This window comes from Chenopodium album, chromosome 14 (assembly GCF_948465745.1).
Source record: "Chenopodium album chromosome 14, dcCheAlbu1.1, whole genome shotgun sequence".
In the NCBI taxonomy this organism is placed as follows: domain Eukaryota; kingdom Viridiplantae; phylum Streptophyta; class Magnoliopsida; order Caryophyllales; family Amaranthaceae; genus Chenopodium; species Chenopodium album.
In genome coordinates, this window is record NC_137847.1 from 13,873,231 (window position 1) to 13,945,319 (window position 72,089).

Below are 72,089 nucleotides of genomic sequence, written 5' to 3' on the forward strand. Positions count from 1 at the left end.
AATTTTGTTATGTTGTCTATATTATTCCATCTAGTACAGGATATATATACATTTATATTATCTAGGGTTCCATCATCGGATAAGATCAAATACCCAATTCTAGAATGTTCTATATTGTACATGGGATAATAGTCATCCATTTTTAGATATTTCATAACAATTTCTCATTTATTTTTTATTTTTAAATTTTTTTGATGGTTGATATTTACTAAAACAAAGTGGAGGTTTAAGAGGAGAGCAAGCCTCAATGTTTTTCTTCAATGTGATACATCAGAATTCATGTTATATAACATAAATTAATCAACTAAAATTTATCACACTTTTGGTAATAAATCAATCAAGCAAGAAAATAAGGGGAAATTATCTTCAATTATTTTCCATCAAGAACAAGATGATTTCAAAACATTAAATATAAAAAAAAAAAAAAAGAAAATTTTAATACAAAGTATTGTTTTCCTTTACAAATTGATACATCCCATACATTGGCTCAAGTTCATTCTAATGAAGAAATACAATAGAAATTCAGTAAAAATAATTGCAATTTATAAAAATAATTTATGGTCAATTACAAAAATTTCAGTTCAGTTAGGTGAGAAACATATCCTTGATATTATTTTTTGGGTTTTGTATGATGTTGTATGAAATATTTGATTACATACCAATTAATAATCATACATACATATATTAGTATAATATATTTTATATTTGATTTGAGAAGAACGAAATCATGTTAATTTAATTTTAGTTTCCTTTTGAATACCATTTTAATATTAATAAATACTAAAAGACATTAAATTTTTAGAACAACGCATTTTCTGTGCATCTGGACACACCATGTGGCCGAGTATAATAAAACGGAGTACCCTTACAACACTCACAGAGTAAGGCCCTGTTCACTTCACCTTAATAAAATAATTCTTCCTCCGTTCTATTAATATTGCAATAAGGTTAAAATTATGCGTCCCAAAGCACATTTTATATGTTAAATATCTATAATTGTGTAAGAGTAAAAATTATAAAAAGTTGATATTGTGAAAGTATTTTGTGAAACGAATCCAACAAGATCCTACATGACTATATTGGCTTAACGTATAAATCATATTATATGGTCAAACAAAAGTGATGAATAGTGCAAAAAGTCCATTGTTGCAATATTAATAGAACGGAGGAAGTATTCAATAAAAACAATTTCAGTCCAGTAAAATTAATTTCAGTTCAGTAAAAATAATTTCAGTTCAGTAAAAATCCGTAAACATAAAGAAGAGATATAATAGAAAATCAGTTTTTCAGTTCAGCAAAAATAATTTTAGTTCAATAAAATTAAGTTCAGTTCAGCAAAAATAATTTAAGTTTAGCAAAAATAATTTCAGTTCAATAAAAATAATTTCACTTCAACAAAAATAAGGTGAAGTGAATGGAGCCTAACCCTTGTTATACTGATAAAGTATCCCTTATGATAATTATTAACTCTTAAAAACAATGTAACTTCCAACACTAACAAAATAACCCTTACTATACTGATGGATGTCCCCTAATTATATTTGTTGAGTACTCCTTCCTTTTTATTTTTTTTTATTACTTGCTTTATTTCTCTATGTGCGGAGTTTTAGGAGAAATAGTGTAAGGTAATAAAATATGGTGAAAGTGGTGTTGATTGAATAATAAAAAAAAAAAAAAAACTATAAAAAGCAAAAATGAGTATAAGACCCAGTTCACTTCACCTTATTTTTGTTAAATTGAAATTATTTATACTGAATTCAAATTATTTTTACTAAACAAATATTATTTTTGCTGAACTGAAATTAGTTTTACTGAACTAAAATTATTTTTGTTGAAACGAAATTATTTTACTGTTATTCTATTATATTTCTTCTTTAAAGTTACTGAATTTTACTGAACTGACCTTATTTTTAGTGAACTGAAATTATATTTATTGAATTGAGATTATTTTTACTTAATACTTCCTCTGTTTTTTTTAGTTGACACCTTTCTATTATCACGCTTGCCAACGCATGTTTTTAACGATTAATATCTCTAATTATCAATATTGTAAAATTATAAAAAGCAGATATTAATAAAATATGCATTGAAACGAGTCAAACAAGGTCCCTCGTGAAAATGTTTTATCGTATCCATAAACCACAAAAGTGAGTCAAAATATGTTCTGTGAATAGTGTAAAAGTCAAACGGTGTCAACTAAAAAAAACAGAGGAAATATTATTTTCTTAAGGTGAAGTGAATAGGGCTTAAGAGGGAAGGAGATTGAGAGATAATATGAAAAATATTACTCCTTAAAATATAATATGTGAAGGGATCAAAAGTGGATAGAAAACAGTATAATTTGAAAAATATTACTCCTTAAAATATAATTTGATTCAATATCTTGTGTATTTGTTAAAGTCGAATTTCGTTCGTTTGTAAATGTCGTATGACCTCTTATTTATAAATTATTATTACAAGTAAAAATAATTTCAGTTCAATAAAATTAATTTTAGTTTATTAAAATAAGTTCAGTTTAGCAAAAATAATTTTAGTTCAGTAAACCTACAAAAGAAATATAATTGAAAATCAGTAAAAAATAATTTCAGTTCAGCAAAAATTATTTCAGTTCAGTAAAAATAATTTCAATTCAACAAAAATAATTTCATTTCGGAAAAAATAAGGTAAAATGAACGATTTATGTAATAAATAAGATTTTAACAAATTCAGCTTCATTATTTTAAACTCGAGTGAAATTATGAAAGTGTTATAAAATAAAATAAATAAATAAAAATAATAAATAAAAATACGATTGATAGAGATGAGTCATGAGAGAGAGTATTGACATTTGTGCACCATGGAGAAAAAGAAGATGAGTCATCAGATGAATTGAAGCAATGTAGGCAGCCACTTGGTTCTCTATTATATTTACCTTTCTCTGCGTCATCCTTAACTGTGTTTTTATTTTTATTTTCCTGCCCAAAAACAACTTCAGTTCTCACATGTTTCTTCTTCCAAGCGGTAAGTTTCAAGTATTGCATTCAATTATAATTTATTCATCTGATGTTGTACATTATATATTTGAAATTTGAGGCAATAAATTGATTGAACGAGTTTAGTTTGTCCTTCTGATTTTAATGGTCAATTTTACAGTTCAGTAGTTTTGATATTGATTTGTGAAAAATTAAGTGTTAATTACAAGATTATACCTGCATATACGGAGTATATAAAGTAATTGGGATAAATCGAGTATCCATTTGCGTATAATCGGGTTTTAATTCAAAGTTTTTTTCTTGGAGTAAATCATTTATATATATGTTACTCTTTTTGCTTGGGGTATGTGATTATTATCAAGGTTTGATGAGGTATGCCTAGAAGGTCTTCTTTGAATTGTCTTTTGACGAAGCCAACCTATTAGAATGGAACCTCTCACTGGTCAACCTGGTCGGGTTAGCAGGCAAGGCCTATTGACTCTTGAAAGTAGGGCCAGGAAATTCCCACTACCAAAGTGTCCTTCAGGAGATTACTCCAACAACCTCGAGTTTGTAAGATACAATCCTGACCACTAGACTAAATATTACTTCTGTGCTGTCTATGCGAACATTTGTTCCAACTCGCAAAACCCTCCCCAAAATGATGATTAAGCTTGAGATAGTCTAGATGGATCCTGTTTCCAACAAAACCTTCCTATATCTCTTAGGCACAAAATTTTACGCGCGTATTCGTGGTGAAATTATTGAAATGAGGGAAATCAAAATATTATTACATTTAAATAGTGGACTCAATTTAAAGTTGTAATTAGTTTTCCTGTCCTCTAATTGTGACTCAATTTGCCCTAATTAATTATTGATATGTATGTACCTACCAAAAAAGGGTTGTAGAATTCCCTTGGTCCAGGAATTTTCATATATTAGATGGTCGTGCATATTAATTTGTTTTCATACGATTTGAAGGTTGGGCCTAGCAGGAAAGATACATTGTTTCCAATTGTGAATACATGTATGCTTATGCTTATGAACAAATTTTTTTTAGATGTATCACATTCTTAAAAAAAAAAAAAAAAAAAAAAAAAAAATCAATTTAGATGCATCACCAGTTACAAACATCTTACTTAGCTTGTTCCACTCATAGCTTGTTTATTCTTGTCGCTTGTAATTATTGTTCTTTGAATATTTGTGTTATTTGCTATATATTCCTAATTTCTTTGGAATTAGGTTGAGTAATCTAATAATAATATCAGTATTTAGTTAGATATATGAGATGGATTATATGTTACGGAGTATAATTTGAAATGAATTGAAACTATAATATATACACACTAATTCTATGACCATTGTATGTAGACAACAACTTGAGTTATTGGGAAACTTGTTACATTTGCTATAAATGAATGCATCATCTAGTGTAATTAGATTATTCCAAGATGCGAACATTGTATGTTGAACTTGATACATGTACTAATGAATGAAAAAAAGCTAAGGCCCGTTCAACGACGAGCTATCATCGCCGATCTATAATGTTATGTCAATTAAATCTTATGCATCCGAATCTGAGTACTGTTGTACATTGTGATGAGGTGCAGCATTCATATGATGGAGCTGATGACCAGCAAAAGAATATCCACTGGGGTAACCTAGCCCCGTGGATACCGGTGGAGGAACGGGGCGGTTGTTGTTGTTGATGGCAGATCGTTCGAGGGTTTGCACTTGACTCTTCAAGAACTTGACATAGTGAATCGCTTCGTCTAACATCGAAGCAGTGTCCATTTTTGTACCACCAGGGACGAGTCTTTGCAGGATCCTTATCCTCTCGCTGATCCTCTCCCTCCTATGCCGAGCAGCTATACTCTGAGGGTCTTTCGATATCCTAACGTTCCGCCTTTTCGGGGGCTTCACTGCTTCAGGGTCGATGTAGATCGGTTGCATAGCTGCTATCCTGAATATCATCTCTCGCATTGCAGCCATTGATGTTTGCTTCTGTGATGGCGACGATGATGTTCCGTTGTTCTCATTGCTGTCGTTGCTATAAGAAGGGAACAAACTCGGTAACAAAGAATTGTTATTATTATTGTTGTTGTTGTTGTTAGAGAAAGATATAGTTGTTTGTGGATCAGTTACGAAAGCTGGTGAGTTAAAATGCTGAGGCAAGCTCCCACCCCCGTTAAACGACATCATTGGAGTGTTGTCGTCGTAGGGGAGACTGCCGCCTCCTTCGTTCCCGGATGTTGCGGCGGGTTTATCCATGTGCATCGTCATAAGCATCATCTCAATTTGGTCATCTGTTGTGGACTTAAATAGGTCAATGTCCATCTCTATAATGTTACCTTGCAAAATAACTTTTATAGTATATAAGGGTAAGTGTACGCTCGCTCTCTAGGGAATTGAGCTAGTAAAATTTAACTTGGCGAATGGCGAAAGCCGAAGCGAAAGCAGGGAATGGGGAAGGCAAAGTGAAGAGAGTGTAGACTGAGAGTTTGTATCAGAATTTTCAGTGAAGAAAGGAAGATAAAGAGTGATATATAAAAAGAAATTATAACACAGATTTTTTAGAACAGTATTCACTTAATAAGGAAAGTGGTATATATAAAGAAACCATTATAAATTAAAATGTTACAAGTTGTAAATATTTTATAATATCTCTTGTTTTAAAAAAATAATATTTTAATATATCTTGAAAATAATTGAATTATTTTTAATTAAATGCTCCCTCAGAAAAAAGCATTCACTTTTACATTATCACAAAGTTGTTGAGTGTGGAATTAATTTGTTTGTTTTTATATACTAAAAAAATTAAATTAAAGATTTTATCTTATCTTCCTAGAATATATAATAGAGGTGGAATATTAATTTTTTGATAAATTGAACTTGGAAAATAATATGATGGTGGTTAGCCTGCAAACTTGCTACCATAAGGGGAGTCAAGTGGAAATTTGGTGTGCTTAGTTTATAGCAAGAAGTTTACATAAAATTAAAAGTTGTGGGCCATACAAAATCTAATCTCATATCCTAAAATATTTTTTACTCAAATAAATGTCGCATATTTCCTCATTTTAATAAATGTTACACTTTGATTGTCCACCAAATTTTAGGTTAGTGATGAGTTAGTCAGATGAAGTAAAATTTAATTTAATATGAGGTTTAATTTGTTAAAGAAATTAAATGTGTGTTAATAGTTTATTAAAGAGGGAGTTTATTAATAATAAAGAAGTTTATAAATTAGAACTGAGAATCATGTGAACAGAGAAATATAATAATAACAATAATAATAATAATAATAATAATATTAATAATAATAATAATAATACGGAGTAATACAAGAGAGTAAGGGATAACTCAAGTGGCGAAGAGATTTGGGATTGATTCTCATCACCTATCCATATGGCTTTCTAAACACTATAATAATAATAATAATAATAATAATAATAATAATAATAATAATAATAATAATAATAATAATAATAATAATAATAATAATAATAATACGGAGTAACCCTAATGAGATCGCTGCCCCCAGACTCATGAAAAAATTGGCAGATATATATTTCACGAAGGTCACTACATCTGCAGATTCCACTTTCTCCTTATCTGCGCGTCAGGTTGCCTTATGGAAGTCCCAACAGGGGGATCACTCTTCGGCCTGGTTGCGGGCGGTTCCGATATCGGGTTTAGGTCAGACTATGGATGGTAAGACTTACCGTAGTGTTCTTTGCTACAGGTTGGGTGTTCCTTTGTTCTCCATTTCAGCACCGTGTTCTGCTTGCTCAAGGGTTTTTGATGGGGATATTTATGGGGATCATGCAGTGTCTTGTGCTGGGATGGTGGGTATTAAACATCGGCACAACGTTGTTCGTGATACCCTTGTTGATATTTGTTTTCGGTCTGGGATTTCTGCTCGAAAAGAGGTTAACGTTGGGTTAATTGGAGGGAACGACGGGGCTCTTCGACCAGCAGATATGTCGCTTTATTCCTGGGATAGAGGCCTTGATGTATGTGTTGACTTGACGAGATCTTCACCTTTGACACAATCGGGGTTGTCTGACTTCGTTCCTGGTCGTGTTGTGTCTACGGCGGCTCAGCGGAAGCGGGACAAGTATGGGGCGCGTTGCAGGGCTATTGGCTACGGTTTTCTTCCTTTCTCCTTTTCTTCGTTGGGGGAATTAGATAAGGATGCTATTGCGTTGCTGAAGCGAGTTCAGGTGTTTGCTAAGACTTAGGATATTGGTGCTCGTGCGGCAACTCACATCTTCAGCAGGATCGGGTTCGTTATAGCTAGAGGGGTGGGGGCCCAGATTGTATCTCGACTCCCCACTAATTTCTTGTAAATTGATTGACTTTGTAGGTTTTTTCTGATATAATAATAATAATAATAATAATAATAATAATAATAATAATAATAAAGAGAGCATGTCCTAAAATGAAAATAAGACGTTTAATTAATATTAAAAACAGCTGATTTAAAAAAGTGGAGCGAGGCGGTATAAATTTAAGGATATGTGTGCATAAACTAATGTTTAAATCAGTTATACCACGAGTTCATGTCTGCACTGGGTTGCTCATGATCGAGAGTGATGGGCTTGTAAGAAATTAGTGTGCTCAAAATTCAGAACAACTATCTGCTGCAGTAACATTTATTCTCATCATTGTTTGGAATCAAGCTACTTTTATTTGGGTACGTATGATTTTTTAATGTAGTTTTTTTTAGGAATACCATTCTATGAGTTGGAGTTTATCTGATACTACTGTCTTCAGCTATATTTTGACAGCTATGATGAGCTACATAGTACATACTATTTGTGCAATTGTGCATGCTACATATAGTATTATGAATACAGTAGTTTAGTCGGTTATAGTCCTGATGATGGTGGAGAAGACTTGAAATCGAATCTTGTTTATATTATTAATCCGAATGGTTCATGGCTACTACCTTGTGGAATGAAAAAATACGAGTTATAGTATATAATTATATATCAGTGTTATCTGTAATGGACAGCTATAGTGAACTACGAGTTGTGCATCCATTGATCATGTCATTTTAAGTAGGGCATGAACGGTTATCCTAGTATTATTTTAAGAATAACCATATTGAATATCAATAATTAGGTTGAATATATTAACACTATACTGTTTGTAGTGTCTAGCAGAAAGTTTTGAAGTGGGGTGAAGAATGCGTTATATATAGAAGGTTGTAAGAAACGATGTCGTTTGAGTGATAGGAATAAAGAAAAGTGTCAGTTAACAAGGAGTGTGTTCATAAGAGATTTGCATGTATAGATTCTCAGAATGCATAGTAAAAGTATAGAGATGAAGGTGGCCTGGTTGGTTATTACTATACTTGTTAGGGTTGGTGAGTGCGCAGGAAAGCAAATTAAAAATGTAGAGATTGATAAACTAATTAGAAGAAAGTTGAAAGGCAAGATAAGTAGAAAGAAATGGACACACAATATTTAACGTGGAAAAAATTATCAAAAACCCATGAACGACGAGCGTCGAAATAATCCACTATATGATAATAGGAGAGTACAAGAACACTTGAAAGAGTGAGTAGTACAAGAAACTCTCACTATAGGAACTCACAAAGGAGTAGTGCAAAATAAGGATAGTGGATTATGGAGATTATGTGTATGTAGAAACTCCGATCATGCTATGTATGGAAGGACACTCATAGAGTGTATGGTATCGGAGTATTGGAGGATATGTAGGTGGATACATGCTCCAAATGATCTCCAATACCTTATATTTATAGGTGATGTATGGAGGTGGAAGAATTGTGTGGAGAATTCTACACACATGCTCTTTAAATTCTCCACATAAATCTAGAGCCTTCATGACTTTCACCATTTCTAGATTCTTCTACAATTCTCCATCAATTTCTCAATAATTTTAGAGTTTTCTGAAAACTTTGAGAAACCTTGAGAGATAATAAGTTTGGTTATGGAATTTGGGCCACACTAACCCAACAATCTCCACCTTGGAACAAATTCCATACGCATGTACTCGTCGTATGAACCCAAAAGGATGTAAAATGTCACTTGATAACCCAATCAACATATGGGGTAAAGAGAAATGTGACATGCTCGAACTCGTTTGACAAGGACGCAACACCAACCGAGGTTGAATGATGAATCCACTGTGTATGGCTTCACGTACGCCATCAAGCATCCAATCCGCTCAAATCAAGAATGGTCTTCATGAGAATCCTCCAAATGTTGAAACTGATCTTGCCATCGAACTTATCAATCTCGAACTTTGTTAGGAAAGAAATCTTTAATGTGTAAACACTCTAATCAACCTTTGGCTCTGAAACCATTTGTTAAGGTTAGTGAGTGCACAACGAAAGCAAATTAAAGATGTATAGGTTGATAAGATAATTAGAAGAAAGATAATGGCAAGATAAGTAGGGAAAGTGGTCACACAATATTTAACGTGGGAAAAATTATCAAAAAAAACCCACGAACGACGAGCATCGAAAAATAATCCACTATATGAAAAATAGGAGAGTACAAGAATTCTTGAAAGGGTGAATAGTACAAGAAACTCTCACTGTAGGAACTCACAATGGAGTAGTACAAAATAAGGATAGTAGATTAGGGAGATTGTGTGTATGTAGAAAACTCCAATCATGATATATATATCTTAGAAAGCGGTATTTGTTGGTAAATTCTCTCTAAGCATGGAGGAATACTCATAGTGTGTATGAGGGGATCGGAGTATTGGAGGATGATGTATGTGGATATATACTCCCAAATGATGCCCAACACCTTATATTTATAGGTGATATATGGAGGTGGAAGAAGTGTGTGGAGAATTCTACACACATGCTCTTTAAATTCTCCACATAAATCTAGAGCCTTCATGACCTTTACCATTTCTAGATTCTTCTACAATTCTCCATCAATTTCTCAATAATTTTAGAGTTTTCTGGAAACTTTAAGAAACTTTGAGATATAATAAGTTGGACTATGGAATTTGGGTCACACTAACCCAGCAGTACTCCGTATGACTTAAGGTTGTGCATTTGGTTGATCATGAGTTTGATATCCGATCTATCCAGAATCATTTCCAAATCAAAGGTCGAATACTCAAAATTTGAATTACGAAGTATTTGATATTTATGAGTATCTGGATATCCGAAGTTTATATGTTCACTAGGTTAAAATCCCGTGCAATGCACGATTGTTAAATATTTTTGACAATAATATTACAAAATATAACGTATATAAAAGATATTTAGAAATATTTCAATTGGGTTTATATGGAATATGATTTTCAAATTGGAAAGAAATTAAAATACATAAGGTATAAATAGTTTAGTTAAAGATTTTGAAAAAAAAAAAAAAAAAAAAAAAAAAAGCGAAAAAAGCGGGAAAATTTTTCACAAGGTAATGACAAGTGTCATGGAAGAATTTGCTTTTAGTATAGGTTAATAGATAGATTGCATTCTCACTATATTTGAACTATTGGTTTTTTTATATTGCTTGGTGTGGAGTAACATTTTGGTTTAAAATGATTTGGTTTTGCTTTAGGCCTTATGGGGTTCCAAGTTGTATTTTATTTAACTTTTGGTTTAACTTAGAATGACTTATGGTTTTGTTTGACTTTAATAAGGTTTGACTTTGACTTCTATCATACGTCCATGATAATATGCCTCGTTTTGCAAGTATAATAATGTCAATTTTGATGCGTAAAATGAGACACTTATGTTATTTTTATGTCAAATTTCGAGCTTAATTGGGACCCTAAAGTAATAAACCGACCCCTTAAACCTAGCTGGACAATTTTCGTGGCATATAATTAATGAAAAGCAAATTGATACATTTTATGACACTCAAAATAAGGTACTTACGTTATTTTTTGCCAATTTCTAGCTCAATTTAGATCCTTAAAAGCTAAAATGACCCCAAAATCTTAACGGAACATTTTCAACACGCAAGACGAGAAAAATTTAATTATTTGACCATTAACGAAACTCTAACAAAATCCGTTAAGTGGTACCAAAAACTATACTTTTAGAATTTCATAGGTAGTAAAATAAAAATATATCATAGATATGTATCAAAAATCAAAGTAGGGTTTTTCGGTGGTACCAAAAGTCAAATTAATTTTGAAGACTTTTATTAATATTAAAGCTTGGACAAGTCTCATTTTTACAATTCTATTTTTATTTTTATAATCAGAAATTCATAATAAGCGCTAAAGATTAAAGTATTTTTTTGGGATAAGAATTGAACCAAATAACCGAATTTCAATTCTAATTGGATCATATTAGATTGGGAGAGAATTCGGATCAAATAAGATTAAAAAATTGAAAATCAATATATTTTTCGAATCGGATTGGATCGAATATGACCTAAATCCAAATCGAAAATGGAACGGACACTGGCGGATCCACATTGATGCCCGGGGGGGCACGTGCTACCCCCACAAAAAAAGAAAAAAAAAATTGCTGAAAAAAGAGTCTTTATATCTATATATATATATTATAATCTGTAATTATGGTAAATACCTTCAGCATTGCTTCAGTGGTAAGTGAGTTGGATGGGTGAAGTGGGTTTAATTTGTTCCTGAAGTTCAAGGTTCGAGACCCCTCAGCATCATTTTTTTTTTCTTTTAACTCAAATGATTTTCCACTTTCCTCCTATTTAATTAAAACAAGGATAAACTATTACTATCTTTTCATGATAAATTTCTTTTTTCCGTTTTCACATTTTTTATAAACTGTCCTTATTAATATGAAATACTCTCTCCGTTATATTTTATGACATTTTTCTTATTTTCATTACATAATATTTATTTCATTTATTTGGCCATTATTAAATCTTGTTTATAAAAGTATGAAAATTTACACTGAAATGAATATAAAATATCATATTCCATCTGTGTTTAAATAAATGAAACATTTTGACTTCTTGCACAATTCGTCTAATTCACTTTAGCTAATATTTGTGATTTATACATAACAATAAATATAGTCATGTGGGTACTTGTTGGAACCGTCAAATTTATTAATATTCAATTGTTATAAGTTTAATTATTAAAGTTATTTTCAGTCAAAGTTTTACGTTAGCATATGTGCACAAGGAAAAATTTATACCAAAGATTTCAGTATAACTTCATATGCAACTTTGACAAAAATAAAAAATACACAGGTGGAAAGTTTATAATAGTATAATCGATATCTACAATATAATTAAATAATTAGTTATAAAAAAAAACACTGTCAATATAAATGTTTAAATTTGATTGTTAATTATTATATGACTACACAATGCATTATATCCATATTTGGCTGATTATATTATGTTACGTTACAACAATGTTATGCTTTTTCTTTTTCTTATTGTCTAGTGCTACCCCTAGTTCGGAAACCTGGATCCTCCACTGGGAACGGACACCGTACCCCTAGCGTTTACGGTAACGATAAGCAGGCAATGGTGGTAGAGGTAACAGGTGCAGTGATGGTGGTAAATTTTTCGTTAGGTTGAAGAGAAGGGAGTTGGTTAGTAAATTCATTTAAGATGATTAAGGGCTAACCATAAAACACGAAAAGTTAGCCATAAAATACATATAAGGGCATTCTATCTAGTCATGTTAAAGTAGAGGGTCCTAGATAAGACTATTAAGACGACCCTACATGCAATTCCATGGATTTCACTTACCAATGGAGGTGAATAAACTTTTGTAAATTTCAATATAGGTGAATTTCAATGGAATAGAGAAGAAGGAGAAAGAAGGAAAAGAGAAGAGGAAAAAAAGGGAGGTTAGGGTGTAATCATGGTCAACACATCATGCACATGACCTCGTCAACGTTGGAAAAAAATGGTCAAAGTCTACTTTCAGGCATTTGGCGGTGAATTTTCCAAATTTTTTTGACAACGAATTTCTCAAATTCTAATTGTGTAATTATTTACTAATACAACACGTTTTCAGTGTGACCGACTAACATACACTAAATTAGTGGCTAGATAACATTTAACTGACCTAGTAATTCCTAATTGACCAAATAGCTCTTGACTAAAGCTGATCAAAGTCAGCTTGACCGAAATTTAGGCTGATATTGGCCAATTTTTTCAGTTTGAAATCGGGCTAGCTGGATCTAATTTATTTTAATTTTTTAATCGAGCTTGAAAATACATTTCATGTAATTTTATTTGATTTTTTGGTCCGGTCCAACAAGGCAACATAGCCCGGTCATTTTGGGCAGGTTTGGATATATAATTTCCTGCCCGAAGTTTGAATCGAACCATAAAATCCGATACCCAAAGTAGCAAGTATCGAAATTTCAAATCAACAAATTTAAGGTCCGAAAATAACGGTTACTCAAAATAACACCCTACGGAATCACAGTATCGGTAAATTCACGAGGAATGTTGGGCCAAAAATGAACAAAACCATATGACAAAATCGTGGGTTTTATAGAAAGAGCAAATGATTTATCATTATGGGCAATCCTATCGGCTTGGCTATTCTTTCAAGGTAATTTCCCTGTGTCAGAAAATACACGTGTCATTGATTCAAATGTGCAGCAGACTGCATGTGTCAGCGTCAGAAATCATGTGACCACACATTTGCAAATCACCAAACCCACCTTTATTCTATTCTAAAATTTCCTTGATTGTGTTCAAGGTAACTCGAGCTCCAAACACCTTTTACTTGGGCTTGGATTGTTAAGAGTTTACTTCATAAACATGCTCATTTAATTTTTTTGTTTCAATATGAACATAAACATAAATAATTTAAATAGAGATTAAACAAATAAGCATTAAATTATATACTAGTATATAAGTTATAAGTTAACCATCGACTATTATCTTAAACTTTTAAATGAATTAATTCTTTAATACGATATTAAAACACAACGTCACAAAAAGATCATGATTCAAATCTCATTCACCCCTTCTTTCAAGTGGAATTTATATAGTACTGGAAGATCTAAGCTTCATCCGGTCATATTAGTGCACTTATGTAGGAGGCATAAAATAGTAGTGTAATTTTGTTTTCTTTCAATCTCTCATAAGGTCCTTCTACACCTAGATATTAGGTGTATCAAGAAATTTTTTAGTTCATTGGCTTTTTAATTCAACTTATTTTTGCTTATTTGATCTAATATAGTATGATATGATCTAATTTAATTTAATTAATTAATTTGACGAAATCTTAACCTTATGTAATTATTAAAAATATATTAAGTAAAATCTTGTTAGATTCTACTTTATTACGAAGTTATGTAATTTTTATAACAATTTTTGAGAATACCAGTTAGAAATGCTAGTACCAGCATTAGAAATTTCAGAAAAGGAAGAAGAATTAAAAAGCTGCTATCTAGCCACTGCAAAATTCCACGGGTTCCCAAAATGTTGGACACATGCCAACTGTCAATCATTGTACGTATTACAGTACATTGTATTTATTAGGCACAAGGAAGGATGTATTCATGTACGTAATAATCTTTTGAGGGAAAAACGCCTATTTAAGATCTGTTCTCGTTGACTGAAATGAGATGAGCTGAATTGAATTGATTAATTAGTAATTTTTAACTAAGGATTAATATTTTTTATTATTTATTATTATATATATGTGTATATATAAATATACATATTAAAATATTTAAGAAAAAATATACTATATAATTAAAATATTTATGAAAAATATATTAAAAACATGGAACCCCAAAATATTTTTAAAACATATACTACATAATTAAAAAAATAAAATATTAAAATAACAAAAGAACACAAAACACTTTTTAAAAAATTCTCAAAATGAAAAAAATAAAATAATAAAAAAAAAAAAAAAAAAAAAAAAAAAAAAAAAAGAGTTGGGCCGGTCTTATTTAAAAACTAACTTGATCCTATTTTTACTCCTAACTCACCAAATAATGAAATATGGTATAATTTAACCTTATAATAGTCATTATTATTATTATTATTATTATTATTATTATTATTATTATTATTATTATTATTATTATTATTATTATTATTATTATTATTATTATTATTATTATTATTATTATTATATCTCAAAAACAAAAGTCATACAACCTACAATAAATTTGGGAAGCCGAGATGCAATCTGGGCCCCCACTCCTCTAGCTATAGTAAAGCCTACCCTAGTGAAGATATGAGCTGCAACACGAGCCTCAATGTCTTGCGTCGTCGAGAACTTCTGAATCCGCTTCAGCAACGCAACAGCTTCCTTCTCTAATTCCCCAAGCGAAGAAAAGGAGAAGGGAATGAAACCATAGCCAATCGCCTGACAACGAGCTTCATACTTAACCCGCTTCCGATGAGCTGCATCAGCCACAACCCGTCCAGGAAAAAAGTCAGATAGCCCTGTCTGTGTCAAAGGAGAAGACCCAGTGAAGTCGATACATACATCACGACCACGATCCCATGAATAAAGTAACACATCGGCAGGTCTGAGGGCCCCGTCATTCCCTCCAGACAACCATATGTCAACCTCCTTTCTTGCTGAAATCCCAGATCTGTAGCAAATATCAACAAGTGTGTCACGAACAACATTATGCCGATGTTTAATACCTACAATACCAGCACACGACACCGCGTGGTCGCCGAAAATATCCCCAGTAAAAACCCGAGAGCAAGCAGAGCACGACATCGAGATAGAGAACAACGGAATACCCAGCCGGTAGCACAACACACATCGGTATATCTTTGCGTTCATCGTCTGACCCAACCCAGAAATAGGGACTGCCCGAAGCCAAGCAGAGGTGTGGTCTCCCTGCTGCGACTTCCACAATGCCGACTGACGAGGAGGCAAAGAAAAGGCGGATTCTGCAGAAGCGGTAACCTTTGTGAAATATATATCTGCCAATTTCTTCATGAGTTTAGGGGCAGCGACCTCACAAGGATTACCTAAAATATCAGACTCCACCATTCCATTAAACAGACTCAACGCATCCTCAAAAGCGTGACCAAGACCGACAATACCAGTACGACGCAAAAGCTTCGTCTGCAACCCAGTAGACTGCAACTGAGAAGCAAGAAAGGCATAATGACGGACATCACCTGCGGAATAAACTCCAAGTCCGCCAAACGCAAATGGTTAGGTGGCAAGTCGCCATTGCCAATCGCCAAACCCAGGCCCCGAAGCAGTAACAATACGCTCCAATGAAGATCGAAGAGCCTCGTCAAAAGTGCGCTGAGCCACCTCAAAAGTACTAGGAGGACAAGTACGCAAGGCAAAGTAGAGTTTAGAAACTCCGGTACATGCCCTAAGCAACAACAACTCACACTGGGGATCATCGAGCTTAGCAACCCTATCCATTAGAGCAATGGTCTTGGTCACCCTCTGCATCACAAGGTCACCTCCAAAACCAGGATCGGAACTAGCGGGACCACCAAGAAACTTAACACCATGTGAAGGTCGAGCAATGTTAGGCGAAAAGACACCCACAAGCCTGCTTCGAGGGTCCTCCGAAGGCCAGAAAACTTCAGTTTTTTCCACATTAAGATGTAACCCAAAACGAGGCCCTTCCTCCATGATCAACTCCAGAACCTTCCCCACCACCAAAGTGTCTCCAATAATAGTGCCGTCATCCAAATACCACGCCAGAAGACATAAGTCAAAACCATCTCTGATTTTACAAACCAGGAGCTGTAAAACCAAAGCAAAAAGTAGAGGATCAAGGGGATCACCCTGCTGCACTCCCTGACACGACCCTAAGGATTGATCCCCATAGTACAATCTGGCTGGATTAGAATAGCATAATTCAACCCATCGCGAAATGCCCGGACAACGATGGCGAACTTCACGCAACATGACCGTACGATCAATAAGATTGAAGGCATTTTGAAAATCCACCAACAACATAGAAAGACCCACATCAGAACCACGATCCTCAATCAACCGATTCACAGCATGAAGAATTGCCTCACCACCTGAAGGAACCCCAACGCCAAATTGAAGATCATCAAAGTAACTTCCTAAAGACTAGCCAACCATAACAGCACCCACCTTCGAAACCAGACGTCGCCAAATAGTACCCACAGCTATAGGACGAATACCACCACCGGGCTTAACAAGTGGTGTAAGAGGAGCACTAGCAATATACTCTCCTAGTTCCATAGGACACTTTCCAGCGAGAAAGAGATTAACCACCCTAGAAATAGAGTCAACTAACTCATCTGATACAGCCACAGCAGCACCACACAAGCAATCTATTAGGTGTTGAGCACGTAAACCGTCCCTACCACATGATGTGCCACGTGGAAAACTCCTAATCCGATCCAAAACAACAGCAGAAGTAGTAACGAGATGTAGACCATCAACAGGTATATCAGGTAAGGATGGAGCTGGAGAAGTAAGGTGTTTAGACTGTAAATCCGCGAGAGTGGCGTCATTATAAGGAGCAACACCTGAAGAAGAAAGAACCCGAACTGCAGCAGTGTAATGACCATCACAAATCTTCCTACGACACTTCTTGATATTACGCTCCTCCAAATCAAGGTCCTCATCACCAACCACTGATAAAGTAGGAGAATCCTCTGCCAAAATATCCCTCACAAGCTGCAAATTACCACCTGGTGCACTCCAAGAACAAATAGCACGAGAAATATTGTCTTCTTGAAGCCGACGTTTTACCGAAGACCTAGACACGGAGCTGCTCCGCGGGCGAAAGGTTTTAAGGGTGCAAAGAGGTAACACCAACAAAGAGACCCAACTAGAAATGTCATCAGGCCTAGAGATCACCTTATCAAGGACACCTTTCAAGACCCAAGAAAATCCCAAACGGCAATTGGGAGGTATAGACTTCACCGTACGAAACCCCTTAGAGAACAAACAATCAAGAAAAGCCACGTCAAAACCACAATGTTCATCTAGCACCAAACCACCTAGGCATCCAAGTTGAGCCGAAGAAGAGGGAGCTTGCGGCTTGGAGAAACCATGAAGCACAAAATGAACAATACCATCTCCTTCATTCGGGGGAGACACAAACTCAGTCGGACTATGACGACACTTAATATGATGCGTATGCGTTTTGTAGCAAACCCCACATAACCAAATCCCCATACGTGAAAAAGTTACTTCAGCCTCAGTATAAACAGCCAAATTAGAAGTAAGAGCATGTCGTGTGATATCCCGCACACCAATAGAAAAATGACGATCACCAAGATGCTTGATAATAGAACTTTTAGTAAGACCATTACCACTTCCATCTTGACAACCACTAAGACCCACAAAGGGGCAATGAAACTTCAACCGGGCAGCCGACATAGCCACGCTGCCACCACGCAAAATCTGCCGCCTGAACCACTAAAATGCCGCCTGAAAACTGAAACCAAAATACCAGAAAAACGAGCCAAAAACTGACCAGAAAATCAGTTCAAAAACAGACCTTAACCAAAGCAAAACAAACGCCCAGAAACTGCCTCAAAAATGCCAGAAAAATGACCCAAAACAAACTCACGTCAGAAACTGCCTGAAACCAGCACCGAAAACCTCTGCAACCCCCAGAAAATAGCACCCGAAAATACACCGAAAATGGACACGAACCTACTCTAAACTGCACCAAAAAACATTGATGAAAGGCTGAGAAATTCGCCTGAAAAACGTACCCCAATTATGCGTGAATCCGCCACCACACGTTGCCAGAAACACCTGCAGATAGCGCCAGAAAGGAAGACGAGAACTGGACGTAGCCGCTGCCAGAAAAATAGCTTGAAACCGCCTGAAAAGTGGCCTGAAACCGCCTGAATTGACACCTTTAAACGCACCCCAAACCGAGAGAACTAACCCAAAATTCCACCTGAAAACGCTAGTAAATTGACCTGCCTCTAAGATGTATTCGCCGCTAATGTAATGTAAGTGCGGTGATACAGTTGCCGGAATCCACCGAAAAAGTCGCCTGAAAATGAACGTGGAACCTGCCCTAATCGCCTCTTACATGCCCTAATCACCTCTTCATTATTATTATTATTATTATTATTATTATTATTATTATTATTATTATTATTATTATTATTATTATTATTGTCGTTATTGTAATATAAGCTTAAAAGTATGAAATTTGGCTTTATATTATTAGCAATATTATTAGACATGAACTGAACTGAACTGAACTTATTAGAACTGAACTGATATAAACTAAAATTAATCTAATGAGAACAGGCCCTTAAAGGTCAAACTCAAAACCACACTTGACTTTATAGGCATCTTTTGTCCCAATTCTACACTTGATTCTTAGGTAATATATATGTTTGTCACTTGTATTTTGACATTTCATTAATGAATAACACATGAAAACAAGTTTGTGACTGTTAGATAATTTTACGTAATTATAATTGTCCATTTGTCAATATTATTCCCCACGTTTTAAAATGATCTTTCTATTTTAGCTGTATATATTTGTCAATGCATTATTTTAACCATAAATATTTACGTTTGTCAATGCGTTATTTTAACCATAAATATTTTTAATTATTTCTCATTAAGACAAATCAAACGAGAGTCAACCAGCCGACACGGCTATGTTATATTTTATAACAGTAATTTATTAGAAGGTTCTCTCTTTTTTTTTCAAAATAGTATCAAGATTTTAAATGGGATTATCATTATAAATGGGATAGTCTAGTGTATTTTTGTAAATCTTAATAGAGTTAGGATATACTTCATGTATTGTGAAGAATCAGTAAAACCCTCCAAGGAGTATTCTACTATCTTTACAATCACCTTCATGGCTTCATTAACCAACATAGCTATTTTACATCAATTTCCATTAAGAAGTTTCCATTTTGGAAAGATTGAATGTGACCAAATGAATTTTTCAGGTTATGAGCACCTCTTAGGATTTTTTTACAGAATTTACAGCATACAACGTTTGTATAGCTTAGCTTAAGATTAAGATTTACACATTCAAATACGAAATATGAGCTATAGATCAGTGTAGAAATGGGGATGCCCCAGTTTCTCACAGTGAGAAACAAAAGTTGTTTCTCACATGGTATTTTCGTAAATAAATCAATAACTTTATTCAATTTTATTCATTTGTGGAGCTCACAATAATGAAAAAGTTGTTGATTTATTCACGAAAATGCCCCCATGAGAAACAAATTTCGTTTCTCAATATAAGAAATAGGGAATTTCCTGTATAGAAATAATAAGATTTTGCGTGTTTTTGTACCTTATAATCCGTTTATGCATGTAATGTTTTAAGTACACAGTTAATGTGTGCAACATTTGTAAGTGAAGCTTATGTTATATTGTTGTGGGTCAATTCTATACCAAATTATTAACAAATTTCTGTTATGGGAGTATGAAGCGGACCTCAAGCTGCTCTAGCTCAAAGACTTGGGCTGCTCCTCCGATCCCACTGGTATGACAAAAATCAAGTGTGATGCCTCCCTTTCCGAAACTGGCTAGATGGGACTAGGTGTGGTAGGCCGAGGCGAGAAGGGAGTGGTGATTTTTGCTGCTACAAGAAAGATTAGGATCTACTGGGAACCTGTGATTGCTGAGGGAAAAGCTATGGTCATGGCTGCTCATCTAGCCAAGCAATATGGGCTCACGAAACTCATCTTTGAAACTGAGCTAGAATTTTATGTTCTTGAAGATGTCCTATTTTTATGTTCTTCCTTTGATTTAGTGCAATGGTTTCATGTAAAAAGGGGCTTAAATTTTATAGCTCACCACCTTGCTTGATTAGTGTCATTCAATACAGAACAAGTATGGATTTATTACTGTCCCCTGGAGATTAATCCTTATGTATGTTATAGTGAATACTATTCTACTTGAATAAATGCACTAATCGTTTTCTTCTAAATATTTAACAAATTTGTCACTTAGCATTGTTTTACGTAGTGCTCACATTTCCTCCGCAACTTGCACATATGACACATCTAAATACTTCCTCACTTCCACAATATTTAACACACTTCTCATTTTCTTCCTCTTCAAAATATTTGACACCGTGTATGGAACCACTAATACTTTAATCCATTTGATTTGACCTACTATACCCCACTATAATGGCACCTGCCCTCATCCTAGACCTTTTCTTGCATCACTTGTTTAATTTACATCATTAAAATATTATTTCATCAATTTTACTTTAACATAAACAATTCAATAAAATCAACCTAATACCTCCGTTAACTTTTAGTTACAACTTTGAAATATTTTATATCTCACAAATAATATCCAAAGTTGCAACTAAAAGTTAATGGAGGTAGTATTACCTTTGTTTTTTTTTTCTCATTAACTTTTTTGCCGTAAAAAGCATCACAAATATTATAGAATGAAAGGAGTATCCACAACTTTAACAAATAATCTAGGATAATTATAGATGTCATCAAGTTACTCGAATAAAACTAGTTGAAAACCCTCAAAGCTGGCTTCATGTGCCAATAATCATTTCAGTAAACAAAATTATTGTGTGTTGCATTGTGATTTATCAAGTTCGTACAAAAATAAATAAATAAATAAATAAAATAAAATAAAATAACCTTTGTAAATATCAACTCTTGTCTTCACCAATTTAAAGTACTAGGGCTGAGCAAAACAACCCGAAAAATCGAAAACCCATTCCGAAAATTAGAATACCCGATCCGATAACCATAACGATTCAGGTATTCGTTCCGATAATTTGTTATCGGGTATGGTTATTGGGTATCATTTAAAATTAACGGCTACAACAATATTTTTTTTCCTACTTAATCTATTTTTTCAATATTTAAACTCTTACTTTACTTCATAATTACTATATAATATCAATGATTAGTAATATATTATTAATAACTTGATCAAGATCATATGGTATTGTTGTTAATTATTGTTAAAAATATCATAATAACTAATTTATTAAGTTTAATTATCACTATTGGATACCCGATAACCGATCCGAAAATTCGGGTACCCGAACTTATCGGTTTGGTTTATGGATATCACTTTTAGTGATATTGGTTATCGAGTACCCGAACTGTTAGCACTAACGGTATGGGCACCGTCCCATGCTCACCCCTAATTTAAACTAAGCTTGGCTTAATAAATAAAGAAAGCATCTTCCAACCTCACGGCAGGGGCATTTTGGGTAAGGGATTTCTTATCCTACCCTCACTCTCAAAATGTGTCTAATCCGCTAATTGGTGAGATTCTTTTCACTTTTAAAAAATGAGGAGATAAAAGTAATTTAATGGCTAAAGAGGACCATAAGAGAGAAGACTGATTGGAGAGAGAAAGATGAAAAAAGAGCAAATTCAAGTTTATCAGAATGAGAAACGTGAGTTGTTTGTCAAGGGGCAAAGTTGTACTTTCATCTGAAAAAGTAAGGGGACTAGTCTCATTAGAGACGAACGTTGTTAGGTGACGACGTTAGGTAAAATTTGTCAAATATTTCTCTCTCTTCCTTTTAATTTCTCTCTCCTCTCTCCTCCTCTAATTTCTCTCTCTTCTTTACTTCATACGAGTTGAGCTACCATCCACCATAGAAGACAATTGGAGGTGGGCCACAACTACTTGAGAACTCAAACCATTAGAGTGGTGCAATTTCTAGAGAACTCGAACCTTTCCACTAAGGGTTAACCATACCATTCTTTTCACCCTTTTCAATTAGGGTTTTCGTTTAGATCGGCGGCAAAGCCATCGATAATGTGGTGGTGAAAGTGGTCTAGTGTTCATGAACTACGAATGGTGAAAGTAAATGGAGGAGCAGTAAGTAGGTGAAGGAGGAAGAAGATGGAGGAGGAAGAAGATGGAGGAGGAAGAAGAGATGTTGCTTTAGAAGTTAACATCACGTTAACTTTGCTGTTACAAAGATTCATAAATGCCAGCTAGCAAGTCAGAGAAAATATATTATAAAAATACAATTTACGGAAAACAAGGCAACTTATTTACTTTTTTGTCATTTGATTAATAAAAAACGTTTATCATTTTGAGTAACCGGGGCTTCCTCATGAAAAAAGGGGAGGAAATCAAAACATCCCATTGTCCAATTAAAATTAAAAGAGGAAAATAGCGAGAACTACCATCACCTAGTTCAACCAATTGTCACATCACCTAATATTTTACTAACCTATATCTCTTTTCTTTTTTTTTTTTTTTTTTTTGGCTTACAAACCTGTATCTTTTAAAAACTACGAGTAGTTTGGTTTAGATCAACATCAAAAATAAATTCTCAATTTTTTTTTACTTATTACATTGCTGTATTTTACGTTTGTCAATGCAAAAATCAATTGCTAATAATATCTTAATTACGCATTTATATATATTACACATTTACACATGCATTGAAACGAATTTAACAAGATTTATGGCTATAGTTTTCTAAGTATAGATCATAAAATGTAATTGATGTGGAATATGGTGCACATTGTAAAAATCAAGTAAAAAAGCAAAGTATATTATTATTGCCATTTAATTAGTTCCAAGTCTAGATTGGTACCAAACCATAATTCTTTTTCAATACCAAATTAAGGTTAATGCTAACTATTCATAAATCAATCAACTTCATCAATTATAGGAATGGATCAAACTTGCCCCCTTTCCTACCACTCTTGCTCATTGTCATCATTCATTTTCCACCATAATCACCACTTTACCATGCTTACAAATGGATCAAAAACTCAAAAATCACCCTTACCAGTTACCACCACCATTATTATGTACCAATTGAGTCAAAAATCAAATACTTTAATGCCAATATTGTGCCTCAAATTAGCACAATTGTTGCTCAAATTCGACACCCATCATGCGCAAGTGTTGTGAAACTTGGATGGGAGAGACAAGGAAAGCAGTGTGGTCCTGTTTCACCGTTTGAGAGAGAAAGAAAGAGAGAAAGAAAGAGAGGAGAAGGTGGCTATCCGGCTAAGGGTGGTGGTGTCTAGTGCCTGTGGGCTGTTTTTGGTGGGGGGCCAATAATATAGGGGAGGCAGTGGTGGTGAGCAAGGCAATAAGGAGACAAAACAATAAGACAACTTTTTCTAGCATTTTATTGGTCGCATTAATTTTTTTAGGTAGATTCAAGCCAAACTTGCTTCTAGACAATTTGAGTCATTCAATTCTGTATACAATTTGAATTGCAATGGGTGATTTGAATAGGATAGGCAGCACAAATCCATCTGAAGAGATATAAGAAGATGTAAGAAAACATAAAAGAGAGCTATAGGATGTAAGAAACAGATATATATATCATGCCAATTGCCATTTTAATCAACAAACAATCCTTAATTGTTATACAAAATATGAAAATTAATAAATGTTCGACCAAAAATTTGCCCAGATGTTAGTCCACATTCAAGAACAACATTGAGGCGAGTGTCATTCTTCATCATCATAATTGAACTTAACTGAATGAGATTGCAGATCAATGTGCCCTCCTCTGTAGCTTCCACGTTTTTTCTTAGTTTTCTCATGGCGAAAATCCCTATCGAGAATATAGGGAACGAAATCAATATAAACAGTAAAACATATTTATAATGTTCAAAATTCTTGAAGTCAACAATGCACAAGGTCTAATCAGGTATAAATAAGGTGATTATCAGGTCTTGAGTTCTGAAAAGTTCAGGTGAAGAAAACGGGCCCTAAAACTGTTTGGTTGCAAGCTATTCACAAAACTCCAGCAAGAGAGTAAATATGTAAATACGTGACGAATAAAATTGTCACTCAAGGAAAGATGAGTCCAGGATAGAAAGAATAGAAAAAGTATTGGACTAAATTCTCAAACAAGTCGATACTCAATAACTTAGCTTGAATGGAAAACAGTTAAACAGGGGCATTTGCAAATCAATATTCTCATAACTAAAAAGCAACAGAGGTAAAGAGGATAGGGGAGGAGTGGCTCTCTTAATGATATTCATTATACTTTTTATAGCAGTTGAAATATGAAGCCAGAATAATGCATATAACCCTTGATAGTATGAGCCTATAAGGTAAATAGAGCATTTCCATGTACATAGAAAAGCAGAGTAGGGATTTACCTTCCTCTAACTTGCCCCAAAACCTCCTGTGCTTTAGCACCGTAGCCACTATCTGCACCATCCTGTAAATAACATGGGGAAGGTGTTTAGACACACTACAGATACTTTGTAAGAATCACATACTCTAAATGGTCCAAATTAAAATACGAGATAAAGAAGATTAAAAGAACAATTCTGTATCACCAGACCTTTGCCCAATAAGAATTATCTTGAAGCCTTTCGTCTACAAATTCCACCTCCTCCTCTTTAACCCTCCGGAATGCATTTGCAGAAGTTCTTGGCTGCAAAATAAGCTTTAACCATCAGTTTTAGTTTCAATCATACAACATTTGATGTGGTAGAATTACAGCGACCATGCACATCCATTCTTCTGTGCACAGATCAAGTGATGAACTGATGATATATATAGAAAGACCAAGAGGGGAGGGAGTAAAATATAAATCACAATCCTGGTGAAAGGTAGTTCAACTAAACATCCACGGAACCACCAGCATAAGTCCCATTGAGATGAAGTCCAAGAGATTTAAAATATAAGCAGCCTAATCCCAATATAGATCAAACCTATTAGAATGGCAAAATCATGAACTATTCAGTAACTTCATTTTTTTTTTTTAAAAAGAGTAACTTGTTTTCATTCTAACGCAGCAAAAAATACCAGCACCCACCCCCCCCCCCCCCCAACAACCAAACACACACAAACAGACAGTACATATAAATAAAGGAAAAATTAATTACAGAATAACAAACACACACACAAAAAGGGTGGGTTTTAAGTGAAAAAAATTTGAGGGAAAAGGGGTGCAATTAGGAGAAATAAGGGTCACGTGCAAGGCACATGGGAGCCAACGTCGAAAAAGACACGGTCAATCTGAAAGTAGAGCATGGTTGTTCCTAACAAGAATTTTTAAAGTAAGGTTTCAATTTGTCAAAATAATTTTAAAAGGTTGTCTTACACAAAAAATGGTGTTTTAAAAGGTTGTCACCAACAAATTTTCCTACAGTAAAACAAAAGTATGTAGATGCTTGAGCCTACAACCTTGTGAAACTTGAACCATCACCATCAAACCAACCCAGGAAATGATCAAATGATGACATCTAAAAGAAAAATTAATAGACATCTCATTATGTGAATTAAAAAGAATAAGGGGAGTAAATAAAAAATTCCCTTCACCCCCCCCCCCCCCCCAAGTGCAAGTTGCAATCCATCTTCGACATCACCCTCCCAAAATTATCTTTGCCTCACCACCGACCACCAATAGCAACTTATATAAAAAACACTGCCCAACAAAGAAAAATAAAAATGTTTTCAAAAAGAGCAAAAAACCTCAAAATAAAACACGGGGGTTGTTAAACAACGCCCTCATTTTACGAGGTAACGCCCACACTTAAACATGAATAAACAAACATACCCTCGCGTGTATTCCATATTTTTCTTCCCTCTAACTCAATCTAACATACTCTCCTCCTAACAAACCACCACCGACCGCGAGCAAGGTATCGCCGGAGTTAAAGTTGTGGTTTTTTTTTAGGTGGAGGCCAAACGCCTTATTTGTTCGAAATTATTCGGGGAAAATGCCTGGATTGCAAGGAGATTCGAAATTCTAGGCGTTTCTCCCTTAGAATTTCGAAAAAATTCTAGGCGTTTCTTTTCCAGTTTTTATCATAACTTTTGATCTCAAAATCGGATTGAAACAAATAGCATATAGTTGGAAAGCTCTAGAAGTCTACTTTCCAACCCAATAAGAATCAATTCAACATCATTTATAAACTTAAAATAAGGTTGAAATAGTGCAACGGTGTTGGTTTTGAACCGAGTTTAATATTTCACCCATATATTAATATCTAGAAATGATATCGACCTTATTTTAATTAGTTGGAAAGTAGACCGTTAGAGCTTTCCAACGATACATTATTTGCCTTAATCCGAGTTAAGAATCAAAATTTATGATAAAAACAAAAGTCATAAAGAAACTGGAAAAGAAGCGCCAAAAATTCCAAGGGAGAAACACATAAAATTTTCGAATATCCTCTAGCTTTTCAAAAATTCTAGGCTTTTTTCCACATAATTTTGAAAAAAATTAGGCATTTGGCCTCAACCCAAAAATTAAAAAATTTGATTTTAACTCTGGTGATGACCTTGCCCTTAGTCGGTAGTGGTTTGTTGAGAGGAGAGAATGTTAGACTGAATTAGAGGGAAGAAAAACATGGAATTCCCACGAGGGTATATTCATCCAATCATGTTTAAGTACGTGCGTTGGCTGGTAAAAAATCAGTGAACCGCCAAAGGAGAGCAATAGTTCATATATCTCTTAAGTTCTTTACCATTAGAACGATGGAAACATGGGAAACTTCATTTAGTTGCTTCTGGTATCTTATTAAGTAAGCATTTCCTTTGCAAGCACAAAATGCAGCAATATAATACTCATTGTAGGGGTGTCTCAAGTCTTTAGTGATGTACTGCACGATCTGCACCCAAGACTTCATTAAGGATTTAACCATGGGTGAATGTTTTAAATATCACAGTGACAAGAATCAAGACATGGCCCACGGAATTAAGTCGGGGCGGATTAAATGGAGAGCATCCGCGAAAGTGTTATGTGACCGAAGCATTCCATTACAATTGAAGGGGAAATTCTATAAGGCTGCAATAAGACCAGTGTTACTCTGTAATCTATAGTACATAATAATCACTTTTGGTTTATGTGGATGACACAAGACCGGGGCTGCCATAAGATTTTTGTGGATGACACAAGACCGGAGCTGCCATAAGATTTTTGTGGATGACTATACGGAATAATATCTTTTGGTTTATGTGGCAGAGCCCACTTATGTGATTAAGACTTCAATTGATTGAGTGTCTCGTGTCTGAACAAAACTTCTATAACTTTCTCTTAAAATAGAGATTACAACCACCAATTAAATAGCTACACATTCCAAAGACTTTTTTCCTCAAACCACGTTACACAAATTACGTTCTCAAAAAAGAAAGGTGTAGGAACCTAGGACGCAGGTGAGCAACACGAAGATAGGAAGGTAATTTAACATTAATCCCTAACTAGTTAATTGACATGAATTGGAGAACTTTCCAACAAGCCATCAATATACAACAACATTGAGGCAATCCTGCAATAAAGTCAAGTGCATAATGCATCTTCAACCAAGGCACAATCACAAATGTGAGTATCTCTTCGTACTTTAAGCAGTTGCACCTCTCACTATTCTTGACAACATTAAGATCATACCTCATACTCCCTCCACTTTTAAATACTTGCTCCACTTTCTTTTTTCGGTCGTTTTAAAATACTTGCTCCATTTCCATTTAGAAATCTTTTACAATATTTAATTCATTAGTCTCACCTAGTAGACCCAACATAAATCATATTTTATTAATTTCATATTTTCTCTCCTCTAATTCTCTCAGCTACTTTTGTTTTTTACAATTTTTTTATTGTTCCCCCACCCCCCACTACCTCCACATTTTATTACTTTCTCCAATTTCTCCTAAAACTCCGCACACAGAGAAATGGAGCAAGTATTCAAAAACGAAGGGAATATTGCCCTATCCCTCATCGTAATTTTATATTTAGATCATATTCTAGGCAAAAGATCAAAGATATAATTTCACATATTCTCAAGGGACTACTTTCCCTTATAGGAGAAAAGAGAAAAGGAAGCAGGCAATACTGCAATCTTTAAGCCTCTTGTCTTGTCATGTCAAGATTTTTTAGGTTCTTTTTGGAAATGGTTTTGGAAATGGTGTTGGAAATGATCTAAAATTACACCACGCCATTCCCATGATAAACTATTATCTAACTAGAATTTGGTAATTTTGAGAAATATTATTTACAAAAAAAGGCAATGTCAATTATTTGCTATTCCACACAACATACACATTATATTGTAGTGTAACTCGCGAAAATGCTAGCTTGCAATTCTAAGCATTTCCAAGAACAATATAGCACGGTATAACAAGAATGTCAAGCTGTCAAGTCTCCTCAGCTCAAGCAGTCAGGGTCACATGTAATAGACAGTTAAGACATATTAATCATATATGAATTAAGATCAAGAATTCAGACCAATGCCAAAGACAGCACTATGTTGCGAATGCATACCTCAACTGAACCATTGAGCTGCCTTGTTTTATCCTTTTTATGGGACTCTTTTTCACCGTCTTCCAAGACTCCATTGGCAGATCCATTAGGTGTTTTTGGCAGAATGGTTCCATTTGATTGATCTAGATCCTCTATCTTCCTACGCTTAGAGTAATCAAGTGCTGCCTTTTCAGCACAGTCAGTCTCATTTTCATCTGATGAGGACTTCTTTCTCTTTTTTGAACTTTTTTTCTCTTTATCAACCTCTGTAGTCTCTACAGATGAACCATTGGGAATCAAAGTATTTTCTTTCTTTTTCTTATTTTTGGACTTCTCTTTCTTCTCTTCTTGTGTAACATCAGATTTTTCTAATGTTTCTTTGTCCTCTTTCTTTTCCTCCAGAGATTCTTCCTTACGCTTCTTCTTCTTGTCCTTGGATTTCTTTTCAAATTCGTTTGGCACACTCAAAGAAACATCTTCAGGGTTTTCTGAGGGTTTTGGGTGAGTTTCCTCAGCAATTTGAGCAGAAAAATCACTAGCACTTTTGCTTTTCTTTTTCTTCTTTTGTTTTACACCAACATCATCAACACGGCCTTCATCACCTCCATTTTCCTTTTCCAAAGATGCAACACCATTTAAACTTCCATCCTTTTGGTCAGTAGTTTTCTCAATGGTGGCACAATCACTAACTTTAGCATCATCCCTGTGCACAGTGGAAACACAAGTAGCATTAGGACACAGACTCTTGACCCAAGTAACCAACTAAACGAACATGTTATTAAGACCAGACAACACAGAATCTTGACCGAAGTAAACTACCTAAACAACCACAATAACAAGAGCAGGAAACACAGTATTAACACAGACCCTTGAAGGTGACAAAAGCATGATCAATCCTACCACTGTAAAACCAAAATAATCAACAAACACCACCAACAACATATTTTATCCAAGAGGTTATGGAAATCCAACGATGACCGTTGACCATACAAGGCCACACCAAAAGGCACAAAAATTTACCAGCCAACACAAGAAATTTGACTTGTAATACACATAACAAACATTTTCTTGAACTCTTTCCTGAAATAAAGAACAGAACACACAAACAAACATACTATAACATAAATACCTTAACACCAACAATTAATTTCCAAATATTAACAGCAATCAATAACATTTCGAAACAATTCCAGGATCAGCAATCTAGGACAACATTAATCAATTTATAAATCATTATACATGAAATGAGCCACAACTTAAAAACTGTAGCAGTATTCCACATTAATAAGCAACTTTCAACCTACCTCAACTTTAAAAACTGGTAACACATCTCTTCCAAATTGAGCAAACAGCTCTTCCAACTCTCCTTCTGCAAATTCGAAATCACAAATCAGGGACAAAAACTGAGCAAATCCCATTACAAATTAAGCTTTTAAAAAACCTAAAATCAAATTTGCAAATTCAAGACAAAAATATGAACAAACCCCATTACAAATTCAGCTCAAAAAAAACCCAACAATCAAATTTGCAAATTAAAGACAAATTTTGAACAAACCCCATTACAAATTAAGCTCCAAAAAACCCCAAAATCAATTAAAGAAAAAAAAAATTGAACAAAACCCATTACAAATTAAGCTTCAAAAATTCAACAAAAACTGAAAAATTAACCAAACCTCAACATCAGCCTCTTTGTGGAACTTCTTAAGAGATTTGGAGAAGCCATTAAGTTCTAAGAATTGACAAATGGATTGAAGAAGAAGTTTCCTCTGTTCAGGAGTGAGTGAAATCAGGGATTTAGCGCCATTTTTATGATCGAGCTTGATGTTAGACATTGAATTGAGGATAACTTGACGAGGTTTGAAAGAGGTGAAGAGAGTGGAAAAGGGAGGTGCGGCTTCTCCTCTGCTCTTCTTGTTGTTCCTCTCACAGTCCTGCATGTAGGTTAAGGCTACGCTCGAGAAGAGAGATAGAGGGGGTTACGAAGGTTCTAGTAGTTAGGGTTTTAGGGTGTTTCTTCGGTGCTAGTTTCCGATTTACAATATTTTTATGGAAAAATTGCGCAAAATAATTCTAATTGTGTCTGATTCGTTCAAAATAATTTTAATTTTACTTATTTTTAATAATCCGAACACGTTACCAATAGTCTTAACTGATAATTTAACTTGTTATAACAAGTTACCAAACACGTGCAATAGCCGAAAGGGGTGGGTGCCAGAGAGGGTGGTTGGCTGATGGGGTGGTATTTTAATTAATTAAAGAAAATTTGGCAAAAATAATCTCAACGTTCACCCATTCGCTCAAAATAATCTCAACTTTGAATTAATTTTAAATAATCCGTGGAAGTTGTTCTTATTTGATAATTGTTTTTCATTTAATCATCAAAGAAGAGCAAAATATAACCTTGTGTGTATGGTATATCCGGAAGTATATAACAATTTCTCTCTAAACTGAATTTTGGGGGTCATTAGCTCAAAAAGATCCCAACCGGTCACCCAACCTGTTATATCAGAAAAATGTGACACGTGTCAACACGTGATTGGTTAAAAAATTAAAAAAAACTTCCAAAAAAAAAAAAAATCAACCCCAGCCATCAACCACCACCCTCACCCCAGCCCATCACACCCAGATCTGCTTCCGGAGTAGGGGTGTCCATTATTCAGATAAAAACCGAAATCCAATCCAATCCAAACCGAATTATTAATTCGGATTGGATCCAAACTTTGAATCGGATCGGATCAGATTGAATTTTTTTTGAAAATTCGGGTTTTCGGATCGGATAAGATTGACCTTGTTTGGATCCAAAAAACCAAATTGACCGAAATATGAAACCATGCTTTTACAAATAAGGATATATTATATTGATCATGTAAAATTTTATTGATAATTACATTAACATAAATAATGTAAAATTATGTTTTTAATATTTGTATTAGCCATGAAGAACTATGTATTTAAGACTAGGCTTTTTATAATCACTAAAATCCCTAAAATTTTGGCAATGTATTTTAATTCGGATTTTCAAATCGGATCCAAATAACCGAATATTAATTCGGATTGGATTCATAAGAAATTCGGATCGGATTAGATTTAAAAATCAAAAACCGAATTTTATTTCGGATCGGATTGGATTTGGCCTAAATCTAAACCGAAAACCGAATAGGCACCCCTATTCCGAATATCCTAACCACCACCAGCAACCTCCTTCACGCCGGCACCGGCTCTCAGACCATCCCTCCCTTACGCCGTCGCCGGCACTTCTCTCCTCCTTCCCCCTAAATCACCTAATCTCCATCGCAATCTGAAACCCTAAAAACACCCAACCCATCGCACAAACCCCCTAAATCGCCGCTCCCTCACTCTTGGAACCCTAGCACTAGGGTTCTGAGGGCGGGGGAGCGGTGATTTGGGGGGTTTGTGCGGTGGGATGGGTTTTTCTTTAAGGGTTTCGGGTTTAGAGTAGGAGGTTTGGGGGAAAAAGCGTTAGGAAAGGCGGTGCTGACGATAGGGGAGGGGGTCTGGCTGCGTCGGTGAGGAAAGGGGTATGGGCTGTGCCGGTGGGAGGAGGGACGTGGGTCGTGGTGGGGTTGTCGTGGGTTAAGGCTGGGTGTTTCTATTTTTTTTTTATTTTCAACTTTTTACGTAGTGACACGTGTCACAAAAACCAAAAAAATAAAAAATTACCTTTTTAACCGGTTACCGGTCACTTGGGATCATTTTGAGCGAATGACCCCCAAAGTTCGGATTATTTAAAAATAATCTAAAGTAGGGATTATTTTGAGTGAACGGGCGAAAGTTGAGACTATTTTTACCAATTTTTCCATTAAGGAATTATATTAGTTTTTTTATTTTTCCTTAAAAAATTTAACTTTTTATTTATTTTTTATTTTATTTATTTGACCAATCACATGTCGACATGTGTTAAGTAACTGTTTTTTTTTTTTTTTTTTGAGAGAAAGAAACACATGTTAGGTAAATTGTTATAACAAGTTAGATAATTCGTTAGTACAATTTGAAACGAATTGACATTAAGTTCGGATTACTAGAAGCAAATTCATATCAAAGTTCGTAACCCTTGCTGTAATACCCCGTATTTTTATACGTATTTGATTTAAAATAAGTATTTTGTGTGTGAGATATTTAAATAATTTGAAAAGAATTATTTATGATATTTTAATTATTTATTTTAAACAAGTTTGGAAATATTTTATAAAAGGAAAGTTTTATTTAATTAACAATTTTATTAAGTTGGAATTTAATTTAGGAAAGTTTTATTTTAGTAAAATTTTATTAGGAAAGGTTAAAAAAAGGGAAGTTTAGGTAAGGAGGGTTTCTAGAGAAAGGGGTATAAATATTCAACACTTGGACAAATTAAACCTTGCCTAGAGTGGAGAAAACCCAAGGTAAACTTTCTCTCCCTTCTCCTTTATTTTCTTTTCTTTTCCCCCTTCCCCTTTTATTTTGGCCGGCTGGCTCCACCACTACGCACCACCGGCCGCCACCACAACGGCTGCTGCCTTGCGGGCTGTCGGAAAAAAAAAATTATCTTTGTTTTTAAATTTTGTTTAAACCTTAGATCTAACTATAAACTAAGGGTTTTGTGTTAATATTATGATGATTGATATTATGTATGGTGTAATTAAATTTTCAAATTTTAATTCTAATTAAAAAAAAAGCCCCAATTTTGAAACCCTAGATTCATAAATAATTAATTATTGAAGGATTATGATTTAGGGTGGTTTAAACCTTTAATTTAAGTGTTTTAAAGCCTAATTACAGCAAGTTTTTATTAATATATATTGCTGAAATTTTTGGTAGTATACTAAAAATCAAGTTTCTTTAAGGAACTTTAATTACCCATTAATTGGGATTAAAGTATGAGGTTTTAAATAAAATTTCAGCTTGTTTTAATTAAATTATGAGTGGTTTAATAAGAGTATATATTGCTGGAAATTTGTGTAGAGTGGATTTTAATGCTGTATTATTATTTTAATTTATAGGAGACTTTGAAGTAAGTGATTTCTATTAGTCGTGGCGATATTAAGATCGTATTCAAGATACGTTCGCGTACTTAGTATATTTTTGATGATATAGTGGCATGCTAGATGTGATTAATTAATTCCAAATAGTATCATGCTAGATTATGATTGGAAATTGTGAATTGGTTATTATTGGTGATTGAATTATGAAGCATGATTATTGGTGGATGGATTATTGATTTGGAAATAATAGTTTGGCATGTTGATTATGAACTACACTTTTATTTATGGCATGATAGAAAGCATGTTTAATTAAACTAAATGTTTAATTTGGTTTGGAATATTAAAAGGGAATTTTATATTGGTTCATATAATTTTTATTGATGCTATAAGCATGGGAAAAGAGCTATGTAAGTGTCTATGTACACGAGGAATAAATTGTATGTTGGTGCCTTAGTGCACTTAAGGTGTTTTAACACCTAGGGATAGGATTTTAGCGCATTAAGCGTTTAAGGTGTCTTTGGCACCGAGATAGATTTAAAAAAGATTCAACATTAAATATTATGTGGTCACTAATTATTCAAGAATTAAATTGGAGTGTTTAATTGTTTGAATAATTATTATGATTGTATGATTATGGTTTGAGAGTCATCACGAAGTTTAATAACATGTAAATAACGTAAAGTGAAAGAGATTACGCACCAAAACTCTTGGAACGTATATAATTTGAGTATGAAAATATAGGGGGAGTTATGGGGTTTTATATTTAACCATAACTTCTACTGGGAGTACAGGACGCTGTATTTTCCTTTTTATTATGCGCAGGAATTCTGCCACTTACGAGTGGTTCTTTTATACTGGCATGGTTAACTCTCGTGTTAGTACCCCTTTATTAGGGAAGGTTAGGGGGGAAACCCGTTCGATGCGTAATCAAAACTAAATTGTAATCCCCCATATTTTTAATATTTTATAAATGAAATTTTATTTTATTTATAATATTTATTTGTATTTTTCCGGAATTTATTCTACAAGTTTCAAACTATTCTGGGTTGATAAACGATTTTATTACAAAGAAATTTTTATGAACCTACCTTCTATAATTTATGCCCATACAAACAAAGTCTAGTCCATTTCATTTATTTAATTGACCCATTATTTCATGAGCCCCAATATTTCTACTTACCCTACAACTCTCTCTCCTATAAATACCCCATTAATCCCCAAAATTTTTCCCACACAAAAGGTTAGTCTTACTTTCTTTTCTCTTTATTTTATTTTTTATTTATTTTTCCTTTATTTTACTTTTTCTTTTCTTTTTCCTTTTTCTTTCTTTTTTTGTTTTTTTTTCTTTTCTTCCTTCTTTACGTGGGCTATTGCTCACTTTGCTGCCACCACTTGTGCTTGCCGGAAACCGACGCCGACGCCCTGACCGCCGGTGATCAACCACCAACCCGGCCTCCCACCGTGGCTGGTCTTGTCTTCCTCTTCTTCTTTTCCCCTTATTTCTATTTCTATTTGCATAATTATATAAGTATTGTTTTGGGTTTTTGATTTAATTGTTTGAAATTGATATAATTAGTATCAAATCTATATTTTGATGGTAAAAGGTTATAATTTCAGATTATATACATGTTTTAATTTTTCAGATTTTATGAATTATTAACCTAGGGTTTTAATTTATTTAAATTAGGATTTTAGGGTTCTTATGATCAATTAAATTGGGGCTTTTGTTCCTATTGAATTTCTATTGATTAATTGAGCATAAAAACATGTTTTTAATGAAGTTTTAATGAGTTTTAAATCAAGTTATATTGCTGTAAATTTGATTGTTTGGGTATTGATTGAGATCTTATTGTTTGGTTTAGGAGAGGACTTTATTGAAGGTGATTTCTAGTTAGTAAAGTGGCATACCAACTTGCTTACTCAAGGTACGTACGAGTTACGAAACCTTGCCTTTAGATATATATTTAAGGATGTATCGAGAACCTAGTATCATGTATAGAGAAGACTGGGCTAAATTGTTTGATTATACATTGTGATTTCCGTATATTGTGTATGAGGCATGTTTGAGATATAAGTATATGACTACGGTTGTGGGTGATGTATAAGTGATTGTTTTATCAATTGGATATGTTATAATTAATTAAAGGTTATGGATTCTTGGTTGTTTATAAGTGGAATTAATTTTGATAATGGTTCCATGAGGTTAATTTTTAATACTCTTTCATGAATTAATTATGATTTGAGTAGAGGGAGTTTATTAAAGTCTTTTAAGACTAGGTTCGGGATTGGAAGTGCTCTATGCACTTAAGGTGTTTATACACCGAGGTAGTTAAAGGATTTAATACTAAATATTGTTTGCCACTAATAAATCAAGAATTGAATTAGAACTTTGGATTGCTTGGAATGATGTGATATTTGATTGATTATATTGTTTTACATATGAGTCATCACCAATTCTAAACTTTTAAATCACGTAAAGTGCAAGATGGATGAGCAATAAAACTCTGGATTTGTGCACATCTAGAGTATTGACAATCAGGGGGTTGGGGTACACGGGGTATTAGCCGTGCACTTTTCTAGAGGCCGTCTGATCTACGAGTCTCTTATTTCAAATACTTTTCAAAAACTAGGAGTTAGATGAGATCTCATACTAGCTACGGTCACGGAGTGGCGCCCATGGTCGTTGGATGTTTTATTGATGTTTCCGAAAGGAGGCATGGGGTTTTTCTTTTATTGATGTTCCAAATGGAGCATGAGATGGACAATCTTGTCTATTGCTTAATCCAATGAATAAAATGAAATGATTTAATTACTATTAACTAGTGACGTCTTAGTAAAACTGATAATTGAGTCGTGTGTTGAGTCTATAATATAATGATGCGTGATGATTGATTATTAGTAGCATGTTAGGGATTTCTTATTATATTTCGCAGCTTGTATGTACTCAGCCTTGCTGATTGCGTGCTTTGTGTGTCTTTCTTTGGTCATGGCCTTCGCCTTTCAATGACCCTGTGACGATCCAATTTTTACACTTGTAATATTGGGGAGCAGATTAACCACATGTTCTTACACATGAAACATTCGCATCTAGGTGGTGGGATTTTAAGTGGAGTGTTGGTTGCTTTTCACAACTTATTTTGCTACTTACTTTTGAATTCATTAAACTCGGTTTCATTTTATAATACTTTTACTAATTTGGGTTTTGAACAAGGGCCTTAATGGTTCCAAGTTGTAAGATTTAATTTGGATTTGTTTATTGGTTTTGAAACTTATTTATAACTGAATTGGTTTTTCCACTGCTAATTTTTGAAATAGCCTTAACGTTTGAACACGTGGCGGTAGCACGCCAGTAATTCTCTTGGATTTTGTTCAGGGAACTTACAGGTTTAAAGAGAGAATTATTGGAGTGTTACATAAATAAATTATTTAGTTACTTAGTTAAGAAGTTTTGTTGTATGTTGTGTGCTTGAAAACAAGTGCAACAAGGTAAGTTGTGTGTTGATAGGTAAAAGCATGTTAGTGTGTTTAATTACGCTTATGTACTCAGCTTTGCTGATTGTGTGTTTGTGTGTTTTTGGCCTTGTCTTTACCTTGGCCTTATGATGACCTATTTTTAATGGAGAGTAATGGAAACAAGTAGAGAGAAGCTTTTCAGGTGATGAAGCATATTCATGATGGGCATGAGTGAAGAGCGAATCATGCTAGTTTCCATAAGTTTATGATGTGTTATTGCTTTAATTACATTATAATATTATTGTTGCGAGACTAACATAAAGGTTTTAAGATTTGATTTGGTTTTGTTAAGGGCCTACAATGGTTCCAAGTTGTAGGTTTGATTTTGTTTTACTTTGGTTTGACTTTACTTCCATGAGTTGACTTTTTAAGTTGAGTCGTTTTAAATAATTTTAAGGAGAGTCTTCCGCTGTGTGTCTTTGATAGTTGCCTTAGCCGTTTTCACGGTGGCGGTAATATCTTAGATTTTCCTATTTAAAGTTTTAAACAGGGCAAAACAGGTATTTTAAGAGAAAGGAATTTCTAGGGTGTTACACTTGCCCCTTCCCACGAACAACCTTAGCAACCTGCAGCTTTTCCTTCCCCAAATTCCCCCACCGCGACGCGCCACCCTCGTCCCCTTTCCCCGATCCACCGATATACGCCCCTCCCTCTCCGAACCGACCCCTTCCCCTATTCGTCGTCCCCCAAAACTATAAACCGTACCCTATCCAAAACAACCTAGAAAACCAAAAACAACGAACCTAAAAACCAAACAGAAAGGGGAGAGGGGTGGGCTCTACCGGCGGTGGAGGGGAGAATTGAGCCAGCGGGATAGGGGGAATGGGACAGCTAGGCCCCGATCGTCGGTGGTTGTGGTCAGGCTGGCCTGAGGGCGGTGGTGGTTGGATTGGTGATTTTTTAAAAACATTTTTAAAGTTAATTAAATAAATAATTAAACCAATAATATAAATTAAAATTAAACTTATTTTTGGCCAATTATGTAATGACACGTGTAAATTAAACTTTTAAAAAAAAATTACCTATTCAACAGGTTACTGATCGCCTTGGACCATTAGAAGCAAATTCATACAAGTATTAAAGTTCTGATTATTAAAAAATAATCAAAAGTTGGGATTATTTTGGGCAAATGGAGCAAAATTGGGATTATTCCTGTCATTTTTTCCTAAAAAATAGTTTGAATTATTTTGGATGGATGAGGTAAAGTTTGGATTATTTTAAACAAATTTTTCTATTTTTAATTAATGTTTTTTTTTTTTTAAAATTACTCCCTTTGTTTGGAAATAATCCACACACTCATTACCCTTTTCACATGAAATAAATCATGTTCCATACTTCCATCGATTACATTAAGATAAAAATAAATAAATAAAAAATTGACACAATAAAAAAAAATAATAATAATAAATGATAATTTTAAAAAATCTATAAATATTACTAAAGTAACAACCGTTGACATCATCACATTTTTTCAAATTGTACACGTGTCAACTTTTCTTTCATTTTTTTCCGCCTAAACTTTTTTTTTCCTTTCATATTTTTTTTTTAAAAAATAAAATCTAAATATTGATTGCAAAGTAGTTTAATACAATACAATAAACTTTTTAGTTTTCAATTTTTATTACCTTTTCTTTTAAGAATCTTTTAAAAATCTTAAGGAAAACAAATATCAACCTTTTTATATATGTGATTATTCCATCTTATTACAAAGTTCGCTAAATTTAATTGTAGACGAGAATTTTCTTTTGTTTTTATTATTTTAATTTTTGTAGTTTGATTTATGTTAATAATATCATATGTAATACAAAGATTTTACATATTATAACTGATATGTCTTTAAAATTTACACAATTATAAATTCTTTTAATATATCCGTGCATCGCACGGGAGTTCATCTAGTAAAATAACTATATTAGTCCCGTGAGATGCACGGATTTCTTTAATACATAGTATATTTTATGCATTCTTACCTCGTATCAGAAAAATTATAGAGATATAAACATTAGTTGTAAATACTAATTTTATAAAATTAATTTTGAAGAAGAACAAACTGAATATGAAAATTAGAGAATATACAAAAAAGTTAGATTTGTACTTGTAGACACCCAAATGTGTCTCCCCAAAACCAAACCCAGTGATGAATACCTTTCACGTCATTTGATTATCGAACAAGGTAAAAGTGTGAAAGGCCTAGTGATGTGGATGTTTTTATTAAAATGTTTCTTTTTCTGTTTTCAAAAATATTTATTTTCTTACTCTATTTATGAAAAATAGTCAGTCCAATTTGGTTTGGTTTATGATAAGGGTCCAATAATAGTGTAGTTGGATTGGGCTCGAAAAGAGCTTTCCAACGATATATTATAAGCCCAATTCCGATAAATAATAAGGAAGTTATGGATTAAATTAAGTTGGGCCCGAAATGATTTTTATATGTGGCTCAATGATCTAGAGGAGGACCAATTAATTATTATTCCTAAATTTGTTAGGATTGATTTTAATCTTCTAGAATATTTGGAAGGTTCCTTTTTAATTCTAATGGGATTATGATTGATAATTATATTTTAAAGAGTTTTATTTGGAGTAAAATAAGTGTTTTATCACAAAACCCGATTTTAACGCGGAATTTGCTGCTTAATCATATTAAGAGGAGGATTCCGTACAAAAGCGCGTTTTATCTTTTAATTAGCGCCAAACGACAAAGGCTGTCGCCTTGCGCTAACATCTGTTGTCTGGCGCTAAGCTTGTCGCCTGGCGCTGATGTCTGTCGCCTGGCGACAGATGCTAGTTTTATTCCGAATGGGACTTGATATGATTCCGTGCAATTTTTCCTATAAATAGGGGTCGTACCTCCTCTGTTTTCATTCATTCATCAATAATCATCAATTATTCACAACAATCATCTGTCTCTCTCTCTCTCTAAAAGCTAGAAGCTTTCTCTCTCTATTCTTTCTCTAAACCTTCCCTTTTACAAAATTCCACATACATTAGCTCTAGACACACCTAGCCAAGTTCGAGGTTGCCTTCGCCCTAGACGTGAAAGGTTTATAATTTCTGAGGGTTTGGTCCCAAATCTATTTCGATTATTTAATTTAATTGTTTGTTTATTATTTTTCCTTGAAGTTACTAACGCGTGTATTTTGTTATTAGAAAGAGGTACGAGGCATCCAAGTAAATAATTTAATTGCTTTATTGATCTTTTGATATAGAAATCATGCTTAGAATATTTTGTTGATTCCTAGTATCATGTTAGGATGTTATATTGCTTCCTAATATCATGTTAGGGTTAACTAATATTTCTGATATCATGTATGTTTATGATACTTCCTATTTTTTTCCTTATAGCATGTTAGTATCATGTTAGGGCTAAAGTTTTGATTTTTAATGTTTAGTGACATGCTAGGGTTTGTTATTAATCTTGTTAGTATCATGCCTAGGATCTTGCTATTACTATTAAGCTTTGATGATGATGATTATTTTATGTTGCTTGATATATATTTTTATTGTTATTACTTGATCACGCCCTCTCTTGCAGGATTAAAGGGAATTTGTACTTGTAATCACGCTTAATAAGATAATTAATAATCTTGTTTAGGCTAATATGAATATAATTCAAGTGATCACCAATAATAGTTTTGTTTGTGCATTAATATTCAACCAACATAGATAAACAGGTTAGGATTAATCTATTGATTGCATGTTAGTCAGAAAGCGCACATGAATACGAGAAGAATGAAGTAGAGGCCTATTATTAGGGCAGGTTCAATCTCTTTTAGGTTGGATTTGTACCTTCATCCCCGAAATTCCAGTCATGGTTCCAGACCTATTGGAGTTAACGATCTCCTGGATCGTTAAGGGGTGTAACCTTCACCCTGTGGACGGTTTACAAGTTCCTAAAACTCGTTGGCGACTCTTTTACTCTAGCTTCCTTCCCTTTGGACGCCACCATGCTTAAGTGTATGATCACAGTGGGGCTTAAGTGTGGGATGCTTGAAATATTCCCTACAGTACTATACGATTTTAATTAAGAAAATATGATTTTAAACTTGAAATATATAAAGGAAAATAGAAAAAATAAATATATACATCAAAGTATTTTGTTCGATGAAGCATAAGGGAAAGATACATTAGATATCAATAGTTGGTGATAGAAGAAAAACAAAAAAAATTAAAGAATATAGATAAATTGAGAGGGGGAGAAATTAAATTTGAAATTTAAATCCAAATAAAATATAATGACAACATATTTTATTTAGGCGGGAAAAATTTTCTTATAAATTTGCCATGTGGACAATATGATGTCAGCGGTTTCTAGTTTAGTAATATTTATATTAATTTTTTTTAATAAACGATAATTTTTAAAACTAAAAATATACTTCGTCAAATCTAAATAATTATTATTAGTCTGTTATTTCTTTTTATTCATGTCAAAGTTAGTCAAATATTGTGATTTTTTTTTTCCCTTCAAAAAAAAATATTGTGATTTTTTAATAATTTGTACTTCTAATAATGCCAAATTTTTTAATAATAACTATTATGTTTAAAGAAGATTTCTTTATTTGCAAATAACTTAAAAGTCCAAGTATTTGCTCGAATTATTTCTGCATGTAATTTTTGTGATGTATGCAGGAAACTACAGAGTAGTAGCCTTTTATCAATGTTGCTCAATTATGATTTTGAGGGTCCTTTTATCATAAACCAAGGTATTTCTTAGCACAAAGAACAAGGCATTTATATATATATATATATATATATATATATATATATATATATATATATATATATATATATATATATATATATATATATATATATATATATATATATATATATATATATATATATATATATATATATATATAGCTCCATAATAATGTTTTTGAGCAAACCAAAACCTACATAAATTGCCTAAGTTTATTGTTGTGATTGACCCCCTCAAAACCACCTACATGGCTATGCCAGTTGCCAACTACCTACGCGAACATGCGCGGTTGTGGCACACTCTTGTCCGTGTTCGCGGGTTGTGGCACACTCTTGTCCATTGGCCACAAAGGCGCAAACTTAATGGGGGCTTGTGTGGTTACCGAACTCAAGCAATAACAATACCAATACCAACACCAATACCAACACCAACCGAGAGATGGGTTCACATTGTCTAAAGCCAGTATTGATTCATTTCCAAAATCCATTATTCCAACAAATTATTGGGTAGTATGAAGTCCTTGCAATGGTAGTCAAAATTCCAAATTCCAATTCAAAGAATTTAGATTTGTGTGATACTTCAATCCTTAAGAACTAGCCATTGCAAGGACTAGCCAATTCTCAAAAAAAAAAAAAAAAAATAGAAATTGTTCCGTGTACCCCAAATGCACCGTGTGCCCTTAAAAACTTTCAAATGCACCATGTACCCTTGAGGTTTGTAAAAAAATGCACCACATACCCTGATCGTCTTACAAATACACATATCATTCACTTATCAAACTAAAATTATACCCACACACTGACTCATTTTTAATACTTTATATTTATGTAGTAAAATCACCTAAAAGCATAAATTACATTCAAAATTTAAATTCCATCGATCATTCTAAATCCTAAACTTTAAGGTGTTAAAATTTGATTTATCAATTAAGTTTGCTTGATAATTAAAAAGCAATATACTAGCATTACACTGTAACAATTTAATAGAATTTGATACTTATAGCTTATACGGAGACTCAATTTAACAAAATTATCATTTGTTATATGAGTCTATAGGTATTTGGTGCAAATTCTTACAAACCTCAGGGATACACGGTACATTTGGAAGTTTTCAAGGGTACACGGTGCATTTTTTAAAACCTTAAGGGTACACGGAACAATTTCCCAAAAAAAAAATGCAGCAGAGAAAATGCACCCAGTCCAGTTAGAACTTTGAAGCAGAAATACCGAACATATCAAAACACTTTAAGAATCGTGCAAGCAAAATGTTTACTATCATTACAGGAAAAACGGAAAATCGGTCAATCCACACCATAGCAGCTTATCGCCACACTTAACACGCACCCTGTTTCCTTAAAAATCAGTCACATCAATGCACAGGTCAAACTCATATCGAATCAGCAACATTCATCGGCATTTCATCCAAAACATGCACAAGTCGACCTCATATCAAATCAGCAACATTCATTGGCATTTCGTCAATTTGGGTACTGTAATATTGCTCAATGTCTCTTAGAATCTTGATATCATCCTTCTTGACAAAGTTAATAGCAACACCCTGCAACATATGTAATCACCATTAAGTAAACAAATTAAGTAAGAATAGCAGGAAGTGTATTAAAAAGACAACTGAATGAACTTCACATTCACCCAATTCTCCCCAGTCCCTCTGTTGCCCGAAATCTAGGAAACTACTATCCGCAGTCTATCTCCCCCATACAGCATTCACTAGCTGGCAAAAATAGAGGGTCACCGACCACCCTGGCTATTGGCAAGCCACAAGTTGTCTTGTGAGTAATTTTCCCTCAAGCTCAGGGTCACAGCAGCTAAGCAGAGTTTATCGTCAAGGTAGGTTTTAGAGGCGGTTTTTCATTGTTACTTATATGGATAAGTTCTTAGAGATATTTTAGGCATTCCTGCTCCATGGAAATTTCTTATTTCTGATTAAAATACTTGCTGAAGAGGATTGTCTGATTCAGAATCATCTTTCTGAAATACAGGTTGCATGCTGCCCACTCCCTCCCCCACCCCCCAAAAAAAAGCGATTATCCCTTATTGCTCAACAATGAAAATCTCAGTGAAAATATATTGCGCTACCAATGTCACCCTAACATGTATAGAATGGAAAGTTCAAATATAAAAGCAAAGATCCAAGAAAAAGTACCATAAGCGACCCAAGGGTCACTAATTATCTAATGAAATATTGGCTCACATGATCAAATTGCTAATCACTTGAGGTAAGACCTAGAGATTTTATTCATTATATAATGCCAAGGGAAAAACCTTATACAAGACAGAGAAATAAGATATTATTAAGTATTAAATCATTTTTATTATCAGAAGACACCATGAACACATATACAACATAAAAAGTGAAAAAATATTAATCCAACAAACAAAAGTAATATGCTATTTTTTTGTTAACCATCCAATTGACATAAAACCATGGGTATCAAGTGCCTTTTCCCAAGAAGACAAGAGCTTTCATTTTCATTTTTCCTAAAATTGTAAATATAATCTAATGTATTAGGATTTTCCACAAAATAGGAAAACTACAAAAGTTAAGAAGATTGCATCTTGACTTTTCAAGTCAAGGAAAGTGATTTTTGGTATAATACAAGCATTGTAATTATAGTAGAATAATATAATTCTTTAACATATTAGCAATTTTGACCTCCAACTTCAGATGGATGAAGACTTTTTACCGTCTCTTTTGGATGAGAGAGAGAGAGAGAGAGAGAGAGAGAGAGAGAGAGAGGGAGAGGGAGAGGGAGAGAGAGAGAGAGAGGGGAAGGAGGGGGGGGGGGGGGAGACATGCTAAATACTGAGCAAACCTAAACAAGGAAAGATTCAACATAATGCAACGCACATATAGGGTAACTACAACAAAAACATCACAATTTGCCTACATCATCTAAACACAAGGTGTGATAATTGGAGAAAGCCAACCATAATAACATCAAGAATAACTAATTTACAATGATCATGCTTTACCGTTAAAAGATATCACATACCTTACGCCCAAAACGGCCAGAGCGACCAATCCGATGAATATAAAGTTCACGATTATTAGGTAAATCATAGTTGATTACCAATGAAACCTGGAGGAAATAACAAGAAAATTAAAAACAGATGCATAATTTTTCAAGAGCTATAAAATATCATAAGTTTGCCTAATCAGTTATATAAACCTTCAACGCATTACCTCATCCATTTAAAATTTTCTGTTACATCACCCCATCCATCATATTTAAGTATAAGATAAAATTCACCAAAATTATCTTTGTGATGATTGTGACCCTCTAATCTTCTACAATCACTCTTTATGAGCAAGGGATATCTTAGGAAATCCAGTCATTCAACTTAAGATATAAGAAAATTCTTTTTGGACAACCAAAAGTAAATGCGACTATTCTTTAAGACAGTGGGAGTAGAAAATAGAAAATAGTTGCAAATTTGAAAATACATAGTTGGCTAATAATTATACTTCCTCCATTGTTTTAGTACTGCAAACATTGGAGCTCATCCCAACACACAGCTACAGCTACAAATACGCTTAATTATTTATAAGTAAGAATGATAAAAGGTTGATATTTTAAAAAGTTATACGAAGTATTAGTGAGGGTAGTAATGGAGATGGCCTCTCAACTTAGCGAACTATATGTCTATATCGGGAATGAAAGCATGGGGAGTAATACTTAAACTTCGAATTAAGTATAGAAAATTACCTGTTGGACATCAATTCCACGAGCCCAAACATCTGTCGTGATCAAAACACGAGTGTCACCATCACGGAATTCCTTCATAATGGCATCTCGCTCTTTCTGAGGCATATCACCATGCATTGATGAAACAGTGAAGTTATTGTTGCGCATCTTCTCAGTCAGCCAATCCACCTATCACGTGTCGAGAAAATTCACTTAACTAAACCAGAACAAAAGAAAGAAGATGCTATAGAAAACTGAGATAGCTGATTCAACAAAGAAAAATAAAAAGTAACAGAGATCCTGTGAAGTGATTCAAGTACATGTGCAACAATGCCTTCCTAGTACCTTTTTTCATTCTGCTTGCAATATCATCTTGTCTCACATCCCCACCACCCCCACACTCCATTTCATTCTATGAGTTATAATCAGCTTTCTTAGCATAAACACAGCAGATTCAGAAGCTCGTCATGATTCTTATGAAGCACAGCAAAAAAGAAAGAAGATGCTTAAAAAAACTAAACTGAGATAGCTGATCCAACAAAGAAAAATAAAACGTAACAAAGATCCTGTGAAGTGTTTATGCAGTAACACCTTCCTAGACATTTTATTCTCCTTTGCAATGTCATCTTATCTCACACCCCTACTCACCCCACACTCCATTTAATCCTATGAATTATAGTCAGCTTTCTTAGCATCGACAAAACAGAGTCAGAAACTAGTCATGATTCTTATGAAGCACAGCAACGAATTAGCAAAGCATCAAAAACAAAAAAGTCACTTGCAACCAAGCCTGCCAAACAAGGAATACATTTAATGCCAGGCAGTAAGTGAATCAAGGTCATTTGTTGAGAGAAAAACCGAATAATGACCCCCCCCCCTCCCCACAACACAAAAACAAAAACAAAAAAGTGAATTTATTACCTTTCTCTTAGTGTTGCAAAAGATAACGGCTTGAGTAATTGTGAGGGTATCATAAAGATCACAAAGGGTATCAAACTTCCAATCTTCCTGCTCAACTGCAACGAAGAATTGCTTGATGCCCTGTAATTGTTGGTTGAATAAAATAATAAGGAAACTGTACCTGTTTCTTTTTTATTTTTATTTGCAAGATAAAAAAAAAAGGGGGTAAGGTACTTACCTCTAAAGTCAATTCATCACGTTTCACAAGGATTTTAACAGGATCTGTCATAAATTTGTTGGTGATCTCCAAAATTTCATTGGGGAGGGTGGCAGAGATCAGCACAACCTACGAACAGCACAGACATCGTATATTAAAGACCTAGTGTCATGTAAATTAAAACAAACATGAAATAATTACACCTATAAAGGCCATAGAGAGAGCAATAAGGTTGTCCTGGTTTAGCATGACCATACGGCAAATACAAAATTTTTACTATAAAGGTAGCAAAACAATCATGACTCCTTCTCTTCACACCACATCTTCCATAACCAAAGAAAATAACTATTTTTTTGTCCTGCATATTTTCTGTTTCATTCTTGTCATATTACTAGTTGATGCAGAACAAATTATCAAATGTAAGAAAACAAACATGAGTTAATTACACCTAAAAAGTCAAAAAAAGGAAAAAAGAACTCCTTGTTTAACATAATCAGACATCAGAGCAGGAGCAGTCATGACATCCTTCGCTTCACACCACATCCTCCAGAACCAAAGAACATTAACTACATGTTTTTTCCATGCATGTATTCCACTCCATTTTTGTCATATTAATTACTAGTGAATGCAGAATAAATTATCAAAAGTAAGAATACAAACAAATAATTAAATAAAATAAAATCAGAACTGACAAGTAAATCAGCCAATTAAAACAAATAATGGAAATTGTTCCATATACCCCTAAGGTTTTAAAAAATGCATTGTGTACCCCTGAAAACTTTTAAATGCACCGTGTACCCTTGAGGTTTGTAAAAACTTGCACCAAATACCCTTAGACGCACAATAAATATTGATTTTGTTAAATCAAGACCCCCTAAGCATCAAATTCTATTAAATTATTGCAGTTTAATGCTACTATAATGCTACACCATTAAATTATAAAGTAAACTTAATTAATAAAACAAATTCTAACACCCAAAAGTTTAGGATTTAGAATAATCGTCGGAATTCAAAATTTTGATGTAACTCATGCTTTTAGGCGGTTTTACTGCATAAATATAAAGTACTAAAAGTGACTTAGTGTGTGGGCATGATTTTATTTTGATAAGTCAATGATATGTGCATTTGTTAGAGGATTAGGGTATTTGGTGCATTTTTTTACAAACCTCAGGGGTACATGGTACATTTGAAAGTTTTCAGGGGTAAACAGTACATTTTTTAAAACCTTGGAGATACAAGGAACAATTGGCATAGGCAGTTGTTGCTTGTACAGGCAGTTTCATAAACTTATCATAATCTTTTAAAAGATGCTGCTTGCACAGGCAGCTTCATAAACTGGTAAAATGCAAACATTGGCACCCATAAACCTAGAAACTTTGAGAGCGCCAAGGTCTATGGTGAAGACATATTCTCTAGTATATCATAGAATCGGGTGACTGCATGACAAAGTCTGTAACCCACTAAAACAAGAACAATAGAAGGAAAATTAAGCCCAGGCACCTTTTCTTTTTTTCTCCTATTATTTTCTTTGTGTGTGTGTGTGTGTGTGTGTGTGTTAGGGGATGGGGGAGGGGGGAAGGGGGGGGGGGGGGGGATGGTACCTGAAGCTCCGGTGGAAGGTAACGATAGACATCATAAATTTGGTCCTTAAAACCTCTGCTCAACATCTCATCAGACTCATCCTGTACAGAGAAGAAATAGTACCTGAGTTTACTAAATGACAACAATCCATTCAAAGCTCAAAAGCAGTAATATAATCTCCAATAATATATGAGAAAAACAAAACAGTGACTTACAAGAATTAAGAGTTTGATGTTTCGGGTTCTCAGTGTTCTCCTCTTGATCATATCACACACTCTACCTGGGGTTCCAGAAACAACATGAACTCCATACTCCAATTTCCTGATATCCTCACCCACACTTTTCCCTCCAATGCATGCATGGGCTTGTATATTCATGTGGAGACCGATGGCCATTATAACTTTTTCTGTTTGTGAAGCCAACTCCCGAGTAGGTGACACAATTAATGCTTGGACCCTAGAGAATAAAAGGAAAAATTACAATCATTTGCCATTCAAATTACAAATGTTATAAACAGAGAAGAAATCAGCAGCGAGCTCTGTGAACATGAGGGTATGAGCATGATAAAAGATAAGCTTGCCATCAACTAACATAAGTGCTTGAAAGTTTTTTAAAAATAAATAAATAAATCAATAATAGCAAGCACCCCCTAATGATCCATGTCTTTCTCCTCCAAATCTATTTCACTCTATCTCTCTTTTTCCCACAATCCATTCTTGGTTTTGCAAGAAAATGTAATCCTTTTCTAAGTTGAAGGTGAATCTTTATGTGACATGGGGAAACATGAACCATGAAGCCAAAGAACATATAACTCTAACTATCTTCACCAAGGCTACCAAGAAACAAGCAGTAGAAAGAAAACAAATTTATGAAAGATGGTCTTAGATTCCCTTTCACCGTCTGATCTAGAACACTACCTTAACCATGTAACCCCACACAAGCAACAATAACTTTAACAAATATAAGCTCCTTGTAATCTACTAGCATGGAAGTTTTGCCAGTACCAGACCACCTGGTTGAGCACACACCTTATCAGCCACCATATTCAGCACTTTTACACGCACAACAGATGAAACCTTTGCACTCCATACTAATGGTTGCTCACAGTAGCCTAAAGGGTGAATAACAACTAGTTATGCGCAAGACAAAGTTAGCAATTGAGAGGAGGAAACTCAAATAAGATAGATTGACAAGAAAATGAGAATTCATATGAAAGGACAGTAGCTCCAAGCCTCCAACTAAGATTAAGATAGCATAAAAAGGTTGCACAAGAAGATTGTATAAAACTAGACAATAAAGATTTCCATAAAATTGAAGAGTATAGTAAATTTACAATAGGGGAATGAAGTATTGAGGCAAAATGGAAGTTTGAAATGAAAAGTGGATCCAAGGTAAGAGTTGTTCATTACAATGGCAAATTAGTCGGACAGTAGTTTCAATAAGGATAATCATTAAGGTAAGAAAAAAACAGAGACCTTGCTCAAGAGACAAAAGAAAGGCATTCAGGCTAGTGGTTCATACAATTTGGCAGAACTCATGACTCATTCAACTGCCCCCTTGGAGACATGGTTGAGAATTGACATTGCTGGGTTACCTCTATCCTTCCTATCACGTATACTACCCTATACAAGTATAACCAGCTTAAAAATGCTAACTTATCCCCATAATAACCAACCCAACCCCATTAAGGAAAAGACGAGAGAAAGTAAGCAGAGGAATGAGCCCTCAAACAGATTAGCAGGCACAATTTTATTCCATGCTCTGCCCCTCTTCCTCAACCATGCTTGGGAAGAGTAGAAAATAGGCTTAACCTTCCTAATCCACGCGCTTGCTCTAAGGCTATACAATTACCACAGCATTAGTAACACCTTGTCCTCTCCCTTTATATTTATCCCATAACGAGTAAAACACTGCTCCTCATCAATCAAGCTTGTAAATTTACGCCCCTTTCTTCTTTGTCAACTAATTCCCAATGACAAACAGCCATATAACACAGCAACACATCAAAAAGCATCTCGAGTTCTCAGCCCAAAGCCAATTGAAAAGACAGTATAAACCAGTTAACCAGCTAATTCCTAAAAATCTCATCTTCCTAAGCAAATTAACCCACTTCTCTGATAAACCCACCTCACCGTTCTGACACAATTGAAATTAGGATATTAATTTAGCGAACCCTATTTTCCAAATCTTTAACCTCACCTCAAACTCATTTAATCAAGCAATACATCAAAATTATCAAAAAACCCCCATTTCCCCCAACCCTAATTTTCTCAAAAACCACTAAAACCCCAATCAGAACAAACCCATTAAAATTAAACCAAACAATCACAAAACCCAACAATCAAAACCCTAAAACATTCACAACAAAAAACAATTAAAAAATCACATACTCTCGAGTAGAAGTATCAACCATCTGACAAACAGCGAGAGAAATCATGGAAGTTTTCCCAGTACCAGACTGAGCTTGCGCAATAACATCACGACCCTGAATAATCGGCATAACAGCACGCTGTTGAATAGCAGAAGGCTTCTCGAAACCATAAGCATAGATCCCACGTAAAAGGTCGTCTTTAATCCCCATTCTTTCGAAGCTTGTTACAGGTTCAATACCTTCTGTTGCTTCGAACTGTAGCTTTTCATCGTCGGTTAGGTTTCTTCTTCCTCTGTTTGCCGGAACTACTGAACCTGACGCCATTGTTGCCGCCTTCGAAAGGTTGTTTTTTTTGCTGCGGGGTTGAGTTTTTCTTGGAGTTTTCTCTCTTCCCTTTTGGCTCGTTGTTAGCTGTTTCTCCCTGTGTTTATTATTGGTTTTGTTTTCAATTTTTTTTCAATTAGTTGTTTGTATGAGTTAAAATAGGGCAAATTTAAGTAGAGGTGATCATGAGTTGGGGCGGGTCGAGCTTGTCTATTTGAGGCCAAGTTTTCAGACCAAGTTGGAAAAATTGTGCCTAACTCGTCATTTGAGCCAAAAATAACGGGCTATTCGACCAAAATTATGTAGAGGTGGTCAAGGGCGAAGCCAATTTTTGTTTGATCAGGTTTAAAATAATGTAATTTCTCTTTATGTATGTCGACAATGTCGTGTCACATGTATAATAATCTATAATAATAATATTATTAAAACTCATAAAAACAACATGCTATCGCCATATGTCACTATTCTTTCTGATCTGGCATTACATGAGCAATATGTCACCTTATATGTCATCACTCATCATCCTAAAACTCTTCATATGTGTAACCTTTGTATAATTTTTCCATAAAATGCAAGTCCTAAATCCTAAATAATTGCACATAATCTACAATTTAATTTATAAGATATTAATCACACACTAATGGCTATTGATTCCTTAGATGCTAGTTTTCTGGAATCAATATTTTAGACAATTAAACAAAATTATTTTATAATGTTAAGTAAAATGAACAAAAATTAAAATCCATTAATCTTAAATTTATTATTATATTTTAATTCAGTTATATATTGTAAAACACTAACTTCTTTCTTCAAGAATAAAAATTAAAAAAAAAAATACTAACTTTCTAAATTTAATTTTGATCAAACTTATAACTTATAATGATCCGGGACATCGCCCGGGCCAAAAACTAGTTGATTAGAAAAATGTCAAATATACGATAAAGTTCAAGTTTATCTCAATTTTTAAAAAAAGTTTAAGAGAACCTTTTTTAGGGATGTCAATGGGGCGGGGTGGGGTGGATGTTGGTCTTCTCAACCTTATCCCCACCTAAAATTTTCATCCCCAACCCAGCGGCGGGTCCAAAATTAATGTTGCCTGCTCTCTTTATAAGTTGATGCTGCCTATTGTTTTAAGTTGATGCCTCCTACTGCCTTATGTGGGAATTAGTTGGTGAAGTCTTGAACAGAAAATTGTTGCTACTTATTTTGAACAAAAATGCTGTAATGAACTCTTAGTGTTGCCTTTTAGTTGTACTACTTATTTTGAACAATTTAATTTGACTTGATATTAAACAATTTATGTTAATCATGACTACCGTTTTATATTATCGTACTAGTTTATTAGACGTTATTAATCAACTTATTTTTATTTGGATTTTCGGATCGGATTAAAAAATAATCGAATTTTAATTCGGATTGGATCGAATTGGATTAGAAGAGTAATTCGAATCGGATCAGATTGAAAAATTGAAAACCAAATTATAAATCGGATCGGATTGGATTTGGCCTAAATCCAAACCGAAAACCAAATGGACACCCTACTAACATCCCTAACATTTTATAAATAGTTTATGAACATTCATAGTTTCATACCCATACAAATATTTGTTAGATATTTGTCCTTATTTATGAGAAGCTTTCTCCTTTCCTTTATTTTTTAGATTTTAAATCGGTTGTACTGTGTTGTCAAGAAAACGTAATGTACACTCATCCTACCTTTTAAAAAGTTTAATTTGAGATAATTCTTATGAATAGTGCTTGGACAATTATACCCTCTAAATAAATAATTTACTTATTTTCTCTCATTATTGTTAATTGCCAAGTTTGATATAACTCTGATGAATAGTGTTTGGACAATTATATTCTCTGTAAATATTTTGTTTACTTATTAGCTCTCATTGATGTTAATTGCCTCTTTATTGTTTAAACTTTTACGAATAGTATGTGGACATTATACCCCTAATAACATTTTCCCTCATTTTTTTATGTCAACAACTAAATTTGTGATATAAGACCAAAGCGAAAGAGCTCCCGATCATCACTAGGTATGGCGCGCCATTGCGCGCGTTAGCTGCCCTAAAGTTTTCTGTTGAGATAAACATAAACTGTTTGCCGCCAACCCAATATTTGTTCTTTAGGTTTGTATTTTGCAGCAAACATGAGTCATCAACTAAAGCATGTTTGTGGCATTATGTACCAATGCGCAAAAAACTTGAAGACCCGTATTACTCTAAATTATATGTGATGTCATTTAATTTGTTTGTAACATAGCTAAAATGTTTACTGTAACACCCTGGAAATTCCTTTCCTTTAAAATATCTGTTTTTTTCTATTAAAAACCCAAAATAGGAAAATCTAAGACATTACCGCTACCGTGAAAACGGCTAAGGAAACTATCAAAGACACACAACGGAAGACTATCTTTAAAAACATTCAAAATGATTCAACTTAAAAAGTCAACCAAATGAAAGTAAAGTCAAACCCAAGTAAAATGAAGTCAACCTACAACTTGGAACTATTGTAGGCCCTTAACAAAACCAAACCAACTCAAAACCTTTGCGTTAGTCTCACATGCATAATATAATAAAATAATTAAAGCAATAAACACGTCATAAACTTATGGAAACTAGCATGATTCGCTCTTTCCTCATGCCCATCATGAATATGCTTCATCACCTGAAAAGCTTCTCTCTACTTGTTTCCATCACTCTCCATTAAAAATGGGTCATCATAGGGCCAAGGTAAAGACAAGGCCAAACAAACACACAAACACACAATCAGCTTTGCTGAGTACATAAGCGTAATTAAACAAACTAACATGCTTTCACCTATCAACACACAACTTATCTTGTTGCACCTGTTTACAGGCATACAACATACAACATGACCCTTAATTAAATAACTAATTGATTCATTTAGCATTGACTACGCATCGAACGGGTTTCCCCCCTAACCTGCCCTAATAAAGGGGTACTAACACGGGAGCTAACCGTAAAAAACCACTCGTAAGGGGCGGAATTCCTTTGCATAATAATAAAAGGAAAATACAGCATCCTGTACTCCTGTTAGAAGTTATAGTTAAATATAAACCCCCATAACTCCCCCCATATGTTTATACTCAAGGTATATACGTTCCAAGATTTTTGGTGCATAATCTCTTTCACTTTACGTTATTTACATATTATTAAACTTGGTGATGACTCTCAAACCATAACACAATCAAACATTATAATTATTCAAACAATTAAACATACCAATTTAATTCTTGAATAATTAGTGACCACTTAATATTTAATGTTGAACCCTTTTTAAATCTACCTCGGTGTTAAAGACACCTTAAACGCATAATGCGCCATAATTCCTATCCCTCGGTGTTAAAAACACCTTAAGTGCCCATAATTTATTCCTCGTGTACATAGACACTTAAATAGCTCTTCCCTCATACTTATAGCATCAATAAAAATTATATTTACCATAATAAAATTCCTTTTTAATATTCCAAATCAAATTAAACCTTAAGTTTAATTAAACATGCTTTCTATCATGTCAATAATAAAAGTGTGGTTCATATATAACATGCCAAATTAATTATTTCTATTCAGTAATCCATCACAAACAATTTATGCTTCATAATTCAATCACCAACATCAATCAAATAATAAATTCCAATCAAAATATATCATGATACTATTTGGAATCAATTATTCAAAGCCTAGCATGTTCCTACATTACCAAATAAATACCAAGTACGAGAACGTACCTTGAATACGATCTTAAACTCGCCACGACTAAAAGAAATCACTCACTTGGAAGTCTCCTACAATCCAAAATTATAACATGGCATTAAAGTTTACTCCACACAAATTTCCAGCAAAATATAATCTTATTAAATCACTCATAATTTAATTAAAACAAGCTGAAAATTAATTTAAAACCCCTTACTTTAATCCCAATTATTAATGGGTAGTCAAAATTTCCTTCAAGAAACTTAATTTTAGCTTACTAATTTCCAGCAATATTAATTCATTAAAACTTGCTGTAAATATGCTTTAAAACCTTCAAATTAAAGATTTAAACCACCCTAAATCATATTACTTTAATAATCAATTATTTACAAATCTAGGGTGTCAAATTTGGGGCTTTTTAATTAAAATTAAAATCTAAAAATTTATTTACATACTACCTTAAATCAAACATCATGAAAATCATCACAAAACCCATAATTAATAATTAGATTTAGGATTAAAGCAAAACAAATTAAATTTTTTTTTTCGGACAGCCGAGCGGCAGCAACAGCCACCACGACACGGCTGGGCTGCTGCTGCGCCTGCCGGTGTCGCCGTAGCTATTGGCACTCGCGCCGGTGGTTGTGGTGGTCTGCCGGTGGTGCGTGGTGGCGCCGCCGGCCGTGTACAACAAAAAGGGGAAGGGGAAAAGGAAAGACAAAGAAAAGAAAATAAAGGAGAAGGGAGAGAAAATTTACCTTGGGTATTCTCCGCTCCGGGCAAAGTTTAATTTACCCATGTGTTGAATATTTATACCCCTTTTCTCTAGAAACCCTCCTACCCTTAAATTCCCTTTCTATCCTTACTAATCCCTTTCCTAATAAAACTTAACTTTTATAAAATTTTCCTTTTATAAAACTTTTCAAAAATATTCCCAACTTATTAAAATAATTAATTAAATAAAACTTCCTTTATAAAATATTTCCAAACTTATTAAAATAAATAATTGAAATGCCATAAATAATTCATTTCGAATTATGTAAATACTTCACAAAATATTTATTTAAAATAAAATACGTATAAAAATATGGGGTATTACATTTGCAATCTACACTTTGATCAACTTGTAAATGGAAATCTAAGCAAAACAATTAATGAGTACTTTGTATTATACATGAATACATGATAAAAAACACCACATATTTTTATTCTGATGCACACGTATTACTCTTCTATAGAAATTAAGTCTTCAATGTGATAAACAAACAAACACAAACTATTGGATACGGCAGTCCGCACCCAATAATTCGTGCAACAACCCTTTTCCCTTCAAACACATTACCCATTCATATCAATTCTCAAAGAAAATTGGGATTTTAGGGCTCACAATTCACAAAACAAAGATGATTATGCTTGAATCACGCAACGAAATTGATGTTTGAATCGAAAACCCCTCAAAACGAAGATGACGAAGTGCAATTTGTGACGGACAGTGGACGAACATGACGGTGAACGAATTGTAGATGACGGTGGACAAAACTACTGCAATCGAAACTACTGCTTGGGTGTTGATTCGTTTCAATTGCTTCACCATCGCACCACCAAATCGGCTTCTCATTCCAAATCGAAACTACTGCAATCAGCTGAATTTGTGCGATTTGCGGGTGGTTGGCTACGATGGTGTTAATTTGGAGGTGGTTGGCTACGGTGGTGTGAGTTTGGAGGTGGTTGGCTATGGTGGTGTAAGTCATTCGAGTTGGTGTGAGTTTGGAGGTGGTTTGGTGGTTGGTGGGTGTAATACTCCGTATTTTTATTATATTTTTATATATATATAAATTAATTATTTTATTTATTAAAATCATTTATGTCATTTTAAAAAGAAAATATTTGTTTAAATAAATTGTAAGTGTGTATAATTAAATGGATCATGAATTGAAGCACCAAAAGTATTTTTAATTGGGTCAATCTTATTTAAATGAGTGAACCAACTTATTGGGAATTTAGGGGCCCAATAAGTTGGCCCAAGTGTGAATTTGAAGGGGAGTAGGAATTAGTAATGTCAAAGTTGTAAATATGAGTTTTTTTTTATTTTTTTTATTTTTTTTTTATTTTTTTTTAAAGGAGAATATAAATACCTTAAAACCTCAAGATTTTTCCACACAAGTTCATAATTGTCAGATTTCACAAAAACTTCAAAGGTTTTCTCTTTATTTTCTCTCTCCTTTTTTTCTCCTTATTTTTCTTTTCTTTTTCCCTTAATTTTTCCCACGCACTTTCTCCCTCTTCCTTCTTCCTCTTGCGCGGCCAGCACCACCGGCGCCGCCACCACCACCGGCCGGCGCACTCTCTCTCCTCTTTTCGATTTGTGTATAAAAAAAAAACTTCTTTTTAATCCTAAAATTAATTCTATTGATTTATTATTTTAAAGGCATGATTTTTATTATGTTTTGGTATTGATTTTGGGATTTTGATGTTGCTAATTTATTAATATAAATTTCAGATTTTTATTTAATCAAAAACCCCAAATTATAAACCCTAGAAATTGGGGATTTTGTATAATTGGTTAAGGATTGAGGTTAGGTTGTTGTTATTGATTAATTCATGGTCTAATCAGATTTTTATTTAATAAAAAATCCCAAATTATAAAGACTTCAATTTAATGCTGGAATTTAATTATACACACTACTTTTTAATTATTGAGTTAGGGTTTTGATTACTCATAAAAGGGAAAAAGGTTTTAATGATTTATATATGATTTCTTAGTCTAAAAGTGATGTTTTATACTAAATAAGTATGCTGGAATTTTATTTAAGTCATGAAAATTAAGTCTTTTTGAAAGGATTTAAAGTACCCACTTAAAGAAAGGTTTTATGGCTTTATTGTCACTAAAAGGGGTTGATTAGTATGGTTTAATAGTATTATAGTTGCTAGAAATTTGTCAAAATAGTAGATTAATTATAGTTATGTATTTTTAATTGTAGGAAGTTTTGAGCTAAGTGATTTCTAGCGAGTGTGGCCGAGTTAAGGTGTCATTCAAGGTATGTATGTGCACAAGAATATTTGTATATTCATAGTATCATGATACGATTGTGAATTGTGATTGAAGTGATAATTAGTAGCATGTTTGGTTGATTATATGCTTGGAATTGATGTTGGTTGAACATGAATTATTATGCAAGCATGTGAATATGATATTTAAAGCATGATGCAAGTTGAATATATGTGAATCATGGAAGTATGTTTTATTTTTGAGTATCAAAGATAAACATGAAATTAATAAGCAAGGCTTATGTATGTTTAAAAGAGCTATAATTAGAATTATTGAACATGATTCATGAATTTTATTCTCACTCATTTATTATTGGTATTGAGTTAAGGAAGTTAGTTTATTTATTTGCTCACTCAAGTAAGTTGAGATTGAGTCAAGAAAGTTTATTAGTGCATTCTATGCACCAAGGTAGTAATTGTGCAATTTTGTGCACAAAACTAGGCAAGGAACCTTAATTAAAATAAATAGTATGTGCTCACTTATTAATTCAAGAATTAATTAGAAGAATGTGTTGTTTATTGTTATGTTTATTTTTGATTGATTGATTGGAGTCTTCACAGGTTAAATTGATAAATCACGTAAAGTGTAAGAGGATACGCACCAAAACTCTTGGAACGTATATACCTAAAGTATGAACATATGGGGGAAGTTATGGGGTTTTATATTTAACCATAGCTTCTACAGGGGTACAGGATGCTGTACTTTCTTTTATTATTATTTATGCATTGGAATTCCGTCACCAAGGTGTGACACAGTAGGTGCCAATTAGGGTAGCTCTCTGATTGGAAGCTCCATTTTAATGGGCTATATTTTTAAGGAAGGAAACCCGTTCGATGCGTAATCCAAAGCTATTATTTAATAACTAATATTGCTAGTTATGAGTCAAAGGTAAGTTGACTGTGATTGTATGGTGAGCATGTTTTATTATTACTCTTATTGATAGGATATTCATGTTAGTATGGTGCATATGTACTTAGCTTTTGTTGATTTGTACTTTTGTGTTTGTGTTTGGCTTTCCTTTGGTTGACCCTACTATGACCCATTTATATGGTGAGTAAAGGGTTGAAATAAAGGGGAAGTGGCAGGTACTTGAAGCATGAAGAGCATGATGGGAATGAGTGCCAAAAGTTATTTGTTATGCTTTCCTAGTTTTATGATTTTAGTTATTTATTATGGACTAACCTTGATGTGTTAGGATTTGTTATTAATCTTGTTAGTATCATGCTAGTATCATGTTAGGGTAAAAACTTTGATCTTTATTGTTTAGTAACATGTTAGGATTTGTTATTAATCTTGTTAGTATCATGCCTAGGATCTTGCTAATAATATTATTATGCTTTATTGAGATTTTTTATAATGATGATGATTTGTTGTATTAATAATTTATATGTTGCTTGATATTATTGTTATTGCTTGATCACGCCTTCTCTTGCAGGATTAAAGGGAATTTGTACTTGAAATCACGCTTAATAAGATAATTAATAATTTTATTTAGGCTAATGTGATTTTAATTTAAGTGATCGCCAATTATAGTTTTGTTTGTGCATTAATATTCAACCAACATAGATTAAACAGGTTTAGGATTAATATATTGATTGTATGTTAGTCAGAAAGCGCACATGAATATGAGAAGAATAAAGTAGATGCCTATTTAGGGCAGGTTCAATCTCTTTTAGGTTGGATTTGTACCTTCATCCCCGAATATCCAGTCATGGTTCAGGACCACTATGGAGTTAGCGATCTCATGGATCGTGAAGGGGTGTAACCTTCACCCTGTGAACGGTTTACAAGTTCTTAAACTTGTTGGCGACTCTTTTGCTCTAGCTTCCTTCCCTTTGGACGCCACCATACTTAAGTGTATGATCACAGTGGGGCTCAAGTGTGGGATGCTTGAAATATTCCTTACATTTTTTTGGCGACTCTACTGGGGAGGATTTCTATTTTAATTCCTAAAATTTATTTTGGCAATAATTTAGAATGAGTGGATGAGACTCGAAACGTTCTAAGTATTTATGTGCGTAATTTTGATTGACATTATTGGCATAAGCATAAAAAAGTTCCGCATTGGATAGACCATCCGTAATGTGTCAAAAACATAGGCTTTTTTACACGTAGGAAATTTGGGAAATATCTTTCACAACTAGAATCGAAAAAACGCTGCGAAAACTGGAAAATTCTAAGAACAAAGAGAGTTGCTGAGGCATGTAGGAACTGGCGCTGAGAAAACAGTGCTTATCGCAGTGCGATGGCTCTGTCGCGACGCGATAGCAATATCGTGGTGCGACAAGGCTATCGTCTCGCGATGGTCCCTATTGTCTCGCACTACGTTCTTCCAATACCGAGCCAGAAATCTGCGTTCTTGCTTTGACCTATTCTAGTTCTACTTTGCTCGGTTTTACTTCCTGATTGAGTTTTTCTCATTTTTCTGAACCCATATGTGTTCTACATATGGCCATAACCCTTTAGGGATTCACGCTCCATCTACCCAATCGAACGCTCATTGAAACAAAGGGTACATCCGAGTTTGTGAATTCACCAAACCATGGAAACAAGTTTAACTTGTAGGGTCCTATCTACACCTGGCAATCCTGACCCGACCCGATTGACCCGACCCGAATGACCCGACCCGTAACCTGAAGTTGACCCGAAATCATTGACCCGAAATTGACCCGAACTCGAACTAACCCGACCCGACCTGAACCCGACCCGAAATGGAGTTGACCCGAACATGACCCCGATGACCCGAAGTGACCCGACCCGAAATTGACCCGAAGCCCGAACTTGACCCGACCCGAAATTACCCGAAACCCGAAGTGACCCGACCCAATTTTAACCCGAATTGATTGACCCGAACTAACTCGAAACCCGAAAAGACCCGACCCGAAGTGACTCGAAGTTATTGACCCGAAACCCGAAATAACCCGACCTGAAATAACCCGACCCGAATTGACCCGATGTGATTGACCCGAAATATAATTATCGTTATACGTGAAATGACTAATTTAGGACTGATTAATTACATATATATATATATATATATATATATATATATATATATATATATATACATATATATATATATACATATATACATATATACACACATATACATATACACACACACACACACACACACACACACACACACACACACACACATATATATATATATATATGAAAATATTAATTTATTTCTCTTTAAAATGGTGTAATGGATTACATCTATAACTAATACTAAAAGAACAACCGCTGACATCAGTTATTTATCTAAATTGTACACGTGTCAACTTCTCCTTCAAAATTTTCCCGCCTACACTTTTTTTTTTCTCTTTCACATTTTCTTTAAGTTGAATAAATATTGACTACTAAATATTTTAATACATAATATTGTACATTAAACTCTTCACAATTTTTTAAATAAACCTTTTGACAACTCTTTACCCAATGAAATATTATTTTACGATTTTTTTTACGGATTATTATTTGAATAGCTCTCCTTTTTTTCATCATATCCGTGCATCGCACGGGATCTAATCTAGTTATAATTATTTATATTACCACTGCTTTCCAAAAATGAATAATTTTGTTAGGAGAAAAGATTAAAATTACTCAATAAAATCTTTAAGGAGTAGACTAGTAGAGTACATCAGTACAAAACCCAAAAGTACACCAATAGTTCTTCAATGCACTAATGTGTTGTCAACTTTCAGCTTTAAAAAATAAAAATTAGTCCACCGACAACAATACAATTATACAACTACTAAAGCACATGTATGAATTTCAAAGCATCCCTTATTAGTAACTCGTATATTACATAATGTTAGCAAATTGCAACTTGACATCAAATTAGAGTTTATGTATGAACAAATCATGTCACAAGGAACTAATAAAACCCATTCACCAGTCCTGAACCATAAGGATATAGCAGCAGCAAACTATTATGTACACCCATCAAAAACCAAACAAATTGGGTCTAATTTTAAGTGTTTAGATATATATGAATATGATTATATGAACTTACACTGCTCCTGTGGAAGCTCTGCCTCTGAGATGGTTCAAAACGCCAGAAGCCCAAAAGTGTCAGCATGGTATATACATGCAAAAAAGGATACATGCATTAGAAACCAATTAAAGATGATTTTGTAGAAGTGTGAGTACACTTTGAAATACATTAAGCCAATTAAGGTGCTTGTTTGCCAATCATGTGGATGGCTGAGTTGTAACCAATTTCAGTTGAAATTCATTCCCCATTTTTGAAGTTCTAACCAATTTAACAAGATTCATTCCCATTTTTTAAGTTCTAACCAATTAACAAAAGAATCAAAGAAATATACAATTACCTAACATTTCTAGCTTGAGTTGAGAAGACAAAGAATGGAGTAGATGCTTGAACTGTTGAGCAAATCTAGTGACCAGTGACGAAGGAGAACTAAGAACTTCTCAACAGAAGATGAAGTCTTTCAAAAAAAAAAAAAAGCAGAAGAGAAGATGGAGAATGGGTGAAAACGGCTGTTCTAGCCTCTAGGGTTCTTATTTTTCTTGCTTTGGGTCTTTTTTTTTTTTTTGTTTAGGAGAATAGGAATTTGGAGTTTGGACCCTTTTGTCAGCTTATTGATTTACTCAAGAAAGACAATTTACTATTTTTTTTTCTAAATATTAAAAAGTTACTATTGAACTAAAAAAAAGAGGGAGATTTCCCGCTATTTTTTCAATTGGATATATTTTGGAGGGAAGTTTACCCTCTACTTTTTTTTTATCAAGTATTCAAGTAAAAATTTTGATTATGGTTTATGGTGGAAAAATTCTCTCTAAATTTTTAAGTATAACTTTGTAGATTTTGAATTTTAAAAACAATCAACGATGTGATTTCAAATTTATATCCAAATATCTCACTATATATAAATATAAAATAAAGTTCATACTATATTACTATGCAATAACGTTCGAGTGTTCTGCGATTGATCACAAAGCAATACACATAAAAAAAAATCCGACTTTTTTATTTTATAAGTATACTATACATTATGCGACAATCACGCTATATCTTAGAAGTACTATTCCTACTATATTTGTATAGTTCATGAATTTGTTATATTAGTTTAGTTGTACACTTAATATATCGATATACGTAGTAAATGCTATAATTGAGTAAATGAGTAATGATCAGTAGACAAAAGACGGTAGACAGCTTGTTTGAGACATAAGTCATAACAATAAATTTATAATAAAACGAATCATGTTAAAACAAATATTCACCTGATTAAAACAAATAAATTGTATGAGTAATGTGTAATTTTGCAATTTACAAAGAGTCCCACTTGATTAAAACTATTATTATTATTATTATTATTATTATTGTTAGGCGCGATTATTATCATTATTATTATTGGCCTTGAAGACTAACTCGACCTGAATTGACCCGGTCCGAACTTGACCTGACATCTAGATCTGAAAGTTGACTTAACCCGAATCAACCCGACTCGAAAAGACCCGACCCGAAGATGACTCGACCCGAACTTGACTCGACCCGAACTTGACCCGACAACTTTGACCCGAATTTGACCCGACTTGAATTGACCCGACTCGAATTGACACGACCCGAACTTGACACGACCTGACTCGACTTGAATCGTCGACCCGAATTTAACCCGAAACCCGAATGAACCCGACCCGACCCGAACCCAACCCGAACATTTCTTGACACGAAACTGACCCGACCCGAATAGACCCGACCCGAACCCGACCCGAATGACCTGTTTGCCAGGTCTAGTCCCATCCATACACACCAACCCTTCCAAAGGTAAGGCTTCCGCGCAATACATTCGGACTCATAACCATGGACCCTCTTTGACTAACCCTTATCTTTGAACTTTAGAGAACTAAAGCCATGGTTAGGTTGCAAACTCATTGCATCATATTGTGCTTATTTGACTACTTGTGCATTCTTGCTTGTGCACAATCTATATGTGTTTACATTAACCGTTTGTTTGACTTGTGTATAAGTCTAAATAAACTAATTAATGACTATATAATGTAGGAGTTTATAGATACTATAAAGCGGAAAACATGAATCATATTCATAAAGCACCTAATCCCAAGATCGCATGCATAACACACAAGACACATAATTATACCTTTGAAGCATGAATTCCACGTAGTTATTCGACAGGAAAATCAGGGAGAGAATAGAGACCCAAGCGTTGCTCCTCTACTTAGTCCACGAGCTTCGAACGAGCCGTCCACCAATACTAAATTGGTCGTGTGAAAGAGGAAAACCGCGATCACCACCTTTTATGGACTAACCGACCACCACAACTGGCGCCGAGGGGAGGAGAGAGCTGTGTGAGAGAGAGAGAGTTTGAGAGGGGTTTGGTCTTGTGTTTGCTAATTAGGGTTTGATCAAACTAATCACTAAATAGCTCTACTGAAAACCCTAGGCACTTAGTCTATTTATAATCATATTATAATTAGACCAAGTCACGAAGCCCAAAACCCTTCTTATTCCTCTATATGGCCGGCCATGCTAGGGGATGAGGCCCATCATGGGCCTCGTTCTCTCGTACTTGATCTAGGCCCTTTGTGTGACCTTATAGGATTCGTCTAATTGGGCTTTGGCTTATTTTACTAGCCCAAAGATCGTTAGTACCTCTAGCTATGATATAATGATGACCCAAATGTACGAATTTAATTATCTTCATAATTTGATCCATTTATATATCTAGTAATTGCACACGACGAAGACATAAATCCTTCAATCTCCCACTTGTCTGAGACAAGTGTGCAATATTCAAATTCCTTAATTCAATGTGTGTCGATTTGATAATATGATTGCATCACATGTCGAGATAATATTAATTTACAAATCATTTCTTGAAATCTGAGTTTGAATTACAAAACCAAATGATTACTGAGTAATGCATTTGAACGTGGCCACGTATTTTCTGAATTCTCCCTCTTCAAGCGGCCATGACACATTCCCTTATTTAATAGGTAGACTCAATTCAATCTTGTAGCAACAAAGCTCCCACTCAACTTTTAAAGTAACCAGGAAACATCCTTTATAATCTCCAGTTACGGGTAGACATTTGAATGTACCACAGTTAAATCAATCATTGAATAGAATCAATGTCCTACTCATGTCAAAGGAATCCACTAATATATCCGAAAGCTCTATACTTGAACTTCAAAGTAGGTCAATAGTTCGATCATGCATCATTCATGCATATCCAAGTGATTGACCGAGTATCACTATGCCCCTGTAGCCCATGAAACTGCACTATCCAATCAATCTTACATGCTAGTCCGTTCATTGAAATCATTTATGTCCACTTTAATGATTTCGAACTAGGAATTTATGCCCATCAATTCATAATTATTTTAGATATTTTATTTAATTTCCAAAACCATAATTAAATAAGAGAAATAATAATTTTTGTTTATAAACATAATTCTGCAAATATATGCATTCCTTATGTAATATGTTTTCTCAAAACATACACAACTTGAATTATATCATTTGCTACAATAAAAGACTTTGATATGACTCTCATACCTTAGTCTGTGGAAGGGGTTTAACAAATGATATTCTCATTCATAATAAAACTCTGCAGATCATGACATCCCTCAAGTCATTGATCTCATAAATGAGGTGATATCTCATATCTATATGTTTGGATTTGTGATGTGACCCCTGGCTCCTTTGTTTTGGCAAAGGAGTCCGTTTAGTCACAAAACAATTTGATCCAAACTTCCTCCTTAACTACTCTTACTATAGCTAAAACACATATTCTAACATTGAGTATGCGACAGCATTCTGCTTTGAACTCTTCAAGCTTACTGTCCTTCTCCATACATACACAAAATGCATCTAGATCAATATCTAAAGTCATCTTGCCTATTTGGAAGCTTGCATCCGTATAACCTTTTGACAACTTGTTCACTTTTACCATCATAAACTAGAAACATTCCTTTAGTGCTTCTCAAGTACTCAAGGATTTGTTCTTGGTAACTTTCAGTATGCTTATCCTGAATTTTCTTGAAACCTGCTACACATGCAGAAGTCATATGTAACATCTTGCTTTGTACATATCATGACACATGTAATGGACCCTTCTGCAAAAGCATAAGGTACATTATCCATACAACTCATTTCTACTAGCTTTTGAAGGCACTGAGTTTTACTGAGCGTAATACCATAAAATATGGGAAGATATCCTCTCTTAGAGTCTTGCTTCATGAACTTGTCAAGAACCTTATCAACATAAGTTTCTCGATGTTGTCCAATCATTCTTCAAGATTCGTTTCGTGGATCTTGAATCCCAATATGTACTCAACATCTCCTAAGTCTTTCATATAGAAACAACTCCTTAACCACTGCTTGACTTATTCAAGCATTGATATGTCATTTCATATGAACTGTATGTCATCTACATACAAGACTAAGAAGACCAACGTTGCAGCCACCTCGCCCTGAGGTGCGCCCGACCGGGCAGGGCAGAAGACCAACGTTGCAGCATATCTTGCCCTGTCTCACGCCCGACCGGGCGCGAGAGTTACCTCAAGAGTGAAAAAAGGCAGGCCTGGCCGGGCGGTGCCTCGCCCGAACGGGCACGTGTCTTGGAGGATTATTTCCGGTGATTTACTTAGTTTCTAATTAGGATTTTTAGGAGCTTTATATAAATACGTTTTTAGTTGTTTTGACATAATTATCTCTTCTCTTAGCTTTTCTCTCTCTACTTAGTTTCTAGCTTAAACTTCTCTCTTGTTTTCTCTCTTTACAACTTTGTTCTTTAATTCAATTCATAATTTCCATTAACTTTGGTAACGATTTCTTCTCTATTATTTTCAGTATTTCAATTTATTTAATTCATCATGTCTTGTTTATTTGCTTTGATTAGTTTAGATTTAATTATGTGTGAGTAGTTTTCTTTCTAGGGTTTGTGGGGATCCATAAATAATATGAAGGGGTAATTTATTATAGTTGATTGTCAATGCTTGATTAATTTCCTATTGGTTGATTTAATGCTATGCAATTAGATTAGGCCTGGTTTAATTGTATGAGTTTTGCAATCTTGATTCGAGGTTCGAGAGATGAGAATTGATGTTTAGGCTTAGTTTCAATAGGCATATTAATTTATAAATGGTTAAGTCAAGATTCGAGAGATGCGATTTAATACCGATATATTAATTCTGTGATTGTAATACATAGCGAAAGCGCTTTATGATCTGGTTAATTGATGCATTGATGATTGATTATTATGTTTTACCCTGGAATATTATTTATTTGTGAACCTATACCCTAGGTCTTTATTAATTGATTTCTCCTTACTTTAATCTCCTTAGTTTAATTCTTTTTACAACAACAATTTGGTTACTTAATAATTTAGATTATTTTAATTAATTAGGAATAAATTGACTTGTTTCCCTGTGGTTCTACCCTACTTCCCTATCTACTTTAGTTAGAGGACTAGGTAATTCTTTTGATTAGGAGATACGACTTTATCTTGTCACTCACAAAATTCCTTTTCGCTCTTTTGGGAAATCAAACTGTTTGATTGCCTAATCGAAACGAATGTTCCAACTCCCTGATGCTTACTTCAATCCATTAAATGAATTTCTGAAGTTTGCAAAACTTTCTATGATTTCTGGATTTCAAAACCCTTAGGTTGTATCATATACATTTCTTCCATCAAGAACATTTTAAGAAGGTGATTTTGATCTCCAATGCTAAATTTCGTAATTGAAATCAGCAATCACTAGAAGAATCCGAATAGGCTTACACATCTAATAGGTTTGACCCCATTTGTAAGGCTATCATGGACTAACACATCTTTACAGACATGGAGTCCATTCTGGATTTCATGGCCTTAAGCCACTTCCTGAGTTAGCACTAACCAAAGCTTGCTTGTAGGGTATGGGTTCTAACCATTCTAATAGGAAAATTTTAGAATCCACCTTTTCTCAGAATTTCAACAAACTGTTTGTTTTGATCCCAAGTAACCTATGATAGGTATAAGCAACAATAGAATTATTCTCTTCAACTCTTTGAAGTTTTTCATTCAAATGGGACGATAGAAGCCTCGCTAGTTGAATTAGCTTGCTTTGACATATGATTTTTCAAATTGGCTGATTTCATACGCCCTTGTCTCTGATGTAGTATTATCCACATCCATTTATTGCTTGTCTCGAATCTCATCGAGATCTAACTTTACTCCCACTTGGCTTTGTAGGAAGAGATTTCTTTCTATAAAGACACTATCGCGAGCAACAAACACTTTGTTATCTACGCGATTGTAGGAATAATACCTCTTAGTTTCCATGGGAAAACCCACGAAGAACTATTTACTTGATTTAAGGTTTATTATGTCATCTTTATAAACATTTTATATCGATTTCATTACCCTTAATCTTGTTTGAAAAGACAACTTTTGGAACATTTTCAATTGCTTTGGTTGAGTTTGTGTTTAGTTTATTTGCAATTGTTGTTGTAATGTATATCCTCAAAACAAATATTTGTAAATCATTAAAGTTAATCTAGGATCCAACCATGGCAAGCAAGATTTGATTCCTTCTTTTAACACACATTTTAATTGTAGTGTTTTTGGATTGTGAATTAATTCAACAATTCCCTTTAGATGATCTTTAATTTTGAGTTAAATACTTATCACAACAATCATATTGTGGTGTTAAATTATTAATCTCAAACTGATTTTACATTTCATTATGGAATTTTGAACTTTTCAATGATTCCAATTTTCACTTTATTAAGTAATCAACATATTTACTTAAGTCGTTAGTAAAAGCAATGAAATGGTTAAATCTTTTGCTAATTCTTGAACTTATTGGTCCACACACATCATATGTATGAGTTCCAAAAGGTCATTAGGTCCTTCACCCTTTCAACTAAAAGGCGACTTGGTCATCTTACCTTATCAAGCATGACTTTTAATTCTCAAGTGATTCATAATCAAATAAGAGTAAGAGTCCATCCAATTGTAATCTTTGGATGTGCAAATGGTTTATGTGACCTAACCTTACTTTGTTATAAGTAAGTTTTATCTTTAAATCATCTAATTTTGCTTTTGTGATCTACTTATATCAATGTCCTAAATAAAATTAACTCGTGTCTAGCAAAAATGAAAACAATTTATTACCTTGGTCATGGATCAACACTTGTCCAAGCCAAGTAAACCAAATCAGTATCTCAACAGGAAACCGAAATATTGTCTCATCAAAACTGGAAAATGTCTAATCACCATAAACTCGAACACTTCTAGTGCACCTTTAAGCTTCACTTCCTTGCTAGCCTCACTTCTTTGCAGTTTCTGCACAACATTAATAATGTTAAGCACTGCAACTTGGTATCACATACCTAAGTGAAAGTTAAAATGTTTATAACATAATACCTGGGGTGGATGCTCCATTTTTCTTGAGGAACTCAAGATACTTGTGGTAATTGCGCTTTTAATGCCCCTTCTTCTTACAGCAAAAGCATTCACTTTCATCTGCAACCTTGGCCTTTGGAGTCGCCTTAGGATTTTCAGGAGCTTTGACAACTTTCTTGCCCTTGCCCTCAGCCTTTTGCCCCTTCTTCTTGAACCCCTTTCCCTTCTGAACCATGAGAACCTCTTTCTTAGGTTCCTTAGGGATTTGCTTCTCAGCACTAACTAACATAGCATGCAACTCATTCATAGTCTTTGTAGCATCAGACATGTTAAAGTTCATGATAAATTGGTTGAAAGTTTCTGGAAGTGAGTGGAGAATGATGTCTGTTGCCATCTCATCACTATATGTGTGCCCTAGTTTTTTCATATTTTGAATAAGGCCGATCATTTTGGAAACATGATCATGAACTGTGGTACCCTTCTCCATCTTACAATCCAGAATCTCTCGATGGAGCTCGTACCTCTCAACTCTAGCTTGTTTCTTAAACAAAGCTTTGAGTTCTTGCATGATAGTATATGCATCCTAGTCCTCAAAACACTTTTGAAGACTAGGTTCCATAGTAGCAATCATTAAGCAAGTGATAGGCACAGCCCTATCTAATGCTTCCTTGCGCTTACGGACCTCTGCTGCAGTAGCATCCTCAGCCAAAGATCTTGGCAATGGGGTGTCAATGACATCCTCTCTACCTTTAGATTTCAGAACAAGCCTTAGCATCCTTTCCCAAGTGGAAAAGTTTTATCCTGTCAACCTATCCTTCTCAAGGAATGGTCGTAGATTGTAAATGTTGTTGTCATTGTTACGGCTACCCATCTATGTCAAAATAAGGCAAAGTTTAATAATTATGTTTAATTTAATAATTAAAGTACCATAAACGAATTAAATTGGTAACTTTAACACACTTTATTCAATATTGATTGATCCCAATTGAATTTTAAGTGATTCCAAGACCCTTTATTTGTGTAATAGTTGACCGGACTGAGGCCCTACCATCAAGCATTACATTTTCAAGGTGAGTAAACTCTTTACTGATTACAACTCTTGTAACTCTTGGTTGAATAATTAACCATCACATGTTTAATTATTATCCTTTGCTTCAAGCCTTCAAGGTTCTAAATGCTTTACGTAACCTTGTTGAGCACAACCAATTAAATATGTAGAACGTGATCTACCACAAATTACCCAAGATAACAAGTGACACTCTGCTGAGGCCGACCCATCACTCACGATCGAGGGATTGTTGGGTATTTAATTGGAAAAACAATCTTAATATTACTAGGACCTAGATTTATTATGTTGTGATTATTTAGTGAACTCTAGCGCATCATCAATCAACATAAGTAAAATCTAACATGGATTATCTACTAATGCAATAAAATATGACATAGTATGGCACCTTAGTCCTAAGAAAACTAAAAATGAAAATGCTCCCACTTGAACCATCATGGATCTCCATCCACCTTGCTCCTTTGGGCCTTCACTTCATGGGCTTCTTTGGACTAAACTATTTAAATAACTAATTTATTTACTTTAAATAAAAGTTACAAAAATACTTAACATTTCGTAAACCGTATTTAGATTACAAAAATATATCACGATGCACAGATCGTATTTAGAATCTATGGGCCATACCAGTCTATATATAGAAACATAATATCATATATTATATAAAATTCCATATAATAAATCACTCAACATGCTTGTCTAAACTACAACATCGAATGTTCATAATTAAGGCAACGCATTTCCTAAAATATCTCATATTTTAAATCATAATTAGATAATATCGTATTTATTTATGACCAATTATAAAATATAATATATTTTAATTTAGGCATGAGATAGAATCAAATCTTATTTTAATCTAGAAAGATAAATCATATTTAATCTTCCATGATTATCCTAACAACTTTAGTAGATTCTATCCTAATTACTAGCCAATCAAATAATTTTAGAATCAATTATATCCTAATCTAATTATGGGATAATCACATTATTTAAATCAATTATTATCCTTTTGGAATATGCTCAGAATATCCTAACAAATATTATCCAATATTAACCACTTTAATTATGGATAATCACCAAAAATTAACAAACTAAATATGGATAATATCAAATAAATCAACTTTTGAAAGATTTGATTTTATCCCAAATAAAAGATTTTATCTCAAAATAATTTTATTTTATCCCAAAATAATTTGTAATTATCTTGAAATAATTTTAAAATAAAAATAATATATATCTTTCTAAACGGAGCCACCACTGCCGGCCACCATGGTTAGCTAGCCGAAGCTAGCCACGGTGGCTGGCTGCTTTTACGCAGCCATTACCGTAAGGCAGCAGCGTGGCAGTTGCTTGTACTGCGCTGCAGGCCACCGTGCGCGGCCAGATAAGGCTAGCCACGGTGGCTGGCCGCCTTACGGCAGCCACTGCCGCCGAAGCAACATCAACAGCACAACACAGCCGTGGCAGCAGCTGTGCAACACTTGCACGCTGCTGCCCTCCCCTTCCCCTCCCTTTTGGACCGCCACCTGGTCGGCAACCGCCGTGGCTACGCCACCCAGCCGCGGCTACCGACC

The 72,089-nt window shown here is 34.1% G+C and overlaps 3 protein-coding genes across 3 annotated transcripts; all 3 read right to left on the reverse strand.

Annotated features, from left to right (window-relative positions):
• Positions 1–4,317: 4,317 nt before the first annotated feature.
• LOC145578973 (uncharacterized) lies at positions 4,318–5,481 on the reverse strand. Its single transcript, XM_081636268.1, has one exon. It carries the CDS (start codon positions 5,286–5,288, stop codon positions 4,515–4,517), a length of 774 nt encoding a protein of 257 aa, XP_081492394.1. The 5' UTR covers positions 5,289–5,481; the 3' UTR covers positions 4,318–4,514.
• An 18,620-nt stretch (positions 5,482–24,101) lies between these two features.
• On the reverse strand, positions 24,102–30,954 carry LOC145578974 (uncharacterized). Its single transcript, XM_081636269.1, has 6 exons — positions 30,675–30,954; positions 30,306–30,370; positions 29,023–29,704; positions 25,099–25,191; positions 24,911–24,972; positions 24,102–24,357 (listed from the first exon to the last, which is right to left on the reverse strand). Exons 1-6 carry the CDS (start codon positions 30,936–30,938, stop codon positions 24,252–24,254), a joined length of 1,272 nt encoding a protein of 423 aa, XP_081492395.1. The 5' UTR covers positions 30,939–30,954; the 3' UTR covers positions 24,102–24,251.
• A 12,448-nt stretch (positions 30,955–43,402) lies between these two features.
• LOC145580080 (eukaryotic initiation factor 4A-3-like) lies at positions 43,403–51,414 on the reverse strand. The gene is made up of 8 exons (XM_081637415.1): positions 50,987–51,414; positions 48,812–49,052; positions 48,617–48,697; positions 47,037–47,144; positions 46,820–46,939; positions 45,920–46,087; positions 45,206–45,292; positions 43,403–43,749 (listed from the first exon to the last, which is right to left on the reverse strand). The coding sequence occupies exons 1-8, from the start codon at positions 51,289–51,291 to the stop codon at positions 43,636–43,638; spliced, it is 1,224 nt and encodes a 407-aa protein (XP_081493541.1). The 5' UTR covers positions 51,292–51,414; the 3' UTR covers positions 43,403–43,635.
• Between the last annotated feature and the right edge of the window lie 20,675 nt (positions 51,415–72,089).

Excerpts from the sequence above, each read along its gene's own strand:
- LOC145578973 (XM_081636268.1), bottom strand. The coding sequence starts at position 5,288 with ATGGACATTGACCTATTTAAGTCCACAACAGATGACCAAATTGAGATG.
- LOC145578974 (XM_081636269.1), bottom strand. The coding sequence starts at position 30,938 with ATGCAGGACTGTGAGAGGAACAACAAGAAGAGCAGAGGAGAAGCCGCA. Across the intron at positions 24,973-25,098 it reads ATAATTCTTATTGGGCAAAG|GATGGTGCAGATAGTGGCTA; the intron begins GTCTGGTGATAC and ends TGTTATTTACAG. Across the intron at positions 24,358-24,910 it reads TTGGGGCAAGTTAGAGGAAG|GGATTTTCGCCATGAGAAAA; the intron begins GTAAATCCCTAC and ends TATTCTCGATAG.
- LOC145580080 (XM_081637415.1), bottom strand. The coding sequence starts at position 51,291 with ATGGCGTCAGGTTCAGTAGTTCCGGCAAACAGAGGAAGAAGAAACCTA. Across the intron at positions 46,088-46,819 it reads TTTGCAACACTAAGAGAAAG|GTGGATTGGCTGACTGAGAA; the intron begins GTAATAAATTCA and ends GACACGTGATAG. Across the intron at positions 45,293-45,919 it reads GTGGAATTGATGTCCAACAG|GTTTCATTGGTAATCAACTA; the intron begins GTAATTTTCTAT and ends TATTTCCTCCAG.